The 71,635-nt window shown below is 45.1% G+C and overlaps 3 protein-coding genes across 5 annotated transcripts in view; all 3 read left to right on the forward strand.

Moving 5' to 3' along the window:
* The first annotated feature begins 6,296 nt into the window (after window positions 1-6,296).
* enah (ENAH actin regulator) lies at window positions 6,297-40,959 on the forward strand. 3 transcript variants are annotated; one of them, XM_080490737.1, is made up of 14 exons: window positions 6,297-6,417; window positions 17,772-17,937; window positions 18,513-18,690; window positions 22,930-23,002; window positions 26,982-27,241; window positions 29,661-29,765; window positions 30,786-31,090; window positions 31,196-31,323; window positions 31,423-31,471; window positions 33,733-33,784; window positions 34,978-35,044; window positions 37,654-37,738; window positions 39,405-39,462; window positions 40,124-40,959. In XM_080490737.1, the coding sequence occupies exons 1-14, from the start codon at window positions 6,404-6,406 to the stop codon at window positions 40,159-40,161; spliced, it is 1,578 nt and encodes a 525-aa protein (XP_080346863.1). In that variant the 5' UTR covers window positions 6,297-6,403; the 3' UTR covers window positions 40,162-40,959. The 3 variants fall into 3 exon arrangements, with proteins under 3 accessions (XP_080346863.1, XP_080346864.1, XP_080346862.1); XM_080490736.1 differs by having other exon boundaries at window positions 6,314-6,417; window positions 17,772-17,941; window positions 18,517-18,690; window positions 29,040-29,765; XM_080490738.1 differs by lacking the exon at window positions 29,661-29,765.
* A 6,099-nt stretch (window positions 40,960-47,058) lies between these two features.
* lbr (lamin B receptor) lies at window positions 47,059-62,935 on the forward strand. The gene is made up of 14 exons (XM_080490746.1): window positions 47,059-47,221; window positions 52,241-52,415; window positions 52,913-53,113; window positions 54,386-54,478; window positions 55,692-55,878; window positions 56,592-56,788; window positions 57,771-57,825; window positions 57,934-58,128; window positions 58,875-58,978; window positions 59,163-59,288; window positions 60,034-60,202; window positions 61,079-61,159; window positions 61,523-61,645; window positions 61,736-62,935. The coding sequence occupies exons 2-14, from the start codon at window positions 52,245-52,247 to the stop codon at window positions 61,894-61,896; spliced, it is 1,863 nt and encodes a 620-aa protein (XP_080346872.1). The 5' UTR covers window positions 47,059-47,221; window positions 52,241-52,244; the 3' UTR covers window positions 61,897-62,935.
* A 4,278-nt stretch (window positions 62,936-67,213) lies between these two features.
* Window positions 67,214-71,635, forward strand: part of LOC308126060 (homeobox protein Meis1-like) — a gene marked incomplete at both ends in the record, with an annotated part of 10,728 nt that continues 6,306 nt past the window's right edge. The window contains 7 exon segments of the mRNA XM_080490161.1: window positions 67,214-67,225; window positions 67,370-67,605; window positions 68,035-68,176; window positions 68,270-68,308; window positions 68,311-68,442; window positions 68,518-68,700; window positions 70,192-70,309. Coding sequence (XP_080346287.1) covers window positions 67,214-67,225; window positions 67,370-67,605; window positions 68,035-68,176; window positions 68,270-68,308; window positions 68,311-68,442; window positions 68,518-68,700; window positions 70,192-70,309 — 862 coding nt within the window.

Genomic DNA, 71,635 nt, shown 5'->3' on the forward strand with positions numbered 1-71,635 from the left:
ACACACACACACACACACTTTATTAGCTGGCTTTGTTTTGTATTGTGTTGTTTTATGAGATCTTGCTTGATGTTTATTGATTAGATGTGATTCATAGATTGATGATTTAGGAATAGACGTTTGTTAATAAACACGTAATAGTTGAATTGAACGATTCTTGGTGGTTTTTGTGTGCTTTTCAGCGACAACTGCTGGTTGTAACAGTCAGTGCTCGGATTTACAGCCTTCCTTTCCTGCTTCAGTTAAATTGCGATTATCATTTCAATCAGAAATAATAATTTAAACATTTTAATTGAACTTTCTTTTTTAAGACTGATGTTTCGTTTAAGACCCTAACTTCAGCTGGTGCCCCGACTTTGATTAAGTAACGGTAATATTCAATTGATTAATAGTTTGAATGGTTTAAATCAATTTCAATGATTTTAACGCTTTGGGTAATTTAACACACCTAGGAGGCGTTGGCGAATGAATGCAGGTTTTCCACGGGAATAACCCGCATTGCTTTTAAATAATTTTAAGTGTTTCATCGCATTTTCTGTGGTTAATTACCCGCACTATTATTGATTGATCTGTTACCCAGTTAACCTAATCACAACTTGAATTGTCTCTAAGCTATTGTTCATTTATTTTTGTTGCAGATAGATAATTTGTATGCTTTATTAATTAATAAATTAGTCAATTTATTCAATTAATACTCAAGAGTGCTTTTAATCATTTTTAAGTGGTTTTCGTGCATCTCAGCATCCAATTATCCAGTATTATTAATTCATAAAGCGCAAGTTTATCCAATTAATAATCCTAACTGCATTTAATTCAATTTCAATGGTTTAGCTCATTCAAATAACTCATTGTATTTAATTAGTAAACCCCGACTTTACTTAATTAATTCCAACTCCTCCTTGATTACTCCCGATTGTTATTAGATAAATAACCAAACTTGTTTGATTAACAATCCATTCTAAATTACTTGCAGATCACCTTCGGTGGTCCACTCCACCGAAGTAATTCAGCCTCCCCTCAGTTATTGACTTACAAATCGCAGGTTTGTTTCATTGATAACTTGAATCATAGGTTGCTCTCCGTAATTTAATCATCACTCGTAATCAAGTACCGTTGTTCATTGATAGGTCAATAGCCATTTGTGACGCCTTCGCAGCTTGAGCTTTTCCCCGGTTACTCCAGCGAGTCGCCTCCTGTGGGTCCACAGGCGCTTCGGTAGGTCACGCCACTGACCCGCAGTTGTCAACAAAGGAGTGACCCGTCACGCCTGTTGACCGGTCGTGCCACTGGTGGACCGCCTTCGCGATTGGACCCCGTGGAGGTTCCTCCCGTCAGGCGACCCTTTTTAGCTCAAAGCTGTTGGCCGATAACTGACTATTTACTCCAATCAACCTTTATAGCTTTGCATAACTTACACTTGGTACATTACCTTAGTAATCTATTACTCCAGTAATCCATTACTTTGGTGGCCTACCGCTAGTGATCAGTAATTGTCAACCCGTAAATAACAATTTACTTCTGTTTGGCGATTCGTTTATATGTAAATTACCTCTGACAGGGTAGAACCTTCCGGTAGCCTACCACTAGGGTAATTTGCATATTCTGATCACACGCTGACCCCAACATATTGCGTATCGTGAGCCACGTATTGCGTATCGTGAGCCACGTATTGCGCATCGTGAGTCACGTATTGCGTATCGTGAGCCACGTATTGCGTATCGTGAGTCACGTATTGCGTATCGTGAGTCACGTATTGCGTATCGTGAGCCACGTATTGCGTATCGTGAGCCATGTATTGTGCATCGTGAGTCACGTATTGCGTATCGTGAGCCACGTATTGCGTATCGTGAGCCATGTATTGCCTATCGTGAGCCATGTATTGCCTATCGTGAGCCATGTATTGCCTATCGTGAGCCATGTATTGCGTATCGTGAGCCATGTATTGCGTATCGTGAGTCACGTATTGCGTATCGTGAGCCATGTATTGCGTATTGTGAGCCATGTATTGCGTATCGTGAGTCATGTATTGCGTATCGTGAGCCACGCCACGTATTGCGTATCGTGAGCCACGTATTGCGTATCGTGAGCCACGCCACGTATTGCGTAGCGTGAGCCACGTATTGCGTATCGTGAGCCACGTATTGCGTATCGTGAGCCACGTATTGCGTATCGTGAGCCACGTATTGCCACGTATTGCGTATCGTGAGCCACGTATTGCGTATCGTGAGCCACGTATTGCGTATCGTGAGCCACGTATTGCGTATCGTGAGTCAGGTATTGCGTATCGTGAGTCAGGTATTGCGTATCGTGAGCCACGTATTGCGTATCGTGAGCCACGTATTGCCACGTATTGCGTATCGTGAGCCACGTATTGCGTAGCGTGAGCCACGTATTGCGTATCGTGAGCCACGTATTGCGTATCCTGAGCCACGTATTGCGTATCCTGAGCCACGTATTGCGTATCGTATTGCGAAGGTGATTCCCCGTCCTCACCAGCATGGTGCTGATCTCCCTCACTGCGATGATGGATGACGGCGTTTACGAGTAACAAAGACAAACGCAGTCAGCTCTACATGAGGCGACTGAGTCTCACCTCCCCGAGTGTTTACCCTGACGTGTCCCCGAGTCTCCGTGTGAAGACTTCTTCACTCTGCTGTTGTCGGTAACACTGACCGGCCGACGGCGACCGTCTCCACTCCGGCAGTCACGGTGATTCAGAGGACGACCGGACGAGCTCGACCGCTGAGTCAGCTCCTTTCATCTCCCTGCAAACACACACACACACACACACACACACACACACACACACACACACACACACACACACACACACACACACACACACACACACACACACACACACACACACACACACACACACACACACACACACACACACACACACACACACAGTCTGCACAGGGTTCTCTGACTTCCCTTCAAACGGCTTGAAGACAAGTCACGCTGACACACAGATCCGCAGCTTTTCATCAGTTATCTGGAGCAACGAAGCAGATTAAAGAAAACACAGTGGATTCACTCCAGATGATTGTGTACTTCTTAATATATAAATTGCTTTTTCAATTTTCCATATCCCATTTTAACTGTATTTTGAGGTCGATTTTAAACCTTTATCACTTTCTTCACTTGGTTAACTTATTAAATTCACATCTATTAAATGGTGATTATATGAAGGGAAGTGTGGTTGATGTTTTCATGTTTTCATTTTAATGAGCTGTGGGTCAGTGGAATTTATATCGATCTGTCTGAGCTACGATGAAGAACCCACATATTTACTTTAAAGCTTAGTTGCCACTCTTTGACTGTGAGAAACAAAGTCCTCTGTGCAAGAAAACTCAAGATATACAGTGTATATATGTATACATACTGAAAAACCCACGATGGTCACAGAAAAAAAACTGGAATCTGACAAAAGTAATAAAAACTAAAAATTCAATGAAAACTAAGCGACAAAAATCTGATTTTGCTTTTGGATTGTGGTTCATCAGAATTATTTAAAAAAACAAAAACTAATGAAACATGCCTGGACAGAAATGATGGAACCCCGAGAACAGATTGAGAATAATTTCGTCACATGTTCAGCCAAGGTGTCTCCGAACTGGACATTGGATTTTTATTCATTATTACTTTTGTCAGATTCAAGTTATTTCTGTGACCATTGTGGGTTATTCTTTTATTAACAGAGGGGGACGAACACTTTTGTCCGTTAGTGTATATGTATATATATATATATATATATATATGTGTGTGTGCTCGGCCATATGTTTTGTTGTGGTAACAAATCAGTTGTTGTTTCAAACTTCCAATAAATGCAGAGCAGCAGCGCTCTGTGGAGGAATTCACTTTGACTCACTGGATTCTGGAAATGTGGAAAACTGCCTGGAGACGGTTAATTACTTCCTGCTGTTGTGTCTCAGACACACACACACACACACACACACACACACACACACACACACACACACACACACACACACACACACACACACACAGTGCTGATACTTGATTCTTTGCTCAAGGACACTCCAGCACATTGACGAGGCGGATGAGGGTTTGAACCATCAACCCTGAGACGTGTTTAAAAGCTCCCTCCACTTTGCTCTGCCTCCTGCAGCGCCGGTACCAGTAACAGAACCCTCAGTCATCCTGGTCATGGAGAGAAAAACAAAAAGGTTCTTTCTTCACTCTGGTGTTTGTTTCCGTCTGTTTTTAAGCAGAACTGCAGTCTTTTCTTCTCTTTGGGCCGTAAAACGATGTGATAGGAATCTGGTTTGAAGGGAGTGTTGAGGTACTTGTACACACACACACACACACACACACACACACACACACACACACACACACACACACACACACACACACACACACACACACACACACACACACACACGCACACACGCAAACGTATGAATGGAAACATCTGGAAAACGGCGGTGTGTTTTTCATGCCGAGCCATGTGCTGGATGCACTCGCGTCGCTCTGCCTGATCCTCCAGCGCCTTTGTGCTGCTCTCTCCTCAATGGGATGGAAAGTACGTCACCATGGAGACCACTTCAATGGGTCATTAGCATGAGAGGTGAGCTGAGGAGACCAGGGCTCAATGGAGGGGGTGGACCATGAGACTAAAGCAGGGATATGAGGAGAGAAATGAGCAGCCCAGAGTGAGACCAAACAGACCAGGCCAGAGTGTTAGAGTGGGGAAACCAAAATACACTGACGCTGCTCCTCTTTATCTTTCTGATTTCTGCCTAAAACCATGTAGTACCGTCACATCTACCACCGTCCACAATGTCACCTCAGATCTGATACTGTGGTAGACCCGGGTCCCTACTGTCCTCCGTCAGTTTGCTTGTGCCGCCATGATGAGTCACTTCATGTCGTCAGTCAGTCCAGCATTGTCTCGTCTTTGGTAGGTCTTCTAGATATCAGCCACTCTGTCCCGTACAGAGAGAGAGACTAAGAGAGACAGAGGACAGTTTGGACATCTGGAAACACACTTTCCCTGCTGGAACAGACACGTCCAGGCCGTGTTACTTTCAGGGAAAACTTTCACATTCCTGTTAAACACTGTCAGACACACACGGCTTCCATCAGCTCAGCCGGACAGGAAGACGGATGAGCAGTGAAAAACATGGTCCTCTCCCAACGTTTTCACAAGCCTCGGCGATAAAGTTCTGATCCACATGGTGGGAGACAGAGTGAGCGGTTTGATTGGAGGTCAGCTGACGGGGAGACGAGGGCTGCGGAGAGTGAGATGAAGGAAAATCCTGAACGGGCTTGTTGGTATTTGGGTCAGTGTGGAGAAACATGAAACCCCCAGATGAGGAGTCTGCAGACGTATTTCAGAGCCGACGCGCTCCAGTAAACATGACACAGTCCTGCTTCCTGTGAGGAGACGTGTTGGACCTGTGACCCCTGCTGGACACGACTTCAGATCTCTGACAGAAGTGTGTGTGTGTGTGTGTGTGGGGGGGACTGATGATCTGTGTGATGGGATTGACCATTTCCCCTCAGAGAGGACAAACCTTCCTTTGTCCCACCCTGGACGGACTCCAGACCCGGTTCTGGCTGAAGGCCAGACTTTGTGTGTTTCCAGTGAAGCTCATGTTGTCACCAGCTGACCTGCAGCCGGTTCCTGACTGAAGGTATTTTTAGTTTATCTCTGCACATGTAGGATTTCCTGGAGTGTGTTCTCGTGTGTCTCTGAAGGTTCATGTTGATCATCAGTCCCAGATTTCTACTGCAGGATTTGTTGTGTGTGTGTGTGTGTGTTGGGTGGGTGGGTGGGGGTGGGGGGGGGTTCTCTGGATTCATCAGCGAATCAGAAACATCAGCTTTGACTCTGGACCGGTTGGTGGTGCCGACGCGGCCCGGTGTTTCACACCTCGGTGTCGGGAGCGTGATGCATGTGGTTCCTGCGAGCTTTCCTTCTTTGGTAGCGGGGCGGCATGTGTGTGTATTGGAAGGAGTAAAGCTGGCATTGTTGCGGCCTGACACACGGCTCTCCTCCTCAGCCAGGTCTGACGCCAGCGGGGCAGAATGTCTATTTTTGGAGACTTGGGGCAGATATTCCTCCAGCCCCGGCTGTAGAATTATTGCACCCCTCACATACCCCTGGCCCAGCTGCTCCACATTTAGCCTTGGCTCCAGAGAGGTGGGAGCATCGGGGAATGTGGAGAGGTGGTGGTGGTGGTGGGTGATGACGTGTCCCCCCCCCCCCCCCCCCCCCCCGCCCCCCCCGCAGTCCTCCGGTCTCCCGCCGGCCTCAGCTGCTCAGTCACTCAGTGGGTGGAGAAAGTAGAAGACCCAGAACCGATAGCTCCTCCAGCAGCAGCGTCTCTTGCGGTGGATTGTCCAGATCCACCTGTGAACGGACTCCAGGATGACCCGGGACTCGTGAGTATCACAGCGGCCGTCGCCGCCGCACCTGGAATAAAACCACTTCCTGGTCTCCTCACACCTGACGGAGGAGAGCTGACGGAGTCAGAGCTTCATGAGGAGATGATCTCCGAGGTTCCCCACACTTTAACTCTCAGCCCCGTCGTCTCACTCATTTATTATTTGCGGGTGTGAGAAGCTGCCGCCACATGAGGGGAGTTTATATTTATAGAGGCTGAAGCAGCTCGATTACGTGACGCTGCTCATGTCACTGTTTCTGGACGTGGTTGGATCCGGACGCTTCCTGTGTCCATGTCCAAGTCTTCCAGTGGGGTTTGTTATTGGTACCAGAGGTTTCATTACATTTTCATTTCGTTAAATACTTTATTTAGCATCATCTTCATTTCCAATGGGCAATTCCTTTATTTATATAAATGTATATTTCGAATAACAAATATAATATTTCTTCATAACCAGAGAAAAACTCAGTCTTCTACTTGAATTTGATTTCTCAACATACATTATTATGTTTAAAATACTCCCTTTTCATCAATCAGCAGTGCAAAAATAACTGAATGAAATAATCATAAAGAGTGGTGCATCATCTATTTAAAAAAAACAACAACTCAATAACAGAGCTGTCTAAAAGTTGTACAGAACAAATAAATAAATATGTGATCGTTTCTTGAAAAAGGATGAAAACCGTACATTTTGGTCGTTTCTAAAACAAGCTGGACAGTGGCGGAGACGTGTTTGAGAAGCAGGAGACAGTCGGTCTCTGGTTTATTAGAAAGTTTGTGTTTTTGACCGGTCAGCACTTTTCCTCTGAACACTTCAAGAGTGTCGTGTGATTTTCACCGAGCTTCTCAAGACGAGTGGAACTAATGCTGCTGAATTATTGACTGGTGCTCATTGTCTGTGGTCACTGTTTCGTGTGTGTGTGTGTGTGTGTGTGTGTGTGTGTGTGTGTGTGTGTGTGTGTGTGTGTGTGTGTGTGTGTGTGTGTGTGTGTGTGTGTGTGTGTGTGTGTGTGTGTGTGTGTGTGTGTGTGTGTGTGTGTAACAGCTGGTGGACAGTAATACAAGTTCACCCGGCAACAATGACGCCATTGTCCAGACAAGACGACACACATAGGTCAGATAACAGCAGTCTGACACACGAACACACACACACACACACACACACACACACACACACACACACACACACACACACACACACACACACACACACACACACACACACACACACACACACGCCAGTGATCCTTCTGTCACATTGTATATTCTTAGATAGCTATAGCTCCTCTGTAGTGGCTCTATAGCTCCTCTGTAGTGGCTCTATTGCTCCTCGGTAGTGGCTCTATAGCCCTCTGTAGTGGCTCTATAGCGCCCCTGTCGTGGCTCTATAGCTCATCTGTAGCGGCTCTATAGCTCCCCTGTCGTGGCTCTATAGCTCCTCTGTAGCAGCTCTATAGCTCCCCTGTCGTGGCTCTATAGCTCCTCTGTAGTGGCTCTATAGCTCCTCTGTAGTGGCTCTATAGCTCCCCTGTCGTGGCTCTCTAGCTCATCTGTAGTGGCTCTATAGCTCCTCTGTAGTGGCTCTATAGCTCCTCTGTAGCAGCTCTATAGCTCCCCTGTCGTGGCTCTATAGCTCCTCTGTAGTGGCTCTATAGCTCCTCTGTTGTGGCTCTATAGCCCTCTGTAGTGGCTCTATAGCGCCCCTGTCGTGGCTCTATAGCTCATCTGTAGCGGCTCTATAGCTCCCCTGTCGTGGCTCTATAGCTCCCCTGTCGTGGCTCTATAGCTCCTCTGTAGTGGCTCTATAGCTCCCCTGTCGTGGCTCTCTAGCTCATCTGTAGCGGCTCTATAGCTCCCCTGTCGTGGCTCTATAGCTCCTCTGTAGCAGCTCTATAGCTCCCCTGTCGTGGCTCTATAGCTCCTCTGTAGTGGCTCTATAGCTCCTCTGTCGTGGCTCTATAGCTCCTCTGTAGGGTCTTTCACTAAATCATTAATAATCCAACATATCTCTCAGATTTTTAAATGTGTGTTTTTTTCTCTTAATTCCCACTTTGAGGTGAAAAATGCGACGGGACAGATCAAAAGTCTAAAACGGGTCATTTCCATAATACGTTGTGTGTTTTTATTCGCACGTTTTAATTTCACCAATGCGACGTGAACTACGGTTCGTTCAAAACAGCACAACGTTATACATTATCATCTGTGCTGCTTTTATTTTGACAGTTCAAGATGTTTCATGGCTGCAGGAGGAATTTGGGTCAAATCGTGTGTCGTGGTTTCAGATCTGTCCGATTAAAAGAACGATGCATCATTTTAATCGTTCTATTGAAGATGTTTTTGTGTGTTTTGGTTTGATTTTGGCGAGGCTGCTCGAGGAAGCCCAGCATTCCTCCGACTTGACGTTTTAGAACCTCTTGCTTGCAGCAGGATTTATGGCCTCTGATTGTGTTCTCCTGTAAAATGACCCCCGCGTTTCTCGGTGTACCTGCAGTGGTCGCGGGGGAATAGAGGCTGGGTTCTTTTTCTGCCGTGTTCAGCTCCATTTTTGCCCGACTGGCTGTAATTAGAAGCTGCGTGAGAGAACAGTAACTTTATCCTGCAGTCGGCCTTCGATCGGGACCAAACGCAGCTTTGTTTCCTCGGGAAGCATCTCTGGAAGAATGAAAGTTTTACTGCACCTGTCGAGAAAACCTGATCTGCATCCCCTGACCTCCGAGTGACACCAGTGTGTGTGTGTGTGTGTGTGTGTGTGTGTGTGTGTGTGTGTGTGTGTGTGTGTGTGTGTGTGTGTGTGTGTGTGTGTGTGTGTGTGTGTGTGTGTGTGTGTGTGTGTGTGTGTGTGTGTGTGTGTGTGTGTGTGTGTGTGTGTGTGTGTGTGTGTCGTGAGGCCTTAAAGAGTTTTTCTCCGTACGGTTCAGTGCTCCACGACTCCTGTTACCTACGGTCTCGCCCTGCTGCCATATGTGGCTCTACAGCTCCTCTGTAGCGGCTACATTTATAGAATGTGAAAGTTATTATTAGAATTGATGTTTTAATTTTGCATTACGACAAAAATACACAAACACTGGTGATTGTATCTGTGTTGATAAAGTATTCTATCGGTTATTTGGCTGTGATTCTGGCGATCGGTCGGCCAGCGGGTCGGAGTTACGTGATGCACCTGAACGCATCACGCAGGACAGCAGATACTGACACAGAAAACTCACTCACAGTTTTGCCACTTTGGCTTTTATGAACAAACATGGAACCGAAATGTAAACATTGCTTTGGGTATCAACGTTACAATTGGACCTGTTCTGCAATTTGAATGTGATGACGCTGAGTGAATCGGCGGCATGAAGCTCGATAACCCGTAAAAAATCCATAAACCGGTCGTCGTTGAAGCGGCAGGGTTCAGAGCGTGTGAAGGAAGCAGCAGCTTATCGTCCGGATGTTACGGGAGCTGGAGGAGGAACATGTTGACCGAGGAATCGCTTACACGAGAAACCGTCACTTTTTTTATTACCGGCTTTCTTTGACGCATTAGACCGCTGGAGGCTACGGAGCGCTGGTACCACTGCTCATGTGCACATCCGCCCTGGTAAATAGTCCCTCCTGCTCACGTGCGAGTAACAAACATGGCGGGCTCCGTGGTGGCGGGACTCACGGCCCGTATTCTGGTTTTATAGTTGAGACTCTCGCCTGATAGCTTCTCATTCGTCCTCCGTCCATAAGAATGTCGGGTTTCCTCTATGGTAACGTTTTATGATGTATCGGTCCCTCCACACGCCTGCGTGGTTTCATTACAAAAGCAAGTGACAGCGCCACCTTGTGGGTTGGGGGGGGGGGGGGGGGGGGGGGGGGGGGGGGGGGGGGGTGAGAGAGAGAGAGAGAGAGACCCCCGCCGCTCCTCACCAGCAGCCCAGAAAGAGCAGAGCCTGTTGCCTAGAAACGTGTGTGTGTGTGTGTGTGTGTGTGTGTGTGTGTGTGTGTGTGTGTGTGTGTGTGTGTGTGTGTGTGTGTGTGTGTGTGTGTGTGTGTGTGTGTGTGTGTGTGTGTGTGTGTGTGTGTGTGTGTGCAGGCTGGCTCGCTGACATTGCACGTATGAATCCGGGGGAATCACAGTGATACGGAGGCTGACAGTGAGAGGAGGGGGGGGGTTGGGGGGTGGGGGTGGGGGGGTCATTTGTGTGATGATGGAAGCTGTTCTGGGCGGAGGAAGAGGAAGCGGGGAGATTCACTTTGGCGTTTGAGGAGAGGAGGAGGAGGAAGAGGAGGAGGAGAAGGAGGAGGGGGGCTTGTGTTTGGAGAGGGACGGTGGGCAGGACGACGGCGATGGAGGTGTCAGCCGCTGGCGGCGGGGGTGCAGACGGGCTGCAGGCGCGACTGGCCAAAGCCTCCAGCTTCAGCCTCACGCAGACATGTGTGCTCGCCTCCAACATGGAAGTCCACCGGTACGTACAGCTGTGTGTGTGTGTGTGTGTGTGTGTGTGTGTGTGTGTGTGTGTGTGTGTGTGTGTGTGTGTGTGTGTGTGTGTGTGTGTGTGTGTGTGTGTGTGTGTGTGTGTGTGTGTGTGTGTGTGTGTGTGTGTGTGTGTGTGTGTGTGTGTGTGTGTGTGTGTGTGTGTGTGTGTGTGTGTAACCAAGGGGTTTTCCAGAAGAAGAGATGAGATGTATAGAAAGCATTAACCCTTCGGGGGACTTTTAAGATGGTTCTTACTAAAAACCGCGACCGTAACACACATTCTGTCCTCTGTGATCGTGTGAGAGCTGTTGCGTTTTACCGAACAATGAAAGAGGTGAGATCCAGCCTCTGAACGGTTCCAGTACTTCAATAACAGCCACACAGACAGCAGCTTTTATTTTTTTTAACCTGGAGAATGTGCAGACTGTCCTCAGGAGGTTCTGACGAGCACTTCCTGGCGGACAGCGTCCTCTGGAACCAGATGGTCAATCTCATTTTGAAGGGCTCATATTGTCCAGAATTCACTTCCTACTGGTTTTTCAACGTCCTGGACTGACGTCCCAGAAGTGAAGACAGTCTGTCCTCTCTGTCCCTGGCTTGTTTCAGGTTTTAAAAAGTGTGTTGCTCCAACCAGCCAATCAGAAATCAAAACCCTATATAGTGTCATCGGGGGTTGAGCCAATCCCAATAAAGGTAGGCCCTCCCTTTGACTCCTCCCACAATTAGGCAGCTCTGCTGAAGCAGATGGCACCACGAGAGGAAGTACTTCCTCCTCTTCCCAAGGTTAATCCAGTCACTGGGCCCCTGCATGATCAACACAGGCCTCATTTCATGTTCAGGGTCCACAAAGCCTCAGCCCACCGAGGTTTCTTCATTAGTGAACGGCTGTTAGAGACTGAGACCTGGACTTTCTCCAGACCTGAATCCCGTAGAAAACCTCTGGGATCACTGAAGATTAAAGAGACTAGAAATAGGATTTGGTCAATGCGGAAAAGAAATTTCCCCGAGGGGATTAATGAAGTATGATTAGTTTTAGTTTGGTACATTTCTTTTCGTGGATCAACGGAGCGGCCGTGTCGAAGCTCGTCACTCTGAACCCAGAACCTCAATGAATGGGTTTGATGCCTCAGCAGACACTAAGTCCACGTGTGAACAGCAGGGGGCGCCATTGTCAAGTTGTGATTGATGCTCAAGGTCACATGACAAGTTACTTAGATATTGACAGTTGTGGTTTACCCTCCACTGTCACCGGCTTCAGTTTCAATGAAGTGTTTGAGATGAAGAAGTTCATGTTTCTACTTAAAGACTCTACGTTCATGATGAACTCTCACGGTAGAATGAAGGTTTTGGTCACATTCACTTTATAAACCGGATCAAACCGCCTGGAAAACGTCCTGCAGTGACACCAGCTGCTGGTTTGGGGGCGCTGTGGCCTGAAACAAACACTGACCAGAGAGGAAGTAAAGAAGAAACACGGCTCATTGATTGGTCCGGACCGAAAGAGGAAATCCCGCTGCTTTAGTGGTGGCGAGGCCAGTTAGCTCGTGGCTAACGGGGAGCCACAAACAACCTTGATATAAAGTCTTCGGACCAGATATCAATGAGAGTCTTCCTCACCACTTCTTCCTCTCTACTCCTGTTGTAAGGCCGAAGCTATTGGGGAAACCTTCCGACAATAACGATGAGATGAGAGATCGCAACCAACGTATAAAGCTGAAATCCATTAAAACCACTGGTGGCTACTTCCTGTTTGTGGTGGAATCCTTCCGAGCTCGGCGTAATTATGGACTTTCCTCTGTGAGCAACACACGAGTTAAAAACTGTGTTTAACCCTCCACACAGATTGCTGACATTTCTGTGACCCTCCGAGCAGCAACGCTTCCTCAACACGGCGGACCACAGGCGGTTTCAACACGAGTGTTTGTGACAGAAAATCAAGGTGCTTTATGAGCTTTTGAGTGCCTTTAGCGTCGATTCAGCATTGTGTCGTCGTCGTCCCCCCCCCCCCCCCCCCCCCCCCCCCCGACGAGACAGAGCTGCACAGTCCGGCGTGTGAAAGCTCAGATTGTTGGTCTTCCTGCTGCTGAAGTGACGGCGTCGCCTGTCAATGAGATCCTTGTTTCTGTGTGAATGTGTGCGCCTGTAAAGATCTGCCAGAGCCCCAGTTAACACGTGTGTGTGATCTGAACCACTGACCTGCGTGTGTGTGTGTGTGTGTGTGTGTGTGTGTGTGTGTGTTGTGACTGCTGCTTCCCGTTTGAAACTGAATTCAATCATTTGTTGATGCTCAGTGTGAGCGACATGAAAAGTTAACTTGGAAATGATTAATCATCTAAATCCATCGTATCAAAGTGTCGGAACGCCGCCGTGTGATTTAGGACGTGAGACTATAACCCGTAGATCGCAGTCAGATTTTGACTTTTGGAAATTCAGTGTCACCACTCCGGTTAAGTTTCTAAATAACCTTGAAGACATTTCTGACGTGAAGTCGTTTCCATTACTGTTTCGTTAAGAGCAGAGATCGTATCACAACACTGAGACCCAGAACTGACCAGCAGGGGGCAGCAACACCCATGTGTTTTGAGTGATCCGATCACATGTGGCGAGTCCTGACAAACTGTTTACACTCGTCCGTTTCATGTGTTTGGCGTAAAATATTTGAGTTTGGATTGTGTCGCTACCTTTACGTCACTTCTGACGAACGGGACGGTTGTGATACGAGTCTTCCAGCTCGCTTGACGGTTCCTCTGTCCAGGTCACAATTAGGCGCCGTCTCTCTGCAGACCTCCAGGCACCGACGGCCATTTTCTTTTAAATTTCACTGGCGACGTATACACACGGCTGTTTGTGCCGGGACGGCATTTCTGGCTTCCCCACTGACGAAAGACGTGGATGGTACCGAAAGAAACCCTGTGACCAACAGTTACGAATTTCCGCTTCCCTTCCATTGAGGTACCGAGCACTACGGAACGGGTCGTTGGTCGGTGACGATCGTCACTTTGGACAAGCCGCAATATTTAAATACTTCATCGGCTGTAAACGCTCCCGTAGTTTACATTTTTGTTAATTTAGTTTATTGAAATGTTGGCGCGACACTGCCCCCTGGTGTTCCGACGAGGTGCAGACGCTCCTCCCAGTACCAGAAGAGGAGGAGCTTCAGTGTTCTGCTTTAAAGAACTATACAGGGATGGAGTTGTCGAACATGAAACTGGAGCTCTGGTGTGTACAGTATGTACTGTATCATGTACTGTATCTGCTCAATACCCCACAACAGCAGTAACAAACTGGCTGCTGCAGTTCATGGAGATCGTAGAAACATCTGATCCCAAGACGTTTCCACACTGAAGTCTCGTGCTGAGAGGTCTTATCTGGTTCCTGTGGAGAGCAGTGAAGCTCGCAGGACAAAAAAAACCCCCATGAATCATGGTTTGTGTTTGGCAGACACACTGAATCAGATTTTACTTTCCATTTTTGGTTTTTGCTGTGTTTGGACCAGTCGCTCGGCTGCTTACGTAACTTTGGCCTACAAGCAGTGAGAATACTCACAAAGTCAGCACATTCCTCTGTGTGTGTGTGTGTGTGTGTGTGTGTGTGTGTGTGTGTGTGTGTGTGTGTGTGTGTGTGTGTGTGTGTGTGTGTGTGTGTACACATCACTTTTCACCAAATAAAATTCCCCAGGAGCCACAAACAAAAAACAAATGAAGAGGACAGTTACTAAGGTCGTTTACACAGTGTTTACACAGTGTTCCTCTACTGTACATCTAAAAACTGGAACCAATGTTGAATTTGAGTTTCCTGACTGAAGCTTCTCGGGCTGTTTTGACTGGATGTTTTTATCTTTCCGTCTCTCTACCTGTGTCTTGTGGTTTCCTAACTTTCAGGTCTTCCTCATATCATATCAAAGCTCCAGGTAAATCAACAGGTTGCGAGTGAAACTATTTTCCTCCGATACTTTTCTTTAGTTGGATTTAATTCTGGTTTTCTTACCAAGAGGCGACTTTGGAAATTCAACGTTTCTCAGCCGAAGGCAGACTCAGTAGGAGGAGACGGATTTTACTCTTCAGTCTTTCCTTCCAATGGTCACATGATCTCAACGGGGGGAAAAGAGTCCCTTTGAAAGATTGTGTGATAAAATCAAACATGGTTTTATTATTGTTTGTAATTCAGAGATATCACACCGTGTTTTCTAATGAAGATCAGACGGTGAAACATCAGAGGATTAAAGCATCAAACCAACATCTCATCAGTCATGTGATAATTAGTTTGTCATCCAGCCTCCAGGAAGCTGAACCTGAACCTGACACTCCTCCTCTCCTCCTCCTCTCCTCCTCCTCTCCTCCTCCTCTCCTCCTCCTCTCCTCCTCTCCTCCTCCTCTCCTCCTCTCCTCCCTCTCTGCCACCAGCAGGATGGCTCTTCATGGCCATCTTCATTTAAAGCGTCATTAACATTCATGAAGGGATGAAAATACTCTGATCTCATATTCAATTCTTCATTCCTATTCCCCTCACATTGTGTGAGTGAGAAATAGCTCGTTTTAGTTGCACCTAAACTTCACACAGAAAACGACCCGGCAGGTGGTGGTGTACCTGACAGGTGGTGGTGTAGCTACAGTTAATAATGTACCTGACAGGTGGTGGTGTACCCAACAGGTGGTGGTGTAGCTACAGTTAATAATGTACCTGACAGGTGGTGGTGTACCCAACAGGTGGTGGTGTAGCTACAGTTAATAATGTACCTGACAGGTGGTGGTGTACCCAACAGGTGGTGGTGTAGCTACAGTTAATAATGTACCCGACAGGTGGTGGTGTAGCTGACAGGTGGTGGTGTACCCGACAGGTGGTGGTGTAGCTGACAGGTGGTGGTGTACCCAACAGGTGGTGGTGTAGCTACAGTTAATAATGTACCTGACAGGTGGTGGTGTACCCAACAGGTGGTGGTGTAGCTACAGTTAATAATGTACCTGACAGGTGGTGGTGTAGCTGACAGGTGGTGGTGTACCCAACAGGTGGTGGTGTAGCTACAGTTAATAATGTACCTGACAGGTGGTGGTGTACCTGACAGGTGGTGGTGTACCCAACAGGTGGTGGTGTAGCTACAGTTAATAATGTACCTGACAGGTGGTGGTGTACCTGACAGGTGGTGGTGTACCCGACAGGTGGTGGTGTACCCGACAGGTGGTGGTGTAGCTGACAGGTGGTGGTGTACCCAACAGGTGGTGGTGTAGCTACAGTTAATAATGTACCTGACAGGTGGTGGTGTACCTGACAGGTGGTGGTGTACCCAACAGGTGGTGGTGTAGCTACAGTTAATAATGTACCTGACAGGTGGTGGTGTACCCGACAGGTGGTGGTGTAGCTGACAGGTGGTGGTTTACCCAACAGGTGGTGGTGTAGCTACAGTTAATAATGTACCTGACTGGTGGTGGTGTACCCAACAGGTGGTGGTGTAGCTACAGTTAATAATGTACCTGACAGGTGGTGGTGTACCTGACAGGTGGTGGTGTAGCTACAGTTAATAATGTACCTGACAGGTGGTGGTGTGCCTGACAGGTGGTGGTGGGCCTGACAGGTGGTGGTGTAGCTACAGTTAATAGTGTACCTACAGGTGATTGTGTGCCTGACAGGTGGTGGTGTACCTGACAGGTGGTGGTGGGCCTGACAGGTGGTGGTGTACCTGACAGGTGGTGGTGTAGCTACAGTTAATAGTGTACCTACAGGTGATTGTGTACCTGACAGTTGGTGGTGTACCCAACAGGTGGTGGTGTACCTGACAGGTGGTGGTGTAGCTACAGTTAATAATGTACCTGACAGGTGGTGGTGTGCTTGACAGGTGGAGCTTCAAGCATCCATCAGACTCACAATGAGCACGTTTGTTTTCTGGCTGTGGCTGTTTTAAAGTTCTTTCCATCATAAATCTGGACTGGATGACAAACACTATAAAAGGCCCCAATAACAGGACAATATGCTGATTTTAAAGAAAAAGTTTCACTGACGCTGTGGGAAACAAAGACTAACAGCTTACACGTACCTGGGTTTTTACAAAATGGATATTACCTCCTCTACGTTTACAAAAGACAAATCTTCATTGAGACGGACCTGCATATCCACCTGCTTCAGAGCTGCTATGAGCATGCCAGACCTGTAGGGGGCAGTGTAACGAGAAGCATGAAGCCATGATGGCCAATAAGAACCCTGGAAAAAAACACCACGTCCCAAATTGCGACGTCGATGTTGGCCGAGCCCAGATCTCCACTGTGGCCGGAGCTTTCAGGCCCAAACGCTGACAAATAGCACTGTTTTGTTTTTTGTTTTTTTTAATACACGGATACGGGTAAACGTGGCCTAAAACTGCTCAAGTTTCTTTAATCATCAGGTCTGACGGGAGGTCGCTCAGATGGGCTTTTGAAAACACCAACAAAAGAGAATATTTTGGTAATCAAGCAAACATGAAGTACACTGTGTCCTCGTCCTCCTGTGGGGGGACGGACGTCTGATTTAAAGCCTCCTGAAGCCGCCTGCTGCCGGCGTGCGTGTGGGATGTGAAGGCAGAGTGCAGAATGTCGGCGCTCAGGAAGAGGAAGCGTAGGATAGGAAACATGAGTCCGACATGTGAGAATCTGTTTCATTCCACATAGAGAAGAGAAGAAATGGATTATTCTTATTATTCTTTAAAACACCAGATTTAAAACTCCCAGATCTCATCCAACTCCAAACTGTCCAAATGACATATAAAGCAAACAAAGGTGCACTACCAAACAGTTTGCAGAAAAGATTTTTAGAGGGAGAAGGGGAATATAATGTTAGAGGAAAACTACATTTCAGGATGCAAAATGCTAGAATGACGCTGAAGTGTAAGTGAATGTCGGGAGTTTTGACTGATGCCTGTGTGTGTCTGCGTCTCCCCGCAGTGAACAGAGTATCTGCCAGGCCAGAGCTGCTGTCATGGTGTATGACGACGCCAACAAGAAGTGGGTCCCAGCTGGCGGCTCCACGGGCTTCAGCCGGGTCCACATTTACCACCACACCGGCAACAACGCCTTCAGAGTGGTGGGACGCAAGATCCAGGACCATCAGGTCAGTGGGGAGGGGGGGAGGCAAACCTGGCTGAAATGTACAAAACTATGAAATACGATCACATTTCAAACGTACATTTTAAACGGGTGTATCGGTACGTACAGCCTTGCAGTCCGGCACATACTTGCGGAATGCTGGTGTGGTTGTGGGATGGCCGGATTCTTCACCAGGTGGATTCAGGTCACGTTTACACGACAACGCTTGACGCGACGACTCCTAATCAATTTAAAAAAGAAAAGTGTTGTGCAGACACACGATGTAGTTAGTCTGCCGGGCCACAGGAGGGCGCTGTTGCTTGTTTTTGCAATGAAACCACACAGATGTGTGGAGAGAACTAAATCAAGACAACCGACATTCTAGTGGACTGATGATTTTTAATGGATTAGGTGTTGTCGCAGGAAACGTTGTCGTGTAAACGTGGCCTCAGTAACGCGTTACTCTAATATGATCACTTTTTTCAGTCCTAAACTTAAAATCTTTCCCATGTGGATTCTGGTGGAGGAACTTTAAACCACAGCTGGAATGTCTGTGTACCTGAGCGATGCTTCATCCCTCTTTTCTCACCATGTCTGCAGGTAGTGATAAACTGTGCCATACCCAAAGGCCTGAAGTACAACCAGGCCACGCAGACCTTCCACCAATGGCGCGACGCCCGGCAGGTCTATGGCCTCAACTTTGGCAGCAAGGAGGACGCCAACGTATTCGCCAGCGCAATGATGCACGCGCTGGAAGTGCTCAACTCCCAGGACACAGGTAAGACTTCCTGCTCATCAAGTGTTGAGTCCCAGAGCTTTGGCAAAGAGGGATTTTCTCATAATATAATGGTTTAGTCAACATTTTGGTTGTTTCTTGTTGTTGAAATTGGAGATGTTGCTGCAGTGGCGTCTGCAGGATGGAGGAGTCCTGCTGGTTCTGCTGGTTCTGCTGGTTTCTTTGTACCGCCGGATGTGTGGAAGTTTATTGAGGCTGCAGGATTCAGGGGTTCCCTCTGAGTCCTGTTGAAGGGCGAGGAGGTCGTCTGAAGAAGAGGGGCAACCTGGCAGAGAGGAATCGATCCCGTGGTGACCAGTGTGGAGGCGTCACTGGGGGATCAGGTGACCTCGACAGTGACGTCTCGGGTAGCTTGCTAAGAATTCACTGTGAGGCTTTTCAAAATGGGAGTCTCATAATGTATAAATTATTCTTGTGCCTGTCTAAGTGGCAAGGTGCAAAGATTACCTTTTTAATTTAATTCAATTCAATTCAATACTATTCTATTCTATTCTATTTAAATTAAAATTTTATTTTATTTTATTTTATTTAATTTTTTTAATTTTTTTAATTTTTTTAATTTTTTAATTTCATTTAATTTTTTAATTTCATTTAAAATAAAATAAAATAAAATAAAATATATTTAGTTTTATTTAATTTAATTTTATTTTATTTTTAATCTTTTTAATTTTTAATAAAAAAAATTTATTTATTCATTTTTATTTTTTTTTATTTATTTATTATTATTATTATTATTTTATTTTTTTAATTTAATTTCTTATAAAAAAAATTCTGTAAGTAACTCGTCCCTCGTCGTTGGGAGCACGGACACAAAATGCACATCAAAGCGTGTGGGATGTGTGTAATACATATACTGTACAAATGTCAAGAATTAGGAATAAATATTAAGTAAAACAAAAAATAAACAGAAAAAAGTACAGAACATTCGTGAATCCCTCCGAAAAAAACTTGTTGAAAAAATGTTCCCATACAAAGGGGATGAGAGAGGCACCTCGTGGAGGAGATCAAACGAGATCAGCCTCTGTTGCCATGGAGACGCTCCCTGCTCAAGGTTTCACACAGTGATGTAGCTACCTGACAGGCTAGTTAGCATTGATATGCGCTAACGGCTATCATGCGAGCGATGCTAACTTGGTTCCACAAAAGAAATGTGGCGTTGGCGAGGTCATGCGCTCTACCGAGTGTAGCTCTAGTTGTTTTTCATTCATTTGATGGTTCCTCTCGGTTCTCTTGCAGTTTTCAGGCTCAAGCAGGAGTTTTATTTTGACAGCATGGCTGTCATGTGGTCCGAGCGGCTCCCTGATCAGGGTACCATCTGTTAAACATGTGATCCGTGTTCTGATCTGCTCCAACTGGACTTTACATCGATCAGCTATGGTTTCCTCTCCACCGCAGGGTGGAGCTCATGACGCCTGGTAACACTGATAAGAAACTAACCGTCGCTCATCGTGACAACAGACCCTGGAAACGGTGTGTGTGTGTGTGTGTGTGTGTGTGTGTGTGTGTGTGTGTGTGTGTGTGTGTGTGTGTGTGTGTGTGTGTGTGTGTGTGTGTGTGTGTGTGTGTGTGTGTGTGTGTGTGTGTGTGTGTGTGTGTGTGTGTGTGTGTGTGTGTGTGTGTGTGTGTGTGTGTGTGTGTGTAAGTGAGTAAAGGTGATGAAAGCTGAGACGGTCAACAGGCTGTGTATTTGTAGGTCAGAGGTGTTGTAAACATTGAGACCCCCCCCCCCCCCCCCCACCCCCCACCCCACATCTGCCTTTAGTTCCTCAGTAATCTCGAGGTCTGTTTCTCGCTCTCACGGTGAGTGAAGGAAGTAGTGAGGGTTGAGACGCCGTTAGAGGCGACGGTGCAGAAGAAGAGTTTGCTCCTCCCTTCATTAACAGCAGCTGCTCTAGTGTCACCTCATGACGGTTCTCATCAGCAGCTCTGCTGTACGGAACGCCACCGCCGCCTCACTTCAGCCCGTGATGGATCCCAGAGTCGTCAAGTATCGTCACCATCTGACCTGCAGTCAACAAACACCTCATTATCTGGATCTGAGCCAAGGAGCTCTGTTGTTTTAACTCCTTCATATCCAGATGTGTTTCTTTCTTTTCTTTTATGTCACATGTTCATGAAGTCACAGCACATGGAAGCAGTTTGGTCTGATGTGTTTACATCACAGTGACAGTAACGTTGTGACTCCGTTGTGTCGACGTTGTTTAGGAAAACGACGTCAGTGAGACGTACGTTCATGGAGAAAACGAAAAACCTTTCAGCTTTTTGCACTTTGAGATTATTACCGGCTCATTATTCTCTTAAAACAGAGTGTGTGTGTGTGTGTGTGTGTGTGTGTGTGTGTGTGTGTGTGTGTGTGTGTGTGTGTGTGTGTGTGTGTGTGTGTGTGTGTGTGTGTGTGTGTGTGTGTGTGTGTGTGTGTGTGTGTGTGTGTGTGTGTGTGTGTGGGGTGCTGATTGGCTGTGCTGCTGCTGTGGTGTTTCTATTGGTGAATCTCCAGTTGTCATGCAACAACAGTCGGAGCTGGAGCAACCGACCACTGTTGCTATGGTTACTACAATTTGCTATGGTTACTGCAGGTGCTACGGTTGCTACAGTTACTATTGTTGCAACAGTCATTAGAGTTGCTACGGTTACTGCAGTTGCTACGGTTGCGACATTTGCTACAGTTGCTACGGTTGCTAAGGTAACTGCGGTTGCTACAGTTGCTACAGTGCTATGGTTGCTAAGGTTACTGCGGTTGTTACAGTTGCTACAATGCTATGGTTGCTAAGGTTACTGCGGTTGCTACAGTTGCTACAGTTGCTATAGCTGCTACAGTTGCTACAGTGCTATGGTTGCTATGGCTGCTACAGTTGCTACAGTTGCTATGGTTACCAGGGTTTCCAGAAGTTTGGAGGAGAAAAGTTTCATCCACACATTTAGAAATACACGATATAATATAATATATTTGCCGCTCACTCACGGGGAGAACGTACAAAACTCCACAGAGGAAAAGCTCGGCGGAGCGTCTGGTTCTGTTTCTGGTTCTTCTCACTTCGAAAGAACCACAACAAGTTTCATTTAAATATGAACGTGTCCATTACCATGATCGGTGGATTCCAGCCTGAACATGTGGACGTTAACGTTGTCTGACTCTTTAAGACACAAAGAGGAAATGATGTGTGCCGATTGTCTTGTTGCTGGGTAGACCAGACACCATGATCACCAGATGAACTGCAGGTTGTGTCACTCAGTCATGAGCTCACCCTCACATGGTGGCAGGATCGTCCTCACCACGTCCCTCACATGTTCTGGCCCGGACTCAGATTTCTTGTTGACGAGAGGCTGTTGCAGGAGGAAGTGAACATGTGAGGCTCCAGACGTCCCGACTCCCACCGCTTCACCTAATCCCCCCCCCCAGCAGGAGTCACAGTGCAACAGTTGGACCCTCAGACCTCCGGCGGAACCTTCTGGAACAGATTCTCTCTGTGTCATTTGTCTTCTTCTAAATCCAGAAGTGAGAATGTTGGAAGGTCGACCTCCAACATTCATAAAGTCATAAAGTCATAAAGTCATAAATGAACCAACGCTTATTTATATTTTGAAGTTTAGTTGAACACAGTCACTGAAAAAGATTTGTTTTTCGTTCTTATTCTTATTCTTTTTCTTATTATTCATGATGATGATAATTATTTAATTTAATTAATTTTCATTATTTTTAAAAATGTTATTTTATTTTATTTTCATGATTTTTAAAATTACAACTTTGAAAATACTTTGTTGAGCTCCACCACCAGATGACCTCTGAGGCTATCGGACGTATCGCTGACCTCTGACCTCTGGCCTCTGACCTCTGACCTCTGAGGCCGTGTCGAGGGCAGGGAGCCGCTAAACTTTCCAAATCCTGTGTCTGAGATAACCAGCGGTACTGAATGCTGACGATTCAAATGAAAACAGGTTTTTTTTAAAGGTATTTTTTGTGTTTAGATCGCAACATTTTACAAGGAAATGGCAGACGTGCTGAAAACGTTGTAGTTTTCCTGTAGGGCCACTAGAGGGAGCTGTGTTCATGTAATACAATCATCTATGTTTGTGTGCAGGAAGGGAACAGTGAACTGGAAACACCTTGAACCCTGTAAGCAGAGGCTGCCATGAACGGGATGAGGAGGAGGAGGAGGAGGATGATGATGATGATGATGATGATGATGTCAGCTGTATGTTTGTGTGTGTCGCCCCCTACAGGCCCCACATTGCCCAGACCGACCCCCCAGGTTCAGAACGGCCCCACACTGGAGGACATGGACGTTCAGAGGAGGTAAGGAAACAACTGCACAGTTTCCCTCCACGTCCTTACTTAGTTACTTTTTGAAAACAAGGAAGCAGTAAAGTAACTAAGTTACATTTTAAAAGGAGCGATCGGTAATCAGATTACCTTTTCAAGGTAACTGTGGCAACACTGGTCATGAGTGTTGTGGTTCTGAGTGAACCTGACCTTTTACCTCAGAACTCTTTCTTTCTTTTTGTGTTTCTTTCTTTTTTCTTTCTTTTTTCTTTTTCTGTCTTTTTTCTCTTTCTTTCTTTCTTTCCTGCTGACTCGTGAACACGCAACTCTCTCCTTTAATCGTCTCTGTAACGAGCCGAAGGTCACAAACAACCTCAGGAAACACGAACTAACGTAACGAGGGATCGCCGACCAGCCGGAGGAAGACGTGTGGATGAGACGGAGGGATGAAACGCCGGGCGCCATCCTCCGATTAAAAAGACATGAACTGGAAATAATAGGTTGCGGTATAAATAGCTGCGTGGGAGAGAGGAAGTGTTGTGGAGAGCGATGGAGGGAGAAAAGGCGTCCGGGTGTTGAATGGAAGTGAGGATGGAGAGAAGATTTTCTGTTTTTAACACTCGGAGGAAGAAGAAGCTGCTGATAGAAACACGTTCTGCTCCAACATGTTGACGTTCTCACGGTGTTGCCATGGGAAATGTTGTCGTGTTAAACTGGTGATCTTTAATCCCGAGGCTCTGCTGGAGGAAACAGGAAGTTCTGCTTGGTTCTTCTGGTTCTGACTGCCGGGGGGATCGGATCAGTGGACTTTAGCCTCGTTCCCACTGCGCGGAACGTGACGGAACGGTAAAGCAAAGCAAAGCGTACCCAGACCCGCCACAGAAAGTACGGTTGGAATGTAGGCGGGGTTGTGAACGCCGCAGGTATGTGACATCATTCCACAACGGTCATCTTGCGCGACCAGCGTGTGCAAAGTGGAGAATGTAAACAACAACAGAGGATTCATACGGCCGATAAATATTACCAGCGTGTCGAGAGTGATGTGAATCACTGACCAATCAGCAGACGGCTCCGTTTGGGAGCCGATATGGGCCCTGTTCTGTAGAACCGGGTACCCCAACGGAAGGGTGACGAAAAATCTCAACCCTTTGGTAACATTCTTTCGGTACTATCCACAACGTTTGCAGTGGGAATGCATGAATACCCCTACCGTACCATACCATACCGAATCTTATCATACCGAATCGAACTGTTACGTACTATACCGTACTGAACCGAACCGTACCGTAAAGACCTGCACCAAAACGTACCGTACCACACTGTACCGAACTGTACTGAAACGTCCCGTACCGAACTATACTGCACAAAAATGTACCGTACCAAAATGTACCGTACCGTACCATACCGAACCGAACTGTACTGTACTGTACCGTACCAAAACATTACTGTACCGAACCGTACCAAAGTGTACCGAACTGTACCGAACCGTACAATATCGACATGTACCATACCGTACTGTACCGAAACATTACCGTACCTAACCGTACCATACCAACATGTACCGTACCGAAATGCACTGTACTGTATCGTACCGAACTGTAGCGTACCGTACCGTAACAAACCGTACCTGCACACTCCGTGCAGTGGAAACGAGGCTTTACTGAGCTCAGCAACCTGTTAGTTCATGGGACCTTTTAGATTTTTTGTCGGACCTGTTAACGCCGCTACACGCTGTGTGATGTTTGGTCTTGGCTCTAAATCTTCGGTGTTACGTTGCAGGGTGGGACCGATTCGAGGACGACCGTCGTCACGGTCTTGTGCGCAAAGAGAACCGGCGATTAAAATCAGTGTCAGAAATATTAGTGATAATTGTGACGCTGCTGCGGCAACCAAGGCTCCGTTTACACGACAACGCTCCAACGCTAACCCTAACGTCTGGTTCATTTCAGAATAGTTCTGTGTTTCCACGATGACGGCAAAGACACTGAAAACGATGTATTTAGCTCGCCAGACCATGAGGTGGCGCTGTTGTTGTTGTTTTGTTTTTTTTGTAATAAAACCACACGTGTGCAGAGAACACGTTATCGCAATGGAGAGAACCTGACGTTCGTATGGCCAGATGAGGAACCTCAAGCGAGCCACGACCGCGTTCCGTTGATGTTTAGGACAGTTCTGCCTTTGCATGTTTATCTGTGTTTGAGCGCGGCGGAATCCAGGCCATGATGCTTCCCACGTTTCCATTAAAACAGTTTCCCTGGCAACTGTCGACGGTAGGCGAGAGAGGAAGCAGTTCCACAGGAGACGTTTTCAGGCTTTGAAATGTGGAAGAGTCCCTGCAAGTCAGAACAGAGGGCTGCAGGGAGGGAAGCCTGCAGACCGCGGAGACGCAGCTTATTGGAGGCGACAAACTCACACACCTCCATCTGATCGGTCACTTGTGTTGAACGTACAGTGCATATACCAAATATACCGAATAATTTAGTACACTAAGTCTTTCATGCCTCTAACATTTATATCACTATAAATCTGCAATATATTGTACAGTCAGAGTTCAGAACAAAGAAATGTTTTTGATAATTCCAAACACCGCTGCGCCTCAGCTGTGGTCATATAACAGAATGTTTTTTAGTTTATAACAGATTTGTGAGAAAAACAGAAGTTGTTGTTTTTAGTGAGTCAGGAAAGTCATTTTTTTTCCAGTTTATGGAGAGTAGAAGTTGTCAAAACCCTTTTCAACCTGCTTCATGGGTGTTTGGACTCGAAAAAATCAACACTGTTCACTGCCCCCTACTGGATGTGTTGATGAACAACCTATAACAAAACGGATAAAAGAAGTATTCTGGTTCCTATTGTGCTAAAATGACATTTGGGGAGAGATAATTTGTTGCCTCGTTGTTTTGAACTTTACTAGTCTTTGACGTTTCTGAGCTGTTTTGAAGCTGCTTAGTCCTGAAGTCCAGCTGAAGACATGTTGGACATTTGTTTGTTTCCACACACACATTCACTGTCTTTCCTCCAAGGATCCTTATTTCTGTTTCTCGCTTGTTTCTACTCTGGTGACACATGAGCTATACTACTCAACACTGCCGCCACAGGTCATCCGGGGTATTACTGTCTTCAACACTGTCTTTATGTATTTGTGTGTGTATACTGTATGTGTGTATGTATACACACTACATAAATAAAAAAATCACTGCCCCTACAGGTGATCAGAGGTATTACCGTTTGATACACATCTGTAACCACAATAACACAGGAACAAGAGCAATCACAGATTTCTGACGTCGACCAAAGGTTGACCTGGACTCAGAAAACAATAAAAAGTTCCCAGATCACCTCCAAAATTTTATAGAATCTTCCACGGCTTGATATATATTTGCGGTGAAAATGTCACACACACCGCACACACAGAAACACCAGAATCGTGGAAGACGCTGTAGTTTCTATGCCAGGCCACCAGTTATTATTGTTAATGCTTGTTAAAGAGACGTTTAGACAATAATATTCTTCTACTTCTTTCAGGCTTTAACTACTGACGTTTCCTTCAGTTAAATGCCACATGTTTTTTTTAATAATGTGCGTAACATTAATGTGAGAGCCTTAAACCATGAAAGTCAACTGTTTCCCAATTATTTGCATATTAAAAAAAAAACAAAAAACAAAAAAAAACATTGTGTTTTTCCTGCTTTCTTGCCCAGAACGTGCCGAGTGAACAGTGAACACAGCAATAGAGAAAGCTCTGGGAGGCTGTAAGGTTTCCTGGACTGTCAGTGGTTCAATAAACAGAGCTGCTGGTCTCTACTGACCCCTGCTGTCCAAACCTCGGTACTGAACCTGCACCTAGAACAGAAAAGTGCCTAAAAATGACATGATATGGAGAACTTGCATAAATCAACATTGACTCATTTGTTATGTTTGGTTTTTTTTTAAGTCATGTTGGGTTTTTTTCTTCCTTGACTCATGACTAAATGTTTTCTATAATATCATTAAAAGACGTTTCTCTCTCCTCCAGGCAGCTCCAGGAGCTGCAGAGGCAGAAGGAGCTGGAGCGGGAGCGGCAGGAGGAGCTGGAGCGGGAGATGCTGGACCAACAGGAGCGCGAGCGCCAGGAGAAGGAGGCGGCGCAGGCGGAGAGGGAGCGGCTGGAGCGCGAGGCGATGGAGAAGGACAGAGCGGAGAGGGAGCGGCTGGAGAAGGAGCAGCAGGAGCAGCAGGAGCTGGTGGACCGGGAGCAACAGGACTGGGAGAGAGGGAGGCGCATCTCCAACGCTGGTGAGTGTGTGTGTGTGTGTGTGTGTGTGTGTGTATGTGTGTGTTTAATGAGTTGTGTAGCGGTGAGAACTTTCCTCTCACTGCCGGACGGCCGCGGGTTCGATTCTGGAACTTCCCCTGTGCAGTTTTCATTTTCTCCCTCGGTGTTCGCCGACACTAAAACTGATGTCGTCCCTCTAATTAATCTCCCTTTTCAGTTTTCAGTATTTCGCTAATTCAGTATTAAAATGTGTTTTCCTTCCTCCAAATAACACTTTCAGCCTCTACTAATGTCTTTGGTAGGATTCATACTTGAAATATGTTAAAATGAGAATATTCAGGAAGTCAAACAGTCGAGTCGAGAGGTTTTCTCTTCAGGATCAGTGAAATTATATAATATTGATTAATACGACAGTATCACTCAGTTTTACTTTATAACGGCAGAAACATTTCAGAGCTTTCTCACTGCGCTTCTTTTAGTTTACATTTTCCCTCCAGTTGTTTTGAGGCTGGGTTTCCTCCGTATGAGTGCGTGTTGTGTTGTAATTATAATTCATCACCATGACGACAGGAGCCGTTTTGCTCTTCATTAACTCATTGAATAGGATTTATTTGATCATGTCAAAAAGATCTGATTGGTCAGGAGGCGGAGCTTTAACACTCACTGTGATCCAGAACGTAGCCTGCTCCGCAGCAGGTCCGACATTTCTCAGCAAAAGAGCTGTTTTTGTCTTTTCCCACCAAATACAATTCTGGAGCCACAAAACACTTTTAATCGTTTAAACTTTTTGTGAGTTTCTTTAAATTTATTCAGCTTGTTTTAGCCGTTTTGACCATTTCATTCTTGTCATCAGCCATTTTGTCATTTTAGCACATTTGACCTGTTTTGGCTCCTTTCTTGACCGTTTTAAACATTGAAAAACATTTTTTGTTAACACGTTAAAAAATCATGTTAAAAAAAAATTATATATATATATATATATAGCCATTTATTTTAAACAATTACAGCAGTTTTAACCTTTTAAACCATTGTAGCCAGGAGAGTCTTTATGAAGACAGGTATACAAATCAAAGCTTTAAAAACAAATAAAAGATATTCATGAGATGAAAATTGATATACATTTTCAGAAAGCTGCAGAGAGTCAATACAGTGAGACTGAAGACCCACATGTGTCCTCCATCAGTGCTTCAGTTTGTTTTACATTATTGAGTCCCTTAAGTATAAGTCACTATTTTTTGCACACGGTTCTACTGGCGATGCGTTCAGGTGCATCACGTAACTCCGACCTTTCTTTTTTTAGCTTTTCAAATTTGGTGGGTGTGGCTAATTTTCCGGTGCGCTCGATGGTCCAGAGATTACGATACTAGTATCAGTCGTCCGTATCACAGGTGCAATGAGTAATCTGAGTACTCGGTGTCTGGCCTGGTGTGGGATTGAATGTGTGTTTGAGGAGTTTCCAGCCTCTGGATGATCTTTGTGGAGCTTTTCTTCCTCCCGCTGTGATGAAGCTTCTCCGCTAACCTTTAGCATCGCCTCAGAAATGACGCAACCTGGAAAAAAACCTCCAGAGTTTCTCTCTGGGATTAATAAAGTATTTCTACTCTATTCTAATCGAATCTTTGGTTTAGTTCTGTGCTGGTTTTTCCTGCTTCATCTGCTCCCCTTCTGTTTTTCCTCCCTCCCTCCCTCCCTCCTCTTCCTCACCCGCTGTCTCCCTCTCTTGTGTGCGGCTGCTTCCTTCCTGTCTGCCGTCCTTCCATCTGTCCCTTCTCTTCTGTCCGTCCACGGTTTTGTCCAACTGGCGTGCAATGTCCGCAGCCTTCGAGAGCACGCTGCACGCGTCCTCCACGCCAGCGTCGCCGCCCTTCGCCACGCCCCCGGCCGCCGGGACGCCGTCGCCGTGCTCCACCACGCCTCCCACCCCACCGCTCAGACACTCGGCGTCCCGCTTCGCAACCTCGCTGGGCTCCGCCTTCCACCCCGTGATGCCTCACTACGCCACAGTCCCCCGGCGCCAGCAGGCCTTCCCCCAGGCCCCGCCCACTGCCCCAGTTCCGGTTCCTGCCCCTCCCCCTCCTTCCAAGACCGTCGTGTGGTCGGCCTGTAACTTCACGCCCTTACCCCCCTCCCCTCCCGTCATGATAAGCAGCCCCCCGGGAAAGGCGGCAGGTCCGCGGCCACTCATTCCCATCGCAGCGCCGTCCCCCCTCACCCAGAAGCCCCCCTCACCATCCCCCAACGGCCCGCCCATGTTCCCCGCGCCGTCCCCCGTCACCGTTCCGCACAGCCACACCCCCCTCGGCATCTTCTGCCCCACGCCGCCGCCGCCGCCCACCCCTCCTCCTCTGCCGTCCCCCGTAGCTCCACCCATATCTTCCTCCTCCATCTTGTCTCCCCCCTCCTCATCCCAGGCTCCTGCTGTTCCCTCTCCCTCTACAGCGCCCCCTAACGCCGCCGCCGCCGAGCACCTCTCCCTGCCTGTGGGCCCGTCCGGGGCCGCAGAGTCCCCCCCGCCTCCGGGGGGCTCCACCAGTCAGCCCCAGGGTAAGAATCCTGTCCGTCTCCTCACGGCCGCTGCTTCAGTCCTCAAACTAACACGGATTATTTCTCTTCTTTTACATTCCGTTTGTTTACAAGTTGGTTTTCTTCTGCTTGTGCGAGCAGATAAACAATAACAACTCTTCTTCAACAAAGTGAACAATTTCTACACCATCATCTGCATACGTGGAGAACATTACTTCATAGGGACATTGAGCGGACGTGTGGTTACATTGCAACAACGGTGCCACCCAGTGGCCTGACGTGGAACTCTACAGTGTTTTCACGTTAAAAAACAAAGTGGACTAAGTGACATAATTCAGACACTGACTTCTATCAGCTCTGAGCTTCAGTGTCGGCAGCCGCTGATTGGCCGGCGCGTCACGACACAGATGAGTCAGAGGGTGGCTCGTTCAGCCGCCATTTTTAAACCTAATCACAACCAGAGACGCTCAGGAATCAACCAGCGGAGCAGCGACAAGCTGCAGACCTTTCTTAGTCTGCAGGCGACCAGAGGATTCAGTGACCCGCTACAAGGATAAGGAGTTCCCCAAACCAGGGACACCACCAGTGTTTCAGATTAACTGGCTTTCCTGTTAACTGGTTACCTTCTTCCTCCAGCGTCTCCTTTTCACAGTCGATGTTGAAACCCCGACCAGAACCCGTAGCTGTCCTGGAGAAGGCTGTTTAAGCTCATTTCCACTAAAGTTTAAAGTATCGTAGCGTTTGTTTGTCTTATTTTAACATCAGCTGCTGCTGACAGCTGCTGGCAGGAGTCACCAGATAACAGGGCCACCATTTAAACCAAAACACCAGACAGCGAAGCTGTAACAATCCACATTCTGTCATATTCTTAATAAATATATGAAAATATATACTATTTAAAATATAGTATTTACACCTGACTCTTGTGCAGACAAACAGAAAAATGCAGAATTCCTTCAGAAAGTTCTTGGTGTTTAGAAAAACCAGGGTGAACGTCTTGTCCTGACCCCCCCTCCCACTTTTATCCCCTAACACATGCAGACGAGGCGCTGACTCCCAACCCTCCCCCTCCTCCACCCCAGCCATCTGCCTCCACTGTGATCTCCACCCCCACCACCCCGACGGGCCACCCTCCACCTCCCCCGCCACCCCCGCTCCCTCTCACGCTGGCGGCGCCGGGAAGGACCCCCACTCCCCCGACGGGCCCCGCCCTTCCTCCAGGAGTCCCCCCGCCGCCCCCAGCGCCCCCCCTCCCCGCCGGCTTCCTCTCGCCCTCCGCCGAGGACCGCCCCCTGTCCGGCCTGGCTGCAGCGCTCGCCGGGGCCAGACTACGCAAGGTCTCCAGGGTGAGCCGTCTGTCCCCCCGTCTTGTCCCCCCGTCTTGTCCCCCCGTCTTGTCCCCGTCTGTTTCCCTCCTGCTGACTGACGGTTTGCGGCCCTGGATGTTTCAGAGTGAGGATGCGGCTCTGACGGCGGCCCTGTCGGGGGCGCTCGGGGCCAAATCTGAGGTCAAAGGTAACGGGCCTCTGTCTGCAGGAGGAGGGCTGATGGAGGAGATGAGCGCCCTGTTGGCCAGGAGGTAGAGCTACCGTGTCACTTCCTGTCGCTGCCTCTCACTCTCTCTGAACAACATTCACGCCAAATAACTTTGGTTTTTAATATTGGTTTGTTCCTCCAGAAGGCGGATAGCAGAGAAAGGTTCGTCCCCTGAGCCTGACCAGAGATCTGTAAGTATTCTGTGACTATGATCACTCTTTTTTTATTTAGCTGTTCATGTGATTCATATTAAGAAGCGAGTTATAGACACTGCTCACAAAAAGTGCCCGACTGTTTAAATACCAATTCTACCGATGTCATGTCCTTAAAATGACAACAAATATCACACATTGCATCAGAGGCAGTACTGACAGATTTCTATGGAAAATGGTAGCCTGTTTAATCATTTTTGCTTCAATGAACACTCCTGACTACCCCCACCCCTCCCATCTATACATTTACTATTGTAGTTTTTATTATTTTATTATTTTTCTACTTTTCTATTATTTATGTATTTATATATTTATTATGATCATTTTTGTTTTCCACACTATTTTATTTAGTTTTTTATTTAATCTATTTGTTTGATTATTATTATTATCATTATTATTATTATTATTATTATTATTATTATTATTATTGTTATTATTGTTATTATTATTATTATTATTATTATTATCATTATCATTATTATTATTATTATTATTGTTATTGTTATTATTATTATTATTATTATCATCATTATTATCATTATTATTATTATTATTATTATTATTATCATTATCATTATTATTATTATTATTATTATTATTATTATTGTTATTATTGTTATTATTGTTATTATTATTATTATCATTATCATTATTATTATTATCATTATTATCATTATTATTATTATTATTGTTATTATTATTATTATTGTTATCATTATCATTATTATCATTATCATTATTATCATTATTATTATTATTATTATTATTATTTTTTTTTTGTTTGTTTTTGCCTTAAGTTTTGTTTTTAGTGGGTCACTTTCTTCCCTCAAGGAGCAAGTAGAATTCAGGGATTGGGGCGGGGGGGGGGGGGGGGGGGGCAATAATGTGCATTATGCTTAATGACATCTGTATGTATAAGTTTTATTTAAATCTGTTTCCTTTCATTTGCTGTAATAGAAAATAAAAAATAAATCAAAATGCCAATTCTAATTAATTCAGGACATTTATTGACCCATGAACTGGATCAAACACCATTTGTATATTTTAAGTTGAGCTCCGGTTGGAGAGTCAAACGTTTCCAGAAAGTCACATTAAATGCACCAGTAAAGGTTACAAAGCACTTTAGATTAAACCCAAATACCTCAAACTGTTTGGTGAGCAGCGTGTCCAAACGAACAGTACCGACCATGTGGAGCCACTAGAGGTCACTGTATGCCAGCTCGAAGGTGCCACAGTGCCACGGGAAAAAAACCTACTTCCATTACTTCCAGAAAAACGTCTCCGAAGAGAAAAATCCACACGGAAGAATTAAAAGTAGAAACAGAAAACAAAGAGAAAAACAGAACTAGGGAATGACAGAGAGGTCAAAGGGCGAGAAAACTGGAGAAAAGCAGAGAAACTGAAAACAGCCTGTTGCTGTCTCATTAATTCAATTCAACTTTATTTATACAGCAACAAATACAACACAGTCATTTCTAGGTACTGCATCAGTTTAAATGAATGGATGTCGGTCTAAAGCACAGAGAGACGTGGAAAAGAGAAAAACGACCAGGAAGTTTCTGTCTTTTCTTTTTAGGATGGAACAAAATTCAAAGACCACAAATTCTATCAAATAGAAACAGCAACATGTTCTGATTTCATTTAATATAAAGTGGTTGTTTCTTCTTCATGTTTCTTTTTATTCATTTCAATCGTTTTATTTTCTTTTTCTCAGATTTCATGAAGTGAATGTTTACATAATTGAAAAGGAGCACAAAGGAGATAAAAACGTGTTCTGGGTGCTTCTTTCTTCAAAATACAATAACAGAAAAAAAAAAATACAAAATGGACGGAAGCGCAATTTACAGAATATTCAAATGAGTCACACAGAATCAAATCATGTCATGACAGCAGGATCAAATCCAGGTTGTATATAACTTATTTTAGCTCATTATTTATTATTATTTTAGACACAAATCATATTTAATCACAATCAATGTCACATTTAACTTAATTATTATGGCTCATAGGATTTAATTGTCTTGAATTGTCTTTTAAATTCTCCTTTGCACCATTCCATCTTTGTCTGTGAAGCATTGAACTCAGTCACAGGGACACAAAGTGCTGTACACTGATCACAATAACAACAAAGACACTCCAAATTAAAAACACGAACAGAGAATAAATATACGAGTCTAAAGCAGGTTTGAAAGATGTTCTGTGTTTCATTGGTCTCTGATTGAGTGTGACTGGTTCCACAGGAGGAAGGAGAACTGAACATGTCGTCTAAAGTGTCGGCCTGCAGCACCCCGGGTGAGCCCCCGCAGCTGATATACTGCTTTATCATACTACTATACTGCTATACTACTATACTACTATACTGCTATACTGCTGTGCTACTATACTGCTATACTACTATACTATTATACTACTATGCTATTATGCTATTATACCAGTACACTATTATACTACTATACTAATATATTGCTATACTATTATACTATACTACTATACTATTGTACTACTATACTATTGTACTACTATACTATTATACTGCTATACTACTATGCTATTATACCAGTTTACTATTGTACTACTATGCTATTATACTGCTATGCTACTATGCTACTATACTATTATACTACTATACTATTGTACTACTCTACTATTATACTACTATACTATTATGCTACTATACTACTGTACTATTATATTACTATACTACTATGCTATTATACCAGTATACTATTATACTACTATATTATTATACTATTATACTACTATACTATTATACGATTATGCTACTATACTATTATACTATTGTACTACTATACTATTATACTACTATATTATTATACTATTATACTGCAATACTATTATACTACTATACTATTGTGCTACTATGCTATTATACTATCATACTACTATGTTACTATATTACTATACTATTATACTACTATACTATTATATTACTATACTATTATGCTACTATACTATTATGCTACTATACTATTATACTACTATACTATTATACTACTATACTATTATGCTACTATACTATTATACTACTATACTATTATACTACTATATTATTATACTATTATACTGCAATACTATTATACTACTATACTATTGTGCTACTATGCTATTATACTATCATACTACTATGTTACTATATTACTATACTATTATACTACTATACTATTATATTACTATACTATTATACTACTATATTATTATACTATTATGCTACTATACTATTATGCTACTATACTATTATGCTACTATACTATTATACTACTATACTATTATACTATTATACTACTATACTATTATGCTACTATACTATTATACTACTATACTATTATACTCTGGATAGCTGGATACTCTCCATAGAGACAAAACACCTCCAGGATTCGGGTTGAACCAGTTTCCTTCCTGATAATTGTGACGTGTCGTGTTTTTCACCGTTGTATTGAGAGTATTTCTGTTTCCTTGCTGTTCAGACACGCCCAGGAAGCCGTGGGAGAGAACCAACACCATGAACGGTAGCAAATCTCCTGTTATCGGAAGGTACGGAGTCCGATTCCTCTTTCTCCTTCAACTGACTCGTTCTGGTGCTGATCGTCCCCCGAGGATGAAATGTGTTGATCTGGTATTGATTGTGGAAACTGACCTGCAGACTGTACGTCTGTACAATTCAGGAAAACAATAGTCAATGAACAATGTTCATCGGAAAATAAAGTCAATATGGATTACTGCAAATCCCTAATCTTTTATTAAACGGGTCATATTATGAAACATCCACTTCCTGAAGGTTCTCCATCAGTACTACTCGTCCCCATACCTGGACTGACGTCCCAGAAGTGAAGACAGTCTGTCCTCTCTGTCCCTGGCTTGTTCCAGGTTTTAAAAAGTGTGTTGCTCCAAGCAGCCAATCAGGAATCAAACCCTATATAGTGTCATCGGGGGTTTAGCCAATCCCAATCAAGGTAGGCTCCTCCCTTTGACTCCTCCCACAATTAGGCAGCTCTGCTCTGGCACATGGCACCACGAGAGGAAGTACTTCCTCCTCTTCCCAAGATGGGCATGTGTGGGCGGAGCCAGTCCAGCTCACACAGACACAGCAGATTCTGAATGCAGCTCCTATGATCCAATATTCAAATGGAGGAAAATCAAGGAGGAGAAATAAACTTAGAATACTGAAGGTTTCTGGAGCGACCAGACCAGGAGGAGGAGGAGGAGGTGAAGAGGAGGAGGAGGAGAACAGGAGGAGGAGGAGGAGGTGAAGAGGAGGAGGAGAAGGAGGAGGAGGAGGTGAAGAGGAGTAGGAGGAGGAGGAGGAGGAGGGGAACAGGAGGAGAACAGGAGGAGGAGAAGGAGGAGGAGGAGGTGAAGAGGAGTAGGAGGAGGAGGAGGAGGAGGGGAACAGGAGGAGGAGGAGGAAGAGGAGGAGGAGGTGAAAAGTTAGATAATTTCACCCCTTTAAATTTGTTACTGGATTAAATAAAGCTAAAAGTTTAAAATAAATCATTTAAAGCAGAGATGCCAAACTTATTTTAATGTGGTGGCCTCATACATGAGCAGTAAATTAAAGTCCTATTAAACTATTTAATACTTTTTTTACAATAAATTTCCATTTTGTTTTAATATTGTTTTTTTTTTATTCAAAAAAGTCCCAAATATTGATGATGTTTAAAACAGTAAAGAAAAGTCATTGTGTTTCACTAAGAACTCGTTTTTTCTGCCTTCAGCATGTTGAAGTGATCCAGACACACAGTTTGGTTCCTCTGACAGATTATTAATCTGATTGTTTGGTTCCTCTGACAGATTATTAATCTGATTGTTTGGTTCCTCTGACAGATTATTAATCTGTTTGTTTGGTTCCTCTGACAGATTATTAATCTGTTTGTTTGGTTCCTCTGACAGATTATTAATCTGATTGTTTGGTTCCTCTGACAGATTATTAATCTGATTGTTTGGTTCCTCTGACAGATTATTAATCTGTTTGTTTGGTTCCACTGACAGATTATTAATCTGTTTGTTTGACTCCTCTGACAGATTATTAATCTGTTTGTTTGGTTCCTCTGACAGATTATTAATCTGTTTGTTTGGTTCCTCTGACAGATTATTAATCTGTTTGTTTGGTTCCTCTGACAGATTATTAATCTGATTGTTTGGTTCCTCTGACAGATTATTAATCTGTTTGTTTGGTTCCTCTGACAGATTATTAATCTGTTTGTTTGGTTCCTCTGACAGATTATTAATCTGATTGTTTGGTTCCTCTGACAGATTATTAATCTGTTTGTTTGACTCGTCTGCTTTTTCAAGCTGGAGATTCTGTTCAGAGTGTCTGTGGAGGAACGTCCTGCAGCTGGAGCCTTCCTCTTCCTCTTCCTCCTCCTTCCTCTTAATTAATGGTTCATTTTTCACTGTTTGCTAAATCCTTTCCACCGTTCCACCGGCCGACAGAGACCAAGTCGGTCCGCAGGTTCATTCAATTCAACTTTATTTGTGTAGCGACAGAAGCAGCACACTCATTTCAAGGCATTCTTACAGAGAAGGAGTGACTGTGGACAACTCCTGTTTTGATAGAAAAAGAACCAGACTCGGAACCAGACTCGGAACCAGGCTGCAGAACCAGACTCGGAACCAGACTCAGAACCAGACTCGGAACCAGGCTGCAGAACCAGACTCGGAACCAGACTCAGAACCAGACTCGGAACCAGGCTGCAGAACCAGACTCGGAACCAGGCTGCAGAACCAGACTCAGAACCAGACTCGGAACCAGACTCGGAACCAGACTCAGAACCAGGCTGCAGAACCAGAGTCGGAACCAGACTCAGAACCAGACTCGGAACCAGACTCGGAACCAGACTCAGAACCAGACTCAGAACCAGGCTGCAGAACCAGGCTGCAGAACCAGACTCGGAACCAGACTCGGAACCAGACTCAGAACCAGACTCGGAACCAGATTCGGAACCAGACTCGGAACCAGACTCAGAACCAGAGTCAGAACCAGACTCGGAACCAGACTCGGAACCAGACTCGGAACCAGACTCAGAACCAGAGTCAGAACCAGACTCGGAACCAGACTCGGAACCAGACTCGGAACCAGACTCGGAACCAGGCTGCAGAACGATTGACTGATTGTTCCTGTGATCTTTGTTCATGTTTCATAGACCTAAATCTACTCCAACACCTACTTCATCCTTAAGTGCCAACGGTGTGCCAACAGAGGCCGTCGACTACGACCGGCTAAAGAAGGTGGGTGCAACACACACACACACACACACACACACACACACACACACACACACACACACACACACACACACACACACACACACACACACACACACACACACACACACACACACCGAGAAAGGGATGTTTTCGTCTGCATGTATTTATTTATTGGTTTATTGGTTTATTGGTCATAGCATCGGTATGAGCTATAATGCTCTGGATGCTATTTCGGTCACGCAAACAAATGTGCCTTTGGCAAAGTTCTGCGCTCTACCGAGTGTAGCTCTAGTTAATATACTGGTTTGTATGTATGTGTGTCATTTCAGGAAATATAATATAGTATAAAACATAATTCCATCTGTGTCCATTCATAGTTTTGATGCCTTCAGTGGGATTCTACAATGTAAATAGTAAATAAAGAAGGCGTGTCCAAACATCTGTAAAAACTTAAGTCCTAAAGCACTTTACATTTATGAAAAAAAATCTCAACGTGCTACATGTGGAGATTGTAAAATAAAAGCATAAAAATCAAACTGATAATAATCATAAAAAAAAAAAAGATAAGATAGAATCCGATAAAAGAAAAGGTGGAAGTTAATCTATGACCAGCTGCTTAATAAAGAGTTAAAGAGACTATGAGATGAGACTAAACCTGCTGATTTAAAAACTTTCTGAGTTTGTCTTTTCAGAGAATAAATCTTTTTAGACTTTAATCTGCTGCTTGGTTTTAATGCTGAAAGTCGCCATAACCCAGAATCAGGACTGTCAAACGTTTGTCTGGCGGCAGGGCGACCTCGCAAAGAGCGACACAAACACAACGTGACCTTGACTCGTTCAGCGCGTCGTTTTTCACTGAGGGCGACGGCGTTTCGTCAGCAGCCGCAGAGGCGTCGGGGACAAAACAGTGAAAATGTCACATCTCTCCTCTGATTCGCCGAACGAAATCAAGATTTTTTAGATATTTGTCTTTATCACGGTGAAAATACACCAAAATGACCAGTACAAACAGTTTATGTTAATTCAACTGGTTCAGGTTTGATCAAAGTAAATAAAGTAGAGCTACACTCGGTAGAGCGCTGGTCTTCACCAGCCGTCCATTCAAGGAACCGAGTTAGCATGGCTAGCACGATAGCTACTAGGTAGGTCAGGTAGCGACGTCACTGTGAAACCCTGAGCAGGGAGCGTCTCCATGGCAACAGATCTCCTTTGATCGCCGCCGTGGGGTTCCTCTCTCGTCCGCTTTATATGGGAACATTTTTGTCGCAGTTTTTCACGATTTATTCAGAAACATTTAGCCGTTAACGTCCCAGAATCGAATGGATTGGTCCTTTGATGATGACAAATCATCAAAGGAAAATTTCATGCAATTCGGTGAGTAGTTTTTTTTTTGCAATAAGTAGGTACAACATACATACAAACCAATAAATAAATAAATACACGCGGACGAAACCAGAACCTTCTCGGCTAACTTCGTTGGCGACGGTAATAACTGTGTTCATAATAAACCAAAGCAAAGGAAACAGTTTTATAGTCGATGTTATTTCGAGGTTCTTTCACGTTGAACCTTAACTAAAATAACCAGAGCGTGGAACCGATCATCCGTCTCTCGGAGAGAAGACGTCAGAAACCATCGCTCTCCTTTGTCCTCGGTTTGAAGTGTGACCTGTGTTTTCTGCCTTTTTAGGACATCCTCGATGAGATGAGAAAGGAGCTGTCGAAGCTAAAAGAAGAGCTCATTGATGGTAACTATCACCCAAACTATCACCAACCCGACTGGCGCAGTTCCACGAGTTCCTACTCGACTCGACTCGCTATTTCCATTACATGTTAGTACCTGATGCCAGGTACTTTCCTGCTACCAGGTACTTTCCTGGGTTCTCCGCCAGGTTCCCAGCAAGCTGAGGCCAGTAGACAATGTGACGTGGGCAGAACCCGTCGCCGTCCTAACATCAGCTGCTGCAAATGGCTGGTGGCGGAAGGCACCAGTTAGCAGGGGCACCAGTTAAACCGAAACACCGGATGGTGAAGCGCGATCGTAACAATCCACATTTTATAACATTATTAATAAATATATAAAAATATATACTATTTAATTAATTATTTGAGTTAATATCCATCGGACATTCGCTCCGCATCACATCAGGGTGGCTACTTGTGCACGACGGGGGAAAAGTGATGACTCCGCCCACGCTGTGGTGGGACTATATTGTAATGGAGAACGATCCAGGCTGAGTCGAGTCGGGTTCAGGAGGTGACTCGTGGAAAAGCACCATGGTTCTCCGTCCCGGTTCCTTCCTTCCGGCAGAGTTTCAGTGACGACGAGTTGATTGTGACACAAAGCGGAGCTGGTGGATCGGAACTTCCTGTAACCGTGTTCGTGTTTTGTCTTGTGTGTGTCCTCAGTCATCAGAGAGGAACTGGGTAAATCCAGCACAGCGTAGACGCCCCGCCCAACTCCCCCACCTCCCCCCCCCACCACCCCCCACTAGAACCTTCGACACTAAGACCCCTCAGACGACCACGGTCCGTTCGGGACGAGACGACACCCCGAGTGAAGCACGGCGGCCACATTAGCGCTGGAGGAGGACGGACTCGGTGTTCTGCCTGTTTCCCCGCCGGAGGACTGGCATCCTGGACGGGGCCTGCATGACCAGAGACTCCAGCGTCTTTATGCAAAGATGATTTTTTTTTTTCTTCTTCTCTCTCTTTCCTCGACCCGGCAAGATCCGCAAAACACACACTAATCAATAGCAACCTCATCAATGATACTGTACCGAGCCGAGAGAACGGAGCCGATCACAACTGTGATCTCTTAATCAAAAGGCACAATCTGTACGAGAGGCTGGAGCAGAGACTTATCCCAATAATGCCATAGGGGTAGCGCGCAAGTGTGTGTGTGTGTGTGTATGTATGTGTGTGTGTGTGTGTGTGTGTGTGTGTGTGTGTGTGTGTCTGAAAGTCTCTGGTGACGTCCACTGCTGCAGGATACTGTAAAGCTCGTCTTCCTCAAATACTATTTTAAACCGAATCTGTTTAAAAAAAAAAAAAGAAAGAAAACAAGAGCGAGACAAAAGGATATAGAGAAAAGCAAATCTATGATTCTGTGTTTCGTTGTACAAGTGTGGCCATATCCAGTAGCTCCATACTCTCACCTTTATATACGACGTGTGTTTTACTCCTTCTCTGTTTACGCCGTTTAGAAGCACGTTGTAGCTCTCTACCAAATTTTAACCCCGTCAACAAAAACAAAAAAAGTACTGACTCACTAACAGATGTGGAGAGCGAGGGGGGGGGGGGGGGGGGTGTCAAACCGTGTGTGGCGCCAAAACCGACCAGCAGAGGGCACTACCCGATGGCGCTACCCGTTGGCGCTACCCGATGGGGCTACCCGTTGGCGCTACCCGTTGGCGCTACCCGATGGCGCTACCCGTTGGCGCTACCCGATGGCGCTACCCGTTGGCGCTACCCGATGGGGCTACCCGTTGGCGCTACCCGGTTGGCGCTACCCGATGGCGCTACCCGTTGGCACTACCCGATGGCGCTACCCGTTGGCGCTACCCGATGGCGCTACCCGATGGCGCTACCCGTTGGCGCTACCCGATGGCGCTACCCGATGGCGCTACCCGATGGCGCTACCCGATGGCGCTACCCGATGGCGAGCCGAGCAGCACGTGAGGGTGAATGAGTGTGAACAATGAAGATAAAATTTGTGTCGTTTTTTTTTTTTTTTGCCGGCCGATTTCCTTACTTAAAACTTAATTTCAGTTGATTCAAAGAGCATCTTCCGCAGGGGGATGGAGGTTTTATACGTCTCGGTGTATTTTGTAATCAGGTTGCATTGTTTAAAAAAGAAAAGAAAAGAAAAATTACTTTTTTTTTTTTTTTGGTTTTTGTTTTTCTTTAGGGTTTTTAGCTTTTTCAGGTTTTGTAAACAAAAACAGATATTTAATGGAACGTAGCAGCCCCAGTACCAGGAAACATGCAAGTTCATACGAGCTGATGAAGGAACCCAGGAAGGGATCGATGTCAGGAGGTTCTCCGGATCAGAGGCTCCAGAAAAGCTGTGGGAGCTTCAGCTCACAAGACGAACGTGAACTTTGACCCCCTGATGTTTTCCTTCTCGCTCTTTCTTCTGTTTCTCAGAATTCCATGTGTGTGTGTGTGTGTGTGTGTGTGTGTGTGTGTGTTCGGTTCTCGTCTCGGTTCTGCCGCCAAACTGCACTGACTGTCAGGTTCTATAACGAGCAATAAGGGTAGCATCTACTTTCAGTTCCTAACACCATAAAACATGTCGTGTGTGTGTGTGTGTGTGTGTGTGTGTGTCTCCTTTCCGTGAGAGGATCACTGGGATTCCACTCGATTCCACCGGAGGGAATCACGGTGCTCCTCAGCCGTATTATAGCGGAACACCGCTTTTCTTTTCTCGACAGCGTTTATAAGGTCAAAGTTCAAAACGTCTAACAGATAATCTGAATGTGTCCACAGAGGTTAGTGACCACGTATGATGAGATAATCATTTATTTGTTCCACAATGGGGAAATTTATATTGTGGCGAATAAATAAAAAAGTCGCAAAAGAATGCGTATAATAATAAATATAAAAAGCAACAGCAGTAATATGATATTAAGAAAAAAGAACAAGATAAAATCTGTGATAGTATTTTATGATACCAGAGATTGTTATTATTGCACAGAATATCTATATATCTATATATAAGAATAATGTATATTACACACAGAACAGTGACGGACATTAAATAGTGTGAAATTTAAATTGAATTGCTAAAACGAGCAATTTCTGTTTTCTGACCTCCTCCAATGGTCGACATGGACTCACACGCCACATCAACTGCCTTCATTCATTTATAGAGTTCGGTGGTTCCATGGTTTGACTTCATAATTTGAAAGAAAACAAGATGAGACAATATATTGCAAAAATAAAACATGTCGTTTTCTTCCTTTTATCAAAAAGCACCAGTGAACCAGTTTGGATGAAGATCCGCTCATTAGATTTAACGATATCTGAATAACAAACGCCGGTGATGTTATAACCTCTTTGGTGGCGGTAATAACGTGGCGTTACGCTTATTCGTCTTGAAATGAGAAACGAGAAAAAACAACCTTTTTATTTCATTTATTAAAAAACAAATGAACTTTCTGTTTTGAGTTTGTAGCACCACATTATGTAATAACGGTGCATTATGTAATAATGTAATAGAGTTTCAACTCATTATGTAATAATACTGCATTTTGTAATAACTTGTTACATATTGCAACAGTTATTACAAAATGTTTCACTATTTATATATTTTTTTTAAGGAGAATGTAATAAATTGGTTTATACTGTAATACATTTTGCCCTTTATCTGTAAACATAGTTCTATGTTTAATAATGAGAAAAAGAACGAGATTCAGTTGGACGGGAATTATATGTCCCTCTTTGCTTTTGCTCATGTTCTGCCAACATAGCGGCGGTAGAACGCAGCTCTGAAGCAGATTGAACTTTTTAGATCAGCTGGTAGATTTTTAAAGTTACGAGATAATCAGTACTTCCACCAGACATTTTTATTTTCTTGAAGAAATGAAACCAGATTGTTAGTGCCGCTGATGGCACTTAATCATTTAATAACTGTTACAAAATGTAGCATTTTACATAATGAGTTGAAAATGTATTACATTATTATATAAATGTATCACATTATTACATAAATGTATTACATTATTACATAATGAGTGGAAAATGTATTACATTGTTACATAAATGTATTACATTATTATATAAATGTATTCCATTCTTACATTTGGCAGCATTCTCACATACTGCGGCGCTCCAGGGTTCAGTGATGAATTTGTCCAGTCAGTGTATCAGGAGGATATCGAGGTTGTGACTGGATCAGTACATCAATACTTCACAGCGAGTCTGACATGGAATGAGTGTGGAATCCACATGACGAGGACGACCTCCTGGGAAGACGTTCCAGGTTTTGGGAGCGTGTTCCTTCTTTGTTGAGCCACAGGTTCTGGACTGTTGAGCTCTGGAACTGAAGACGTGAGAGAAGCAGTCTCATCTGGTTCATGTCGGCGGCTCCGAGGTTCTGGCCCCGTCTTTAGACTATCATTGGATTTTTCCAGGTTCTTGTTTCACTTTTCCAGTTCACCTGTAGCCGGCCGCACTCTGTGTTCAAGGGCTTTCATCTTCTGGCTTCGCTCCAAATGACAAATCACTCCCGTCCACAATAAATGTTGAGTTTCTCTGCTGGGTTTGGGTTTGGTGAAATACTGTGATGAGCTGGACGGAGGCCGTTGTTGTAGCTCTGAATGTGCTCAGATTTGTTTTTAAGGTTCCTTGGCTGTTTAATCTTCTCGTCGGTCCAGAGGCTCCTGGACCGACTCGGTACCGACTGCACTTTAAGACATTAAAAAAGACAAAGCAACCCAGACGACCATCCAAGACTCTGAGTGCAGACGCATCCAGGTCCCGTCGCCACAATAAGGATTTCTTCTCGCCAAAGGATTCAGCCTTTTCTACATTTGGTCTGTGTGTCAAACAATCTAATGAATAAATAAATAAATCACCAACGTCACCGGTTTAAATTCAACTTTAATCCACGAGTGAAGCAATCTTGTTTGTGCCTTGTTTTAAAGTTTAATGTCGTACATGCTGACAACACGTCGGGCCCGTCTGTGTCGTCACTGAGTTTTCTCCTCCGTCGTGCTGATGTTCATTTTGCAGGGAGAGTTCAACGGGTCTGTGTTTCACCTTTTTGTTTTCTGTTTCATTATTAATTTGATAATTTTTTTTAACGTCATCTTTTGGGGCAGATGTTTGCAGATGCTTCTCTTACAGCTTAGTAGTACAATCAAACGTTGACACACGAGGCCTATAAAAGGTGATCTTCACTCTGAAGTTATTTTTCTAAACCTGAAGCTCTTGTTTGGGCCCCCAGATGGGTGTGCGTATGTGTGTGTATGTGTGTGTGTGTGTGTGAGAGAGTGTGTGTGTGCGAACATTGCTTAAACCCGTTTCTTTTGCTGTGAAGCTGCAGAATCTTTCTTTTCCTTTCATTACTCACACTGTACCGTACGGTCCTGTCCATCTCCATTGCTAACATAATGTTCCGTTTGAGATAATGAAATAAATATTGCGATACGAGAGCAGAGGTGTTCTGTTTTAATATTTCGCTTTATGTCTCCAAACAAACGGCGTCTTCAGTTCATGATTCAGCCTTTCACTGCCCACATGTGGCTCTACAGCCCCTCTGCAGTGGCTACGTTCCAGCTTACACAGCATGGTGTGGATATAAACAATAATAAATCTGTGTTTTATGTTATCGACACGCCACGCGACCTTTCAAAGTGACTCTTATCTCCCAGTCGAAGGAGACGAATGTGAAAATGAAAGTAAAAAAAGGTTTGAATAGTCGATCCAGTGAAATCTGTCTCCTCTCACTGTCTCTGCTTTTCACGTCAGCAGAGAAATGTTGACTTTTTAAAGTTTCCTCTTGTTCAGATCAGAGGGAAATGATCAAAACCTTGATGGGGGAAAAAAAACCATTCAACTGAAATGACTTAAAAAGAGCTTAAAACTAGAGCTACACTTGGTAGAGCCTTTATGTCACGTTTATTTGGAACCAAGTTAGCATCGCTTACATGTTAGCCGGTAGCTCATATGGATGCTAACTAGCCTGTCAGGGAGCTCCTTCACTGTGTGAACCTCTGAGCAGGGAGCGTCTCCATGGCAACGGACGCTGATCTCCTCTGATCTCCTCCATGAGGTGCCTCTCCCATCCACTTTGTATGGGAACATTTTTTTGCAGGTTTTTTAGCCGTTAACATCCCAAAATCTCTTAGATTGATCCTTGGATGATGATGAATCATCCCTGAAGAGTTCATGTAATTCAGGTGAGTAGTTTCTGTGACTCTGAATATGTTACGTAGTTTGGGCGTACGTGTTGTTACAGTTACTACCAAGTAGCTAATGCTAACTCCTGCTAACTCCTGCTAACTCTTACGGTATAGGTCTTCAAAGTGCGGCCAGTGGGCCAATGGCAGCCCGCAGCAACATTTCTGGCTTCCCGCAATGAATTACAGTTGTTAGTTTTAATCTAAGATTTGTTTTCGAATTTCCCCACACTGTGACCCGTGTTAAAAAAACAAAAAAGAAAAGAAAAACATTATCGGGCTCATAAAATGCCACGCCATGATTTTATGTGAAACCCTGTTCTCGTGTGGACCGTCATAAATAAGTTTTTTTAAATATATTCTGAAAAGGACTGCGCACAGCACTGTTACAGACTAAGTTTTGCCAGGTTTAGCCCCATGTGTTAATCAAAATGTATTTATGCACAAAACATGTAAATTGTAGAGATGCAACCTGGTCAGTAAAATGATTACAAATAAAATTTTATTTGTCTGTTTTTTCTTCTTTTTCTTTGGTGGCCCTCAGTCCAATATTGGCCCTAAGCAAATCAAACCTTTGTCAACCCCTGTGTTTTTCATACTATACTGAGATTATTCAGTATATCAGTGAGGCAGAGCTCCACTACGAGATGGAGTGGTTATTTCCCCTTGTGACATCATGAAGGGAAAATCTTTTAATTTCCTGTATGAGCTCACGTTTGCTGAAAAGTGAGGAGGATGACAGACTTTCTTAACTTCTGGGCCTCATTGGAATGTGAATTTCGCTCAATGTAAGACCTTTGAATGTGTGAATGAATGATTGTCTTTCCCCAATTTCAGTGGGATTTAATGTAGGGCCGTGCACGGGTTCGCACTATCGCCACGCACTGACAAAGTCGTGGGCCCAAATACTGCACACAGCCTTTGTGTGTGGAGTTTGCATATTCTCCCAGGATAAAGTCTCGTTCTGCAGGGGTTTTTGTCCTGTTAAAGAGAGTTTTTCTGTTACACCATCTCTTCTGCTTGTTCATGAGGAATTGTTGGGTTTTTTTTACTCTTTAAAAGTGCATTGAAATGACTGTTGTATTTGGAGCTATAAAATGAAATGTATTTAAATTTCAGTTATTGCAAACACGTTACATGCATTGTAAAGTTCGTGTTCTATTTTATTTAAGCAGAAATCCTTGTCGCTGTTTAGAGGGCCTCACGGTGGCGCTGTGTGTGCGCGCGCGTGTAAGCGTGTGTGTGAGTGTGTGTGCGTGTGTGTGTGTGTGTGTCTACCAGCTCCACCATTTTGTTGAGCAGTTATTTGACACCAGTAAACAAAGGAGCGTCGACTCCGGTTCAACCAATCGCATGGCGGCCGAGACTCCGCGCCGACCAATCAGAGGGCGGCCGTGTTTAAATTGAATGCTGCGCGGACCAATAGCAAGCTTTGGCGCCTTCCGCGGCGCAGCTAGGTTCCACCAGGAGGGAGGGAGCGCTCACTCCGTCTAACGTTAGCAAAGTTTCCTTTTAATTTTAACGCTTAATCTTTTATTTCAGATTCACCTGGGATATTTAATCAGTTTAATTAATTTGGGATTTCTCGCGTATATCTGAGGTAAGTGCTCCTGCCCGGTGTGAGTGTGTGTATTACGGCTTGGTGAAGGTTTATACTTCTTACGGTGAAGAAATTGAGGCTTTAGCCCGCAGCTAACGGGAGTTGATTGTAAATTGAGGGTCGAGAAGTTCAGACTGATTTCAGGAAATGTTTATTATCTAAAAAAAATATGCTGTTTATATCATGGCGATGTGGACGTACGAGTAACGTCGGTCTCGGATTAATCCCCGTCTTTAAAACAACCTTTTATTGCGGGGCATAGCGGAGGTGTTTCGGGTTTACTTGTTGCCGTGTTAACTTGGGATTTGTGGTCGCGTGCAGTCTCTGAAAATATTGAAAACATTCTGCTTCCTCTCTAAACAACACTGAAATGAGGCCGGTTTTGTGTGTGTCCGTTTAATGAATTACTGTGACTGCTTGACGCCTCCTGATCAGCTCCGAGGCTGCATGTTGTCGACCCGTTAGAAGAAGTTTTGCTCACACCCTGATGGCTCTCTGGGTGAAACGTTATGATCATCTTGGTGATTTTATTAGATCGTCCCGATTAATAACAAAACACTCATGCACACGTGTTTACTCCAGTAACACACACACCTGATCCACACAGGTCTTGTGGCTTTATTGAAGGTGGATTGTCACAAATTAAGGTATTGATTAGCTTCTTGTTTACAGCTACACTTGGATTTTTTTTTTAAATTATTGTTTAATCAAGAAGCACATTATTTCAAACAAACTCCACGAAATAGAACTTAATGGGCTGGAAACTGGACATCTGTTACTAGCAGCAACCACAGACGCCAAAGGAAGTCGCCCACTGGTCAACACGCACACCATTGAATCCATAACACCAGTAACGATTGTTTAATGATTATACTCTATGACTATTTTATGATTCAACGACTACAAAGTGATTGAATGGAAACACACGGGGAATAAAAGAGGGTCGCTTTTGCAGCATTTGCTCATTTGGCTGTTAGAAACGCCTGCACACTGTGTATTACTCACATATACACGTTTAAAAAAAAATCGAATCACGAATTTTAAATGCTTTTAAAGTTTTCGTCTGATTTCTGGGGTTGTTGCTTTTATTTATTTATTTATTTTAGTGAGCGATAGTTTAAAGCACGACGTTTTCCCTCCTTTTTCTTTTTGTGACTACTTCTGTGGTTCTGTGACAGGATGACACACACACGCACACACACACACACACACACACACACACACACACACACACACACACACACACACACACACACACAAGCACGTTTCAAATTGCTGATATATGTTAAAAAAAAGAATAAGAATAATGTAACCTTTTTCTTGTTAAGATCAAGAAGCATTAGAGAAAAGTAGAGTTTCGGGCAATAAAGTTAGATCTTACCATTTTTAGATATATAAGATATGTGGTTATTTAAAAATGAGTTTATATCCATTAAACTGTGCTGAAGAATAAAACTCTTCGTTCAGTCGTTCCGTTGACACCCGGAGTGTTTCTGTTCCTGTGAGCTCTACACTGACACAACTCCACTCTACTTCCGCTATGGAGCCATTGTTCCTCACAAGGTTCACACCAGGTCTCTGCAGCCCGCCGCTCTTTAACCGCTCTGCCGTGGCTCCCTGTTCAATCTCCCACTCTGTGGGCTGACAAATGGCTCAGTCGTTAATCAGAGGAAATCCACATCACATGCCGAAGGTCCTGGTGAAAGTTAAACTTGTTTGGTTTAAAATGGGATCGGCTGTTTTTGGTCAGAAGGTTTCTGGTTGAAGCTTCGTTTACTAAAAGTCAATAACTCTGAGCTTTGGTTGGTTGGTTGGTTGGTTGGTTGGTTGGTTGGTAGGTTGGTTGGTAAAGTGCTCGTTCAATTAGGTTCCTTATGTTTTTTGTAAAGGAAATCAATGTGGTGGCGTGTTCGTCCGGTTCGATTGCCTGACTGGTTCATTCATTGTGTCGAAAACCAAAACTGGAAGAAGCCATATCATAATACCCCTGTGTTCTTCTTAAAGTGGTAATAATGGAATTTCCTCCCCGGGTGGCATTTGTCACCTACTTACACCCACCTACCTTGTCTTACTACGGATTTGAAAATTCTTGTGAAATCCCTTTGAAATGAAAATGTTTGGTTGAATCATATCGAAACTAAATGTTCCACTTCTGTCTCGCAAACTACAGGAAATGAATCGTGTCTTATAGAAAGAATTAGTCAGCGGATCAGCGATTGGCTGAGTGAACTATATCGACCAATGAGAACGCTCCTTTCATTTCACTCTGACGTTTTGCACGAGGCTCGTTAGATTTGAGTGATGTTGGAATATTAAAAGATATATTGTTTAACCATTTTGAGCTAATGAATCAAAGAGCTTTCAATTATTCATTTATTCTCTTTATTAACTATAGTTCTGTAACTTCAATCCAAAATAGTTGAACAAAGTATTATATTTTGAATCTTAAAGGAAACTTGGATGTATAAATGATATTGATCACCAATATGATTTTAAATACGTTTATTGAATATAATGTGAAGTTTTGACTGGATCATTACTTGTTCTTTAGGAATTTACTCTTCTTGTCATCAGACTGAGAAACGCCTGAATGGACCCGAATCCCAATGAAACATCTACATCACTGGAGAAAAACTCCTGCATAGTGAAAGTGAAGCACGAGGTTTATGATGTGAAGAACTATGGACAGAAAGATGGTGTCCTTTTTTAATCCTTTATAATCTGGCTGTTGATGCGAGGCTTTGGCTTCCTAGAGACCCGGAACTTTCAGCTGGAACTATTCCTCTCACATGTTCTGACAGAAATGTTTGGAGTGTCCAGTGTTCTAAATTGGACCTGTGGTGGACACACGGCTGCAGCAGCTTAGTTCCCTGCGGTTTGTAGACAGTGGCAGCTGTAAAATCCCTGGCCTGGCTGTCTCTGACTTGTCTGACAGGTCTGTCAGCAGTTCTGCAGCAGCGCGGTGGTTCTTTAGACCCTGAGCCCCTCTGGCCACTGTGGCCCATCATGCTGACCGTGCAGAGGCCACTTCATTGTATCCAGCAATGCCAAACCAGCTCCGCTCACTAACCCACAGCTCCTGAGTGGCTCCTTGCTCAATACAGGGACGAAACAAGTCGCTGTGGTACAAAACAGAGAGAGTGGACGATGGGTGTTTGTGATATAACCTAAAAAAGGAAATGAAACCTGATTTAACCAATTTCACCAACAAGCTGCAGTATGTTAGAATCTTATCTTCATTTCCTTACTTATATTTAAGTTGAGGTGAAAAATGGTCGTCCAGCTTTGTCGTGTTTGAAATCTGGATAAATGCATAGAGTGTCATAAATAAAGAGTGACACTTAAAAAGGTTCAAAGCTCGACTGATTCATGGATTACTCCGTGGTTTTAATGTAAAAGCTCACGTTCTGTTCATCGATCTGTTACAGCGCCGTTTGAATGTGCTTGAGACAACAGAATGATCCGATTCTGATTGTTTGGCCAATGTTTGTAAAGTTTAGTTGTTTTTTTTTTTTACTTTGGGAAAAAATATTGGAGTTTAGAAAAATCGCACAACAAAGGATGAATAGAAAGTGTGAAATAAAAATATGTAACATTCCTGCCCCACCAGAGTGCGTACTCACAATATCAGTAAAAGAGACATTTATTTTGGAATTGACGACAATTCGCTCTTGGATTTTGTTTTTAAATGTTTTCTGTCCCTTAATGAAAATGTAAATAGTGTTTGTTCTTCTTTATAGAGTACACACCGTAATAACTTCCACCCACTGATGTTATTTTAAGTAATTTCTAAAATTCTGTGACTTTATAGAGGCAGTAAAACTAAACTCACCTGACCTTTGGCTAAGCCCCGCCCCCCTCAGTTACTGTTGCTAACTCGGACAAGCCGTCGCAGCCGACTGGACGTTTGCGTAGCAGCCGTCGGTGTAGAAACCTCTCGCCAGCTCTAGTGCTTCTGTTTGGTAGGCAGGTGGTAGTTTAATGCTATTGGTTTATCTGCTCTTGGGGGCGGGGCTTAGCCAAAGGTCACTTTGTGTGACACAGGTTGTGTGAGTATTAAAAGACAAATCTGACATATTTCACTATTTATGGCTTTAATAAAGACACATAATTTCCCTCTGGGGTTAATAAAGTATTTTCTATGCTTTTCTCACCAGATTTGAAAAAAAATATTGTGTACTATTGTTGTTGGATCCTTTCTAGAGTTCAGCAGTACTGCCACCGGGTTTAGCAAGAAAAATATCCTAAATGTGACTAATGGCATGAAGGGGAAATTAGAATAAAAAGTGACATCATGCCTACGCTGCACAACAGGAAGAAATCAAACTGAGGCTCAAACAACTGCAGTTAATCTCAAATACAAGTTTTATTCCCGTCATCCACTTCCACCTACTACATCATGGTTCCTTAAACAGGAGAGCTGTCAGCCCGTTTTCTGTGAGGAACAAATTATAATTAAAAATTTATATTATATTTTATCAATCCAGCAAGAAAACTTCCAGAGTGTGTTTTAAATAAAACTTCTCTCAAAGCTGATTTACTTTGTTTTAATTCATGTTGAATTCACTGGTTCCTGCTAAATGACTCTGGAACACAGCAGCAGTTTTACTTCATCCAATCAGATGATTTGTTATAAGACTACCTCGCTGGGGAATTTAAATTTTTTGTCTGAAACAAGTCAAGTTGGGTTTTAATTTGTCATGAACTCTGCTTCCTTGTTAAATCAGGACTGGAGTCGAGTGACTCCAGAACTCTTGTTATTTCTCAAGCAGAGTTTTGAACGTAGACCTCGGGCTTTAAATGTGAAACCTGCCTCTCTCTCCTTTGTTTTTGTTTTTTTTCTTTATCTTACATTTCCGATGGAAATCCACCTTTGTGCTGCAGCATCGTTTCTATGAAGTCCTTCGTCCAGTGCGCTTGGGATTTCCTCCAGTATTGAAACGTTGCTCACCTGTGTGTTGATTTCTGTCCTGTTGTTTGGAAGAACCGCCGCTGCCACTCTCTGTCGTTCCCTTCCAGGTCGATGAGGATGCCGACTGTGAAACACCAGAAGGGGGACGTGGTGATGGGCCGCTGGCCCGGCAGCAGTTTGTACTATGAGGTGGAGGTGCTGAGCTTCAACGCTCAGAGTCAGCTCTACACGGTCATCTACAAGGATGGGACCGAGCTGGAGCTCAGAGAGCAAGACATCAAGGTGGGACCACTTGTGTTTACTAATCTATGTACAGGAAGTGGGTTAGGAAAACGCAACAGTCGACTTTGAGGAGCGTTACAGTTGTTTTGTAAGTTCAGCATGCTTTCCCCTCCCTTCAGTGCTCCTTTTCATGACTGCTTTGGCAAAACTGCTTTAATCCAGAGCTACAAACTTTACAAATGCGTCATAACTAACCGTTTGTGACTCTGAGCCCTGTTGAGCAACATCCTGTTTAAAAGTTGCTCAAATGCAAAGAGATTACAGCTTCAGTTTGAGTGCAGGTGGGTTCACCAAGTAGTACCTGGATGAGGTACTGAAATAACATTATGGAGTTAGATGTGTTGATAACAGGGACGCACAATCTGCTTATTAACTAAAAAATAATTAAACATCTAAATTGATGGTCGTATGACGAGAAAAACCAAAAACCCACACCTCTATTCTGAGTCCATAATCGCAGACATGTAAGTCTTTGTTTTGATGCTGTTTTTCTTCAGAATGCGGCTGGTTTCTATACTCGCTCCCGTTCCCGCTCCCGCTCTCGCTCCCGGTCACCGGGCCGCCGCCGCAGCTCCTCACGCTCTCCTGCTCGGACCGCACGCCGCTCTTCGTCCCGGACCGCGGCGACAGAAAACGTTCCGTCCGCACGCAAAGACCTCAAGATGAAGGACATGCTGGAAGTCAGGCTCACCCCCCTGGTAAGAGCTTCTTCAATGAATACTGTCACTTTCAGGACATTCTGAATATTCATATGGAAATGGAATTAAGTTTTATAAATTAAAGACCAGCATTATTGACATTAACATTATATTATTAGCGTGGAGCTCAGCTGGTTTGTTCTTCCGGGGCCCGGCAGGTTCTTCTCTTAAGATTACCAAGGAACTGTTTCATTAGTTGTTTGTTTGGAGTACCAGTGGGTTGTACAGAGTCGGGGTTCTGTTAGACTAACAGAGACACGGCTAAACTTCTGTCCTTCCAAAACCGTGGCTGTTGTAAAAGTGTTGGTCAATGATAGAAAATGATGGGCTGACCCAACCTCTGAGATGTAAGAACCACAGAGGAAGCTTTCATGTAAAAACTCCTGCGGGTAGGAAGTTTGAAGTTTACAGGATTTTGTGGTGGTGGGACCGCTGAAAGTCAGCAGCGAGGGTCTTCTTTGAGCTGTTATATATCATTCATATCAATTTGTTCCCGTCCACTATGGGACATGGAAATCCTTATATAATGTATGAATTCCCTGCCCTCTGCCTCTGCTGGTCATCCTTTTGACCATGTTTGATGTCCACTCTCTGTGTGGGTCTCTGGGTTTAGCGTGGGGGACGCTCCTCACATTAACTTTCTCTCTCACGTCACACAGAAATAGACCTGCTGCTACTTAAACTGGCTTCAGCAGCCAGAATACTGCCTGTGTGTTCAGTCTCTTCCACCGAGCACACCCCGTGAACTTGATGACCCCCCGCCGTTACGCTGAAATGTGCCGGCTAGAACTCTAGTTTACTGTACTTCTTATTTTGTCTCTGTGGTAGTTGCATGTACGGGGGAGACTTGATGACTGAGAATCCACACAGAAGTCTAAAAGTGTATCCTGAGATGATGGTTGGGGGAAATATCAATGTCAGGGTTGTCAGACTGGTTTCAGATCACGGGCCAGATACAGCACAGTGAACTATAGATAGTTCACGTCTCACTTTTATTCTTGGTTTCAGCAGGATCAAGTCTCATTACATTTCAAACTCCTAAGATTTCACTGAGCATATTTTTAGAAACTCATGGTGAGTCTGTCGTGCGAATGCTAATTCACTGGCTTTTACTGCTACGGTACTCCACGCAGCGCCATCTGCTGGTCACTCCTGCGTTGTGTTACGCCCCTGGTTTCAGTCCATGGGCCGTATGTTTGACGCCCCGGGTTTATGTTTCCGTGTTTTGATCCAAACTGTGTTCTTTTCATCCCTCCATCCTCTGATTGGCAGAAACATACGGCGGTGGCTGAAAACAGCAGCAACAACAAGCATGAAAAGAAAGAGGAGAAACAGAAAGAGGACAACAACACTGAAGTCAATGAGGTGAGTTTGTCTTCTAATGACCCCAAAAAAAAACCAACATTGTAGGAAGATTTTATCGTTCAGATGTTTGGACAGAGACAATCTGCTGATGAAACGTTGGTTGACATCATTTGAATGTTTGACCACAATGGGGGAACAAAAAAGTGTTCCAGGTACCGGCGCTCTGTAGGAGTGAATGGGCTTTGAAGTAAGTCACGGCGAGAGGAATGTCATGATGCATGCACATTGGGGGGGCTACCCTCACAAGACTGCTGCTCGTTCAGACCGTCACGTGTTAACACGTGCCGACTGATCACGTTGTGTTCAGACGCAGAGGGAGTTCTCACAGACTTTCATGTTTACAGTTTTCTTATGATTTTTTTTTTTTTGCTGTTTTGAGAATTACGTAAGATGGAAATAATCCTACGTGACTCTGGGTTTTCTGTACAGACCTGACGGTGTAACCGTGGACCGTCTGACGTTCTAAAAATCAGAATGGGGGGAACTGCTAACTGGAGAAAGCAGCTTCTACTAGGAAACTCTAGAAAACCTGTACTGGTTCTAATGTGCGAATATGTGTTGTTGACGCTGGAACTCAGAGGAAATCCAATGCAGCGGCCTCCTCTGACCCCCAGCAGAACCACGCTGGTCCAGTACCTGCTCGCTTCCTGTATGGATCAATGTAGCAGGCCTCTCTTTGTCGCCCTCTCACATTGATCCATGACGCTGCTGCCCAGGTCATCACATGACGCCTTCCCCCAGAAACCCCACAGCCTCCAGTTTTCACTGTCTGGATCATCAGAACGTCACTCTGCTCTTCGATCTGAGCTGTTGGGCCTTCGATCACATTGTATTATGTTAGGAAATCAGTTGAAAGTCCTGATGTGACGCTGAGGCGTGAGGCTGGCACAGAGCCGCTGGGATAGGTTACAGGCAACTCCTTAAAGTTGATAATCACAGGTTAAAACTATGTTTTTGTCATTATTTATTAATTTTGGAGGGATCAGATTGTTGTAAAAAAAATATTCGGCGTCTGTCTTTTGTGGCGTTTGTTGTTGTCGTCTCTGTCTCACAGTTGCCAAGTGGAAAACACACAACTCCATCCTCCATACCTCGCTCGCCCATACGCTCTCCTCTCCAGTCACAAGACTGAGCCGTGACGTTCTGCGTTTGCGAATTTGCTTCACGCTGTAAAATCTCCCGTGTTTGCTCAAATCCTCGTCCTTTCCTCCAGAAGGCTGAAGCTAAGGTGGAGGGAGAGACCGAGACGAACCAGGGTCGTTATAACCTGCGGCGCAGGAAGGACGCTGGAGACGAAAAACCAGCCGCAACCAAACCCAGCGCCCAGCAGAGGGAGCCGGCGGCAGCAGTCGCTCCTGGTGCTGGCGTCTCCACCCCACTGGACTTCGGAGGGAAGATCGGTATGTACTTGATGTTCCTCCATTTGAATATTGGATCATAGGAGCTGCATTCAGAATCTGCTGTGTCTGTGTGAGCTGGACTGGCTCCGCCCACACATGCCCATCTTGGGAAGAGGAGGAAGTACTTCCTCTCGTGGTGCCATGTGCCAGAGCAGAGCTGCCTAATTGTGGGAGGAGTCAAAGGGAGGAGCCTACCTTGATTGAGATTGGCTAAACCCCCGATGACACTATATAGGGTTTGATTTCTGATTGGCTGCTTGGAGCAACACACTTTTTAAAACCTGAAACAAGCCAGGGAGAGAGAGGACAGACTGTCTTCACTTCTGGGACGTCAGTCCAGGTATGGGGACGATTAGTACTGCTGGAGAACCTCTAGGAAGAGGATTTTGCAGAATATGACCCTTTAACATGTCGTCAACACCAAAGCTAATTTAACCATAATTCCATGGATCGACCGTCTCCCTGTGTGTGTATTGTTGATAATGTCTGTATATTTACGACAGTTGGTAAATTATATTTTTTGTGTTGCAAGAAATTCCAAACTTTGTTTTTCTGCCAAAAGAATGAGACACGACTGAGAGAAGAACAGCAGCGCTTCGGCGCTGGCAGCAGAGAGACTGAGCTTGTTGGGGCAGAACAGCCTCACTGGGTGGCGTAGGGATCTCAGTCTGGATGACGGCCACGCCGCTCTTGTCTGCTGTGATGTTTTCCAGGGGTGTACTTCTGGCTCGTCTTCCTGCCCGCCTGGGTGCTTTTTGTCATCCTCCAAGTCAACCTGGGCGACCCCAGTCTGGTTAACTTCCCGCCCCCCCTGCCCCCCCTGGACTCCTTGTGGGACGTCCAGGCCCTCGGCTTCGTCCTCCTCTGGGTCTTCTTCCAGGCCGTGCTCTACATCCTACCTGTTGGAAAGGTGAGCGACAGGTGTACTTTTATTGGTACCGTCGGTACTACCATTTGAACACAGTATTTCCCACAGACGAGCGTGACGTCAGTCGCTCTGCGGGTTCAGACAACAGAGCAACATGGCTGACGGGAAGCGCTCGAGACGCTCCGCTTCTCAACATACGATGCAAAATAGGCTGCAATGTTTTTGAGTGCGAGGCCAGTGGCAGGAAAACTCCTAATCTGAAGAAGTTGCTGGTTCAGCACTTGATGTTTCTCCAGGCTGGAGAGATTACTCGTTTGTTTTAAAGTGATTTGCCTCCATGGAGCCTCGTCGCATCGTTTCTAGAGGGGAAAGGAACAGGAGGAGGTGGAGCTGCGCTTTATTTTGTGTATTAAGACAAAACACTTGCAGACAGTTGTCAAACAACTGTGATGTCACAATACAAACAGTTGGATGTTTTTGAGATGTTTATTAAAGTTCATCCAGAAATATATGTTCTTTTTTTTTTTTTTTTTTTTTTATCAAACAAATTAACATTTATTACCACATAAACACACAAAAGTACTGAAACCTGGTACCGTTGAGTACCAATATCACTTTCCAGGTACTAGTCATTGGTTCAGATGTGAAAGGTTCACATCTCCTCGCCTCGCTCCTTTTCCATTACAATATATTACCACCGCGGCGTGGGCGGAGTCATTGGCTTTTCCCCGTCGTGCACAAGTAGCCCCCCCTATGTGATGCAGAGCGAACGTCCATCGGATATCAGCTCAAATAATAGATAGTATATATATATATTTATTAATAGTATTACAAAATGTGGATCGTTACGATGGAGCTTCACTGTCTGGTGTTTCGGTTTAACTGGTGCCCGTGTTAACTGGTGACTCCTGCCAGCAGCTGGTGTTAGAATAAGACAAACAAACGCTACGGTACTTTAAGGTGTTCATGAAGCACCGGCTTCTCTCTCCAATAAGGATCCTCTTCTTGTCCCTTTCTTCTCCAGCTGAGCGAGGGCATGCCGCTGAGGTCTGGGAAGAGGCTGAAGTACAGAACCAATGGTGAGGCTGGACTGTCTTCAGCACGTCACCCGTCCTTCTTTTCACCGTATCTTGTCCGCGTTCCTTTGTCCCGCACAGACGTTTGAGTTTCCACTTGTGCCCCCGCAGGTTTCTTTGCCGTGGTGGTGTCGGCCGGCGCCGTGGCAGCGGCGGTGCACCAGGGCGTGGACCTGACCTACATCCACACACACTTCCTGCAGCTGGCCGTGGCCACCTTCGTCCTCTCGCTGCTGCTCAGCGTCTACCTGTACGTCCGCTCCCGCTACGCCGCTCCAGACGAGCTGGCGATGGGAGGAAACTCGGGTGAGGAAGGAGGAGGCCCGTTGTTCGCTCTAATCACACTCCTTCAAGTTTTGAGGCTTTATAACGATCACAGACACTTTTCGACTGATTCTGGGAGACGAATCAATAACCAGCCGAGGGAGGTACAACGATATCTGCAGGTCTGATAAACACGACTAGACATCGGCGTGAAACGCAGATGGTCGCGCGCCGATTTCTGTCGCGGTCAAACGAAAAGGCGTGATTAACCTGATTAAACAAAATCGCCGTTTGCGATGACGTTTCCGAACCACCAAGCTGATGTGACGAATACCAACAGGGACGACGATCATTTTAAAAATCTAATTTCATGGGAGTGGAGGACACAAGACAACGCTGCGGCACCATTGGTGACGTTTCACTCTATTTCACACCAGAAGGTTTCGTGAGAATTCGCTTTATGTTGAGATTGAAGTCATTTTCACCAGTAATTCTTTGACCTTTTCGTCTCTGTTCCACAGCAGAGACCGTCTGTAAAGTTTAGATTTAAAGGGATTAGTAGCAGCTGGCCAGTAGTTTCATGTAAGTTGTGATAGTTTTCTCAGCAGGTGGACAAAAGCACCAGGATTAGTTGTGATTTAACGTCAGTATTCACTACTGAATCAGAAACCTCACTATTGAATCGTGCTTCTGGAGGAAATATCCAAACAACCACAGCTTGTTCGTTTTGGTTTCCAGACACTGACGTGGACGATCGGTCCTCTGCGTCTTTTCCTCCGTCTCTCCAGGTAATGTCCTCTACGACTTCTTCAAGGGACACGAGCTCAATCCTCGGGTCAAAGACTTCGACCTGAAGTTCTTCTGTGAGATGCGCCCGGGGCTGATCGGCTGGGTGAGTCCGCCGGCGCCGCCTCGTCTGAACGACGACGTTCGCTTTCACATCCTGACTTTCCGTCACAAATACATCGTTAGTCAGCGTTTAATCTGAGTGAGCGCGAGAGGAAGTGACGGTGCGTGTCGGCAGCGGTGGTTATCAGCTGTTCAGCCGGGCGAGTGAAGAACGTTTTCTCCTCCAGTGTCTGATCAACTTTGCGCTGGCGCTGGCGGAGATGAAGCGGCAGGGACTGGCGGCGCCGTCGTCCTCCATGATCCTGGTCAACCTCTTCCAGCTGCTCTACGTGGTCGACGGTCTCTGGAACGAGGTGCGTGCTCACGGCCGGACCGTCGCCTCCACGCCGCCATTTGGCCTAAAGAAAATCTGTGGTTTTATTCTCTTATAAAGGAAAATTCAACTTTCGGTTTCTTTTGTTTTCCTCCATGAACTTAGAAAACGACTGCAGACTTCAGATGAGTCGTCAAAAGTGCGACGTCTCTGCTGCGATTGTCCTCCGAGTTAAAGTGCGTCTAGACACCCCAAAATAAAAAAGGACATGAGGCTCCGTCGCTCCACAAATTCAAGCTTTAACTCGAGTTTAACTGCAACTCCGGAAAACCCACAAGGAACGGGAGAACGGAACGCCGGGAGAACGGGGATTCGCACGATGAAAATCGTTTTTAGCTGCAAATTTGATGAAGGGATTTTCTATTTTATTTATTTTTTTGCCCGAATTCATAAATAAACAAAAACACCTGGAATTAAATGTCCAAAATCTCCTCTCGTCATGAAAAATAGAAGAAATGTTGGATCTTTGTCCTTCATCTGTGAACATAGGGATAGAAGAGAAACTCGTTATTAAACTAAGGAAGGATTCTTGATGAAAGAAGAGAATTTTCCTTCTGGGGTGTGAACTAGTGAACTAGTGAACTAGTGAACTCTGGTGATGGAGGCTGCAGCGCGGCGCTTTAATCAGCCGTCGGCTCCTGGAACGTTCCAGGTTTCCTTCTACGAATAACGAATAACGTGAGTGGAGGTACTGAGTGTCCTGCTGTCCCTCCCCCCGCCTGCAGGAGGCGATCCTCACCACCATGGACCTGATGCACGACGGCTTCGGCTTCATGTTGGCGTTCGGGGATCTGGTGTGGGTTCCCTTCACCTACACGCTGCAGGCGTATTACCTGGTGAGCCACCCGAGCCCCCTCAGCCTCCCGGCGGTCGCCGCCATCGTCCTCCTGAAAGGTGAGCAGCGCCGAGTCCATACCTCCTTCTTTCTTTCTTTCTTTCTTTCCTTCGTTCCTTCTTTACTTTTTATTGTTGTTTTTTAGGAAAATGTAACAGAAATACAAACAATAATGGAACAAACAGCAGTGGAACTTCTGAAGTAACGTCTCATGTTCATGTGACCTCATTAATCCTCTTCTTCTTCTTCTTTTATCCTTTTCCCCCTCTTTTTCTCTCTTTTTTTTCTTCTTTTTCCTTTTTGGCTTTTTGGTCGTTGACGTCGTTCTCTTCGTTCTCTCTGTTCTCTTCGTTCTCTCTGTTCTCTCTCTTCTCTTCGTTCTCTCTCTTCTCTCTGTTCTCTCTCTTCTCTTCGTTCTCTCTGTTCTCTCTGTTCTCTTCGTTCTCTCTCTTCTCTCTGTTCTCTCTCTTCTCTTCGTTCTCTCTCTTCTCTTCGTTCTCTCTCTTCTCTCTGTTCTCTCTGTTCTCTCTCTTCTCTTCGTTCTCTCTGTTCTCTCTGTTCTCTCTCTTCTCTTCGTTCTCTCTCTTCTCTCTGTTCTCTCTCTTCTCTTCGTTCTCTCTGTTCTCTCTGTTCTCTTCGTTCTCTCTCTTCTCTTCGTTCTCTCTCTTCTCTTCGTTCTCTCTGTTCTCTCTCTTCTCTTCGTTCTCTCTCTTCTCTTCGTTCTCTCTCTTCTCTTCGTTCTCTCTGTTCTCTCTGTTCTCTTCGTTCTCTCTCTTCTCTTCGTTCTCTCTGTTCTCTCTCTTCTCTTCGTTCTCTCTGTTCTCTCTCCTCTTCTCTTCGTTCTCTCTCGTCTCTTCGTTCTCTCTTCTCTTCGTTCTCTCTGTTCTCTTCTCTTCGTTCTCTCTCTTCTCTCTTCTCTCTCTTCTCTGTTCCAGTCATCGGCTTCTACATCTTCAGGAAGTCCAACTCTGAGAAGAACGCCTTCAGGAGGAACCCGGCCGACCCCAAACTGTCCAGTAAGTTGTCCAGCTGCTCCGTCCTGAGTCCAGACGAGGACCAGTTATCAGTGGGATTTAGAAAAAAAGAAAAAGCAACCAGCAGAGGGCGCACTCTAGTGCTGAATATTTGAATGAATTTATTTGGATTTTCTACACCTGCATGATGACAATTAAATAAATAAGTAAAAAATGAGGAAGTCATAAATAACTCATTCTATTGTGTTCCTCACAAAAATAAAAGAAATTGTAACTTTATATTAAACAATTAAAAAGACAAAGTTTCAGTCCGAATTGAGGAAAAGTCCCGGTGGCGACACGAGGAGCAGGATGTGAAACGGTGAGGTTTGGTTTGAGGTTTGATTCTCCTCCGTCCTGCTTCAGCTCTGAAGACGATCCCCACGGCGACGGGGCGGAGCCTGCTGGCGTCCGGGTGGTGGGGCGTCGTCCGCCACCCCAACTACCTGGGAGACCTGCTGATGGCGCTGTCCTGGTCTCTGCCCTGTGGTGAGTGGCGGCCGGCGGCGCGGCGCTGTGGGAGCCTCTGGTTCAGACACTGACCGTGTCCCCGTGTCCCCGTGTCCCTGTGTCCCTCAGGCTTCAGCCACCTGCTCCCCTGGTACTACATGATATACTTCGTCATCCTGCTGGTACACAGAGATTCCCGCGACATGCAGCAGTGTCGGAGGAAGTACGGCTCGGCGTGGGAGGAGTACTGCCAGACCGTCCGCTACCGGATCGTCCCCGGCGTGTACTGACATACTTCGTCTGGACTTTTATTTTTTTTTTAAGAAAGTTTGACGGTGGACTGGCGGAGCAGCGACTCTTCAGGACCGGAGCTTCGTCTTCGTCCACAAACAAGAATCACCAAGTTTACCAAGCGGGGAAACGCCTTTCACCGGGGATGTCTCCTTAGATGTATATTTTTGTACATAACTTTGTTTCTACGCTTCAGAATGACGGCCCTGCTGCCCCCCCTGCCCCTCCCCCCTCCCCCTCCCCCACCCCCCCCCCTAAAAGAAAGAACTAGTCCGGTAGCAGCTTTATGAAGGATTGTCGGTATTCCCTGCTGGTGACGTGACGCGGGTGAAGCAGAGCAGCCATGAATTCTCAGGAGATCTTTAGACGCGTCTTGTATAGAAATTTCTCTTGTTTATAATTTTATTTGACTCGAGTGTGAAGTTTATTGTTATTGAAGATTCTCTCATTATTCTGTTCAGACTCCACCTCCAGTATTCTTCTTTTTTTTCTCTTTTTCTTTTGTTTCTTTCTAATTTTAAAAAACTTTTTTCAGTTTTTTTTGTTTTTCTTCTTTTTTCTCCTTTAATTTTATTTATTTTCTTTTTTTATTCTTTTTTCAGTTTTTTCTTCTGTTTTTTGTTTTTCTTCCTCTTTCTCTTTTGTTTTACTTCTTTTTCTCCTTTAAAAATTTTTTTTTTATCTTTTTCTTCTTTATTTTCTCTTATTTTTTTAAATCTGCCCCCCCAGTATTAGAACGACGACCCGCCGGGTTTCCTCCTCGCCGTCTGTCTTGCCGCCGTGACTCAGTTCGATGTCACTGGAGAGTGAAGTTTTCATTTCTGCTCGTAGCTTCCAGGCTTCTTCTTTAGAACGGCGTTAACGTGTATTTAGTCCTGAGCGCTTGTTGTTTTCTCGACGCCACGCCACGCCACTCTTTGAGCTTTAATTTGTAGGGACGGCGCCGGAGCTTCCCTACCGTGTGAACAGGTAGTGATACTTTAGTCTAGGAACCATTTCTCTGCTGTGCTGACTGAATAAATAGTTTGTTTTGTTTTTTACACCATGTCTTTCTCTGAGTAAATGAAGTTTCTCAGGAGATATTCCCTCTCGCTTTTATTTTTATTAACTTGCGGATATTTCGTTACGAGCTTCGTACTCCGAGTACTGGTCAAACACTTTCAGGCGTTTGTGGATGTGATCTAGATAAATATTCCCCGGTGCCCATCCACGTGCTCAGGGAGAACATGCAGCCTGCAGACAGACCCGCCAGCTTTCTGAGGCCAGTGTCTTCCAGTGTCCAGCAGGTGGCGACATTTCTCTGTGAAAGCAGCAGTGAGTGACGTGTTGAACCTGCGTTGTTTTTAAAAGAACCGTTTTATAATGAGTCCTGGCGTGCATTCACACAGTTTAATGTGCATTCACACAGTTTAATGTGCATTCACACAGTTTAATGTGCATTCACAATTTATTGTGCATTAACAGTCATTCACAGTTTAATGTGCATTAACAGTCATTCACAGTTTAATGTGCATTAACACCCGTTAATGTGCATTCACAATTTATTGTGCATTAACACCCGTTAATGTGCATTAACAGTCATTCACACAGTTTAATGTGCATTAACACAGTTTAATGTGCATTAACAGTCATTCACAGTTTAATGTGCATTAACACAGTTTAATGTGCATTAACAGTCATTCACAGTTTAACGTGCATTAACACAGTTTAATGTGCATTTACAGTTTATTGTGCATTAACACCCGTTAATGTGCATTAACAGTCATTCACACAGTTTAATGTGCATTAACACAGTTTAACGTGCATTAACACAGTTTAATGTGCATTAACACAGTTTAATGTGCATTACCACAGTTTAATGTGCATTAACACCGTTTAATGTGCATTAACAGTCATTCACACAGTTTAATGTGCATTAACACAGTTTAATGTGCATTACCACAGTTTAATGTGCATTAACACCGTTTAATGTGCATTAACAGTCATTCACACAGTTTAATGTGCATTAACACCAACAGCAGGTTTCATTTCACACCACCAGACTAACGTCTCAGATCTGCAAACTCACAATAGATGAGATAATTCTTCTCATTCATGTTCAGAATAATAAAAAATCCAATCCAGAAGAAGGTTAATTTATATATTCTGTCCCTTTTCTTAATTAATCCTGCTTGTGTCTGATTTCTTTTCGGAGTTGAAGTGCAAAGATTCCTGTCCTTTATTTTATTTCTATTTTTTTTTTGTGAGTGGAAAGTTCTGGGATGTGCTGCTTTGGCTTTTCTTAACGATTTGCCCACTTGAGTAAATCCCATGTAAATAATAAATAAATAAATTCTATACAAAGCGGGTGGGAGAGGTACCTCATGGAGGAGATCAGCATCTGTTGCCATGGAGACGCTCAGGCGGACAATTTAGACAATTTCCACTGGAATTTTCTGGTTTTCCATTTAATTTGAAAAGCAAACAGCAAATGAGAAACAAACAAAATGACTAGAGAGTCCGAGTCTCTCGCTTCAACAACAAAGAAAGAAAAAAGATGATTTAACTTCATAAATTCTTAATAATAATAACTTTACTTTAGACTCGAGTTTTGTTTTATAACAGAATGTAGAGAAGATTCTGCAGAATCCACTTCCTAATCGTCCCCATACCTGGACTGATGTCCCAGAAGTGAAGACAGTCTGTCCTCTCTCTCCCTGGCTTGTTTCAGGTTTTAAAAAGTGTGTTGCTCCAACCAGCCAATCAGGAATCAAACCCTATATAGTGTCATCGGGGGTTCAGCCAATCCCAGTCAAGGTAGGCCCTCCCTTTGACTCCTCCCACAATTAGGCAGCTCTGCTCTGGCACATGGCACCACGAGAGGAAGTACTTCCTCCTCTTCCCAAGATGGGCATGTGTGGGCGGAGCCAGTCCAGCTCACACAGACACAGCAGATTCTGAATGCAGCTCCTATGATCCAATATTCAAATGGAGGAAAATCAAGGAGAAGAAATAAACTTAGAATACTGAAGGTTTCTGGACCAGAAATTTGAACAAATGGGGGGGGGGTCTGAAGGTCTGCAGGAACCCTGTGTCTCCCGTTGACTCTGGTCTCTGCTCCCTGACTCTGGTCCCTGGTCTCTGGTCTCTGCTCCCTAGTCTCTGGTCTCTTCTTCCTAGTCTCTGGGCTCTAGTCTCTGGTCTCTGGTCTCTGCTCCCTAGTCTCTGGTCTCTTCTTCCTAGTCTCTGGTCTCCGACAGGAAACAGGTCAAAGTTTCCACGCATGAGCGCTCAACTCAGTTCTGACAATATTAAATCATCCAATGAGACAGGTCATTTCCCTCACAGCATTCAGATTAATAGGAGGTGATGCTCTCTCTCTCTCTCTCTCTCTCTCTCGCTCGCTCTCTCTCTCGCTCTCTCTCTCTCTCTCCTCTCTCTCTCTCTCTCTCTCTCTCTCTCCCTCTCTCTCTCTCTCTCTCTCTCGCTCTCTCTCTCTCTCTCTCTCTCTCTCCCCTCCTCCCTCTCTCCCTCTCTCTCTCTCTGTTGCCGTGTTTTTCCTGCTGCGCAGTGATTAATGTCTTCATTTCCCATTATTAAAGAGGAGCTTGGCTGCAGGCTGCAGATATAGAACCTCCTCATAAATCTCCGCTAAATGAACAGTCAAATAATCGCTCATCGGAAATTAAATCCAAGACTCATTAATAACGACCAGCTCGCGCAGACATGACAGGCTGGGGGGACGGGGGGGACGGGGGGGGGGGGGGGGGGGTCCGGGGTTAGATGAGAGGATGAATCTTGAGCTTTATAGAAAAACCGCCGAACAGTTTAACTCCAAACCACCGGAAAGTCTCCTACTGTCTGATGAAACTGACCACACACACACACACACACACACACACACACACACACACACACACACAAACACACACACACACTATAAATAACAACACCGATAGACGCCCGGCCTCCTTCAGACGATCCTGACAACACTAATATTTTTCACTGGGATGATGTGTGTGTGTGTGTGTGTGTGTGTGTGTGTGTGTGTGTGTGTGTGTGTGTGTGTGTGTGTGTGTTGGACGGGCTGGATGGTGATTCATTACATTGAGGACCCATGACACCCTGAATCAGCCTCAATTCAGTTTACTGTGGCCAGTGGTGTGTGTGTGTGTGGGTGTTTGTGTGTGTGTGTGTGTGTGTGTGTGTGTGTGTGTGTGTGTGTGTGTGTGTGTGTGTGTGTGTGTGTGTGTGAGGGGGTGGGGGGGGGGGGGGGGGGGGGGGGGGGGGCACAGAGGAAGAGCAATGCACGGTAATGATATTCTATGAGGAGAATTATAACCCCGGGCGCGTTTTGCCAGTTCACTGGTTGTTAGAATTCAAATAAACAAATAAAGGCTTTTAATTATTATTATATTTTTCCTGTTATTATTGACAGTTCGACACATTTAGTTCTAAATAAAATCACATGCTGGACGTATTTGCACTTTTAAACAAATGAAAGAGTTTCTATATTGAACACAACTGTGAACATGTTGTATGTTCTCCCTTTTAGGAAATTTAATTATTATTGGACGATAGTTTGATTTATTATTATTTTTTTTTTTCAAGTCATATTTTTGTCAATTTTTTTCTGTAACGAATCCTGAGAGAGAGGAACCAGAGAAGAACCAGAAACAGTGCAAACAAAACTTATCTTGACATTTTAAATGAAAGTTCTCAGCTTTGAGCTTCAGATCTCCTGCACGTTGAAAACCCTCACGTTGCCATGGCGACACGCTTCATTAAAGGTTCACCTGAATACAACATTTAAACACTAAAAAATGAGAAGAAGATTATTTAAAAGTAGTGAAATCGTCCGTCTATGTGTCAATAAAACCAAGAACTTAGAATAAGTGGGGAACTTTGGATGGGGGGTGGGGGGGTGGGGGGGGGGGGGGGGGGGTCCGCTGATGACGTAGCCGCTCTGCTCTACATGCGCGCACCTGCATGAAGATTCCCGGAGAGCAGAAAGCAGAGGACCGGCTTCTCATCAGCATCCAGCTGATGCTCTGGATTAAATCAACCCGCAGAGCTCCAACACTGACCCCGACCCGCCGCAGGACCTCCGTTTCTACTCCGTTTCTACTCCGTTTCTACTCTGTTTCTACTCTTTTCTACTCTTTTCCTGCGCACTTCTTCTCTCTTGGCAGCATGCCAGACGCATCCTTCCTGCGTCTTTTCTTCCTCTCCGCGCTGCTTCTGGTCCCGGCGTGATCAGAACCCTCCTTTATTACTGGACCTCTACAAGTTTGCTGCGCTGAACTTCGTCCGCACGCCTGGAAATTGCGCACGTAGATGGCGCAAAGGGTACGTCTCCACAGCGCAACTTTCAGTCTCCGCTCTTCAGACCATGTTTGTGTCGAGTCTTACTCCTCCGTCTTGTCAGTGAGTGTAGAACGTGTCCTCCAGCTGCGGTCCAGCCTCTAATTCCTCCTGAAACTTCCGCCGCAGTACGAGGAGCTCGCGCATTACGCGCTGGACGCCTCGATGTACGGAGACCCGCACAACCCCCGACCGCTGCCCCCGGTCCACCACCTCACCCACGGACCCCACACACACCCGACCCCGCACTACGGAGTCCCCGCACCGCACGGCGTCCTGCCCGGGCCCGCGGGCCCCGGAGGTCCCGGAGGTCCCGGAGGTCCCGGGTCCGACTCGGTCAGGAGGGACAAAGATCACATATACGGGTATCACTATAATAATAATGATAATAATAATAATGATAATAGATTACTTAGTAATCCATAATTGGTGGCTCTCAAGTGTGTTTATTGACATTTCACATTAATTTAGATTTAGAATAAATAGATTTTAGAATCTATTTATTACATTTCTTGTTACAGCTTTATTATATTTTTCTATTTATTCTATTTCTTTGTGAAACACAGTCAATTTGTCTGAATTATGTTTTGTAAATGTGTTTACTCTGCTTAGACAATTATTCTGTTGTGGATCGTTTCCATCGATGTATTAGGAAGAAGTTCTAATATATATATATATAATATAATAATATATATATAAAACTTTTGATATACAGAGGAAAGTGTGTGTGTGTGTGTGTGTGTGTGTGTGTGTGTGTGTGTGTGTGTGTGTGTGTGTGTGTGTGTGTGTGTCAGCCACCCCCTCTTCCCCCTGCTGGCCCTGGTGTTTGAGAAGTGTGAGTTGTCCACCTGCAGCCCCCGGGAGGCGGGACTGTCCTCGGGGGACGTCTGCTCCTCGGAGTCCTTCAGCGAGGACATCGCCGCCTTCGCCAAGCAGGTGGAAGTAAAACTCAGTATTTGAGTAGTATTTGAGTAGTATTTGAGTATCAGCCCCTCAGTGAAACTAGTAACTCCTGGTTTTGCTCCTCAGATCCGCTCAGAGAAACCTCAGTTCTCCTCCAACACTGAGCCCTGGTGAGCAGCGGCTTCACTTCCTCCTCTGGGTCCTTCACCCCACCTGCTCATCCAACCACTTCCTGTTTTGGGTTTCAGATGATCCAGGCCATCCAGGTTTTACGCTTCCATCTCCTGGAACTCGAGAAGGTAAATCCTGCATCCCTGCTCCGGGGGAATCCGTCGTGAACAACCGGTGGTGAGATGGACTCTGGTGTGTCGCAGGTCCACGAGCTGTGTGACAACTTCTGCCACCGCTACGTCAGCTGCCTGAAGGGGAAGATGCCCATCGACCTGGTGATGGAGGACCGGGGGGACCGGGGGGACCGGGACGACCGGGAGGACCGGGACATCTGCAAGGCCGCCTTCCACCAGCTGACCGGGCCCCACGGCAACGGCTCAGACCAGGTGAGACTCTCTCAGCAGGGGGTCCAGGTCACCGTCTTCAGGTCACCGTCCTCAGGTCACCGTCTTCAGGTCACTGTCCTCAGGCCACTGTCCTCAGGTCACCGTCCTCAGGTCACCGTCCTCAGGTCACCGTCCTCAGGTCACCGTCTTCAGGCCACTGTCCTCAGGTCACCGTCTTCAGGTCACCGTCCTCAGGTCACCGTCTTCAGGTCACTGTCCTCAGGCCACTGTCCTCAGGTCACCGTCCTCAGGTCACCGTCCTCAGGTCACCGTCTTCAGGTCACTGTCCTCAGGCCACTGTCCTCAGGTCACCGTCCTCAGGTCACCGTCCTCAGGTCACCGTCTTCAGGTCACTGTCCTCAGGTCACCGTCCTCAGGTCACCGTCCTCAGGTCACTGTCCTCAGGTCACCGTCCTCAAGTCACCGTCTTCAGGTCACCGTCCTCAAGTCACTGTCCTCACGTCACCGTCCTCAGGTCACCGTCCTCAGGTCACCGTCCTCAAGTCACCGTCCTCACGTCACCGTCCTCACGTCACCGTCCTCAGGTCACCGTCCTCAGGTCACGGGAGGTCCACTGAGAGGCGACCAAACTACAAACCTCTAGAACTAAACTGAGAACTTAGATTATCAGCGCTGCTCTTACTAGAACATGTTTAGCGGGATGAGATGAAAGGGACTTTTTTTTTTCACAGTTTTGCTCGTATCGATGCTAACTAGCCTCTCGGGTAGCTACATCACTGTGAAACACTGAGCAGGGAGCGTCTCCATGGCAACAGACGCTGATCTCCTTTGATCTCATCTCATTGCCTCTCTCATCCGCTTTGTATGGGAACTTTGTTTTTTTGGCGGTTTTGAGGGATTTATTCGGAAGCAGTTCGCCGTTAACGTCCCAAAATCGAATGAATTGATCCTTGATGACGACAAATCATCCCCGAAGATTTTATGTAATTCGGGTGAGTTGGTTTTGGGGAAAGTTTTATGAATAAATGAATCCACGCAGATGAAAACATTCTCAGGTAAAGGAAATAACCAACTGTGTATTTAAAGTTAATGTTTACATCTTTAAGTTCCACTTTAAGCCTTGATTCGGGTGGACTCCGTCCCAGTGTGAGTTTAGAGTGTGTGCTGGGTGGACAGACGTTGTGTGAGGCGAGACGCTCCTCGCTGCTTCAGAAACAAATGGCGCCTCTTTAAGCGGCAGCGTGATTCTGAGAGACGTCAGAAGAAAAGGAGGCCGGATTGGTGAAGAGGCCTCCTTCACGCCGGGGCTTTGTCCCCGCGCTTCCTTACTGTCATCTGCTGAGCTCCTCATCCCATCGCCATCCGGCGAACAGCTGACGCATGAAAAGGCCCGTCGGCTCAATAAAACGGTGGGGTTGGCGTCTGGGCGTCGCCAGAACGCCGACTCGTCTCCTCTGGAGACATCGTCCTCGCCGTGCTTTGATCGTTTCCCCACTGCTTCTCTGCTCCGCCGTCTCCCGAAACCTCCAGATCTCCACGTCCTGGCGGGACATGGACGACGACGGCCACTCCACCCCGTCCCTGGGAACCCCCGGACCGTCCAGCGGCGGACACGCCTTCCACAGCGGGGACAACGCCAGCGAGCTCGGTAGGACAATCCCTTCCTTCCATCCAGAGAAACAATCCGAAGAGATCGTCCTGTAGTCCTCCGTCTTTAAAGTCCATTCAGGTTTTTCAATGAGACGTCGCCACCGACGGGCAGTAACTGTAATCTGTTACTGTAATCTGATCGCTTTTCTCAAGTATGCGAGTAAAGTAAGGGATTACTTTTGTAACTAGAGCTATACTCGGTAGAACGCAGACATTCGCCAACGCCACATTTGTTCGTGGAACCGAGTTAGCATCGCTAACATGATAACCGTTAGCTCATATCAATGCTAACAAGCCTGTCGGACAAACACTGAGCAGGAAGCGTCTCCATGGCAACAGGCGCTGATCTCCTTTGGTCTCCTCCATGAGGTGCCTCTCTCATCCGCTTTGTATGGGACTTTTTTTCGCAGTTTTTGGGGATTTATTTAGAAACGTTTAGCCATTAACGTCCTAAAATCTAATGGGTTGGTTCTTTAATGATGACAAATCATCCCTGAAGATTTCATGTAATTCGGGTTTAGATTTTTGCGAAAAATTGGTAAAATAAACAAATAAATAATAAATAATAAATAAATAAATAAATAAATAAATAAATAAATAAATGACTAAATAAATAAATAAATAAATAAATAAATAAATCAATAAATAAATAAATAAATAAATAAATAAATAAATAAAACAGAAAGACTTTAAAGACCATGGTGGTGTAGATCTGCATCAGAGAGAAAACTGTAAAATAAACTGCATCCTAGAAAAACACTTCCAGATTGAGTCCTGCTTAAATCAGTCACACATTCACACATTCACACATTCACACATTCACACATTCACACATTCACACATTCACACATTCACACATTCACACAGGTGATTCCCTTCGTTGTATTTCATCATCAGGCTCACGGAGAGCAAACAGAGGATTAATGAACATTATTATTCCCCACTGATCTCTTTACAGAGCACAGATATATTATTAATAACAATAATAATAATAATAATAAATAAAATTTATTACATTTGCAAAGAAACACCTTGAAAGGGTCGGTTGATGGAACGTGTTCTGTTCGCTGACTGCAGGGAAGTGGAGGCTTTTGATTGTCGTCAGTTTATCGATGATTCTGGGAGGAAACGGGATGAACACATGAATCCGACTGAAGGTCTGAAAGGCGGCAAAGCGGGGTGAGACGCGGCGAGTCGCGGAGACCTGCGGCGAGTCCCAGTGAGACGCGGCGACATGCGGCGACACGCGGCAAAGCGGGGTGAGACGCTGTGAGACGCGGTGAGACGCGGCAAAACCGGGTGAGACGCGGTGAGACGCGGTGAG

This window comes from Lipophrys pholis, assembly GCF_963383615.2.
Source record: "Lipophrys pholis genome assembly, chromosome: 21".
Lineage (NCBI taxonomy): Eukaryota > Metazoa > Chordata > Actinopteri > Blenniiformes > Blenniidae > Lipophrys > Lipophrys pholis.

Bases quoted from the DNA above. Each gene is read 5' to 3' on its own strand.
- lbr (XM_080490746.1), top strand. From the start codon at position 52,245: ATGAGGATGCCGACTGTGAAACACCAGAAGGGGGACGTGGTGATGGGC. The intron at 54,479-55,691 runs GTGAGTTTGTCT...CCTTTCCTCCAG, and splicing joins ACAACACTGAAGTCAATGAG to AAGGCTGAAGCTAAGGTGGA. The intron at 57,826-57,933 runs GTGAGGCTGGAC...GTGCCCCCGCAG, and splicing joins GCTGAAGTACAGAACCAATG to GTTTCTTTGCCGTGGTGGTG.
- enah (XM_080490736.1), top strand. The intron at 18,691-22,929 runs GTAAGACTTCCT...CGCCCCCTACAG, and splicing joins GCTCAACTCCCAGGACACAG to GCCCCACATTGCCCAGACCG. The intron at 37,739-39,404 runs GTGGGTGCAACA...CTGCCTTTTTAG, and splicing joins ACTACGACCGGCTAAAGAAG to GACATCCTCGATGAGATGAG.